A 72,089-nucleotide genomic window follows, 5' to 3' on the forward strand; every position below is an offset into this window, starting at 1 on the left:
CGAACGCACCCCCCAGGAGATCGCGGAAGACGCACCCCCCCCGGAGATCGCGGTAGACGCACCCCCCACCGGCACGACACCTTACCAATTCGGTGTGGCCGTGGGGTCTTGCGTCTTGCTGTGATGACAGGAGAGGGCGGGTTGTTGCTCCGGAAGCGGCGCATGCGCAGTCTGCGCTTTCCGGCGCCATTTTGGGAAAGACACACTGCAGTGTGTCTTCAAGACAATGGCGCCGGAAAGAGAGGAATGTGCAGTCGCTGATTCCGGAGCAACAACCCGCCCTCTCTTGTCATCACAGCAGGCACAAAAGATTACCGGGGTATTCGCCGTGAAGTCAGGAGACGGCGGGTTGTGGCGCCGAAATCAGGAGCCAATTACGGCAGCACAATCACAATCCCACACTCCTCAGACCTTTTGAAGAAAATGGCGCCGGACAGCGCGGTGTCTGCAGGCGCCACAGTGCCCAATTCAGATTAATTTAAATATGTAAATTACGCATACATTTCGGCGCCATGAGGGGTACCATGCATACCAGGATTGGGGGATGAGGGGTACCATGCATACCAGGATTGGGGGGTGAGGGGACCATGCATACCAGGATAGGGGGTGAGGGGACCATGCATACCAGGATAGGGATGAGGGAGTACTATGCATACCAGAATAGGGGGATGAGGGGTACCATGCATACTGGGATTGGGGGGGTGAGGGGACCATGCATACCAGGATAGGAGGTGAGGGGACCATGCATACCAGGATAGGGATAAGGGATTACCATGCATACCAGGATAGGAGGGTGGCAGCACATACCAGGATGGGAGACCATATACCAATAAAAATGCTCGCCACCCGGGCGTAGAACGGGTTCATAGCTAGTTAGTTATAATGAAAAAAGTTAAGGCAATGGATTCTCTCTCAAGCGTTTTGCTAAATTTGCACTGTTTTGCCAAGGAGACAAAATATATAAAGGTGAATATAATGAAAATGTAATGTGAATGCATTCAAGTTCACAAATAGGGGTCTATTCATCATTCCCTGTCTAACAGTTTTCTGGAGTGAAAAAATAGTAACATTTTGCCAAAAAAATTTCAAAACAGCAGGTGAGGCTTAGCAAAATGGGGCACAAAACAAACCTCTTGTGACAAAGTTACTACAATGTATGTCCAGAATTAATTTTCTAGTGTATGAGTAGCCCAAAAATGTGCCAAAATGTATCAACTCCTTTACCCCCCAAGGTGGTTTGCACATTAATGACCAGGACAATTTTTACATTCCTGACCAGTGTTTTGAGATTGTTTTTTCGTGACATATTGCACTTTACAGTATGATAAAGGCAACATTTCTTCGATATAACTTGCGCTTATATTTGAAAAAAATGGAAATTTAGTGAAAATTTGAAAAACTTTGCAATTTTCAAACTTTGAATTCTTATGTCCTTAAATCAGAGAGATGTGTCACACAAAATAGTTAATAACTAACATTTCCCACAAGTCTACTTTACATAAGCACAATTTTTGAAACACATTTTTTTGTTAGGAAGTTATAAGGGTTAAAAGTTGACCAGCGATTTATCCTTTTCTCAACAAAAATTTACAAAACCATTTTTTTAGGGACCACCTCACATTTGAAGTGACTTTGAGGGATGTGATGGAAAAAAAACAAAAGTTACACCATTCTAAAAACTACACCTCTCAAGGGGCTCAAAACCACATTCAAGAAGTTTATTAAACCTACAGGTGCTTCATAGGAATTTTCAGAATGTGGAAAAAAATGAACATTTAACTTTTTTTCCCCAAAAAATGTACTTTAGACCCTAATTTGTTAAGGGTAACAGGAAAAAAATGTACCCTAAAATTTGTTGTGCAATTTCACCTGAGCATGCCGATACCCCATATGTGGAGGAAAACTACTATTTGGGTATGCGGCAGAGCTTGGAAGGGAAGGAGCTCCATTTGACTTTTTGAATGCAAAATTTGCTGGAACAATTAGCGGATACCATTGATGTGCTTAAGCAGTGAAAATCCCCCTCACGTGACACCATTTTGGAAACTAGACCCCTCAGGGAACTGATCAAGATGTGTAGTGAGCACATTGAACCCTCAGGTGCTCCACAGAAGTTTATAATGTTGAGCCATGAAAATAAAAAAAAATCACATTTTCCCCACAAAAATTTTTTACCCTCAAATTTTGCATTTTCATAAGGGTAACAGGAGAAAGTGCACCATACAATTTGTAGTGCAATTTTTCCTGAGTACGTCGATACCTCATATGAGGGAAAAACTACTGTTTGGGTGCACATCAGGGCTAAGGAGGGAAGAAGCGTCATTTGACTTTTTGAATGTAAAATTTGCTGGAAACATTAGAGAACGCCATGTCGCATTTGGAGATCCCCTGATGTTCCTAAACAATGAAAACCCCTGACAAGTGACCCTATTTTGAAAACTACACTCCTCAATGAATGTATTTATGTATTTAGATGTATGGTGAGCACCTTGAACCCCCAGGTGCTTCACAGAAGTTTAGAACGTTGAGCCTTGAAAATAAAAAAATCACATTTTCCTCACAAAAATGTTACTTTGGCCCCAAATTTTGCATTTTCATAAGGGTAACAGGAGAAATTGCATCAATCAAATTGTTTTGCAATTTCTCTTGAGTACAGCGATACCCCATATGTGGAGGAATACTACTTTTGAGGCACAGTGCAAAGCTCAGAAGGGAAGAGGCACCATATTGGAGTTCAGATTTTGCTGCAATGGTTTGAGGGTGCCATGTCACATTGGTAGAGCCCCTGAGGTGTCATAACAACAGAAACCCCCCGTATATGAACTCATTTTACAAACTACACTCCCCATTGAATTCATCTAAGGGTGCAGTAATCAAATTGACACAACAAGTGCCTCACAGAATTTTATACAATTTGGACAGTGAAGAAGAAATAACTACATTTTTACCACCAAAATTTTGTTTTAGCTTGAGATTTTACATTTTTACACAAGAAGTGAGTAAAAATGGTGGCATAATTTGTCCCACAATTTCTACTGAACGTGGCAATACCCCATATGCTGCTGTACAGTACTGATTAGCCATACAGAGAGACTCAGGAGGGATCGAGCGATATTTGCCTCCTGGAGCCCAGATTGTCCTACAATAGTTTGTGGAATCCATATACAGGGCCCCTAATTGCTAGAAGAGCAGAATCTCCCCTCCATTGACCCCATTTTGGAAATTATCACCCCTTGGGACTTTGTCTACAAGTCTAGTGACGATTTTGACTCCATAAGTGTTTTCCAGAAGGAATCAGCAAAGAGATTCCCAGACTAACGCACGTTAATTGCACATGTGCCGGTTCAGGCATGTAGTAGTCACATTATTGAAATTTTCTGCCTCTACTGAGTCTTTGACAGATAACATGAGTTGAGTCAACCTTTTTGGTCTCAAAAAAGGCCCGGACTAAGCAACCCTTGCACCCATGCGAACTACAGACCCGCAAATGCTGCTGACCACAGCCAAAGTTGTGACTGAGGATGCAGTGCTTGTTATGGTTGCATGACTCCATTTCTGTGTGGGAAGCCATAATGTAACCTCTTTGTCTTCCTTCTCCTCCACCTCCTCTGCTGAGCTACTCAGCTGCATGCCTCTGGGTTCACACCAAGTGGGATCTACAACCTCACCATCATCCTCTCTGTTCTACCACTCCTTGCCCTGAGAGTCACCCTCCTCCTCTTCCTGCCCTGACAGCACATTACAGTCCACGTGCAGCTCAGGTATCTGAGTCTCATCACGATTTCCTCCACCCCCAGTGGTTAATGTTGGGTGATGAAAATCTGGATTCTGGTCAGACTTTTCTGATGCTTTCTTTTTCTTGAATCTTTGGAGCAGATCTCTTATGTCCATGGAGTAGAATATGTGAACAGCTCTGCAGACTCGCCCCTCTGTGGTTCCCCAGAGTCAGTTGATCGGTTGGAGAGTTGTGACTCAGGAGGAAACCAGGGTAATTTTGCGTTACATAGCTCTGTGATTTAAGGGCATGAAAATTCAAAATTGGAAAATTGCGAAATTGTAAAAAATTTTGCCAAATTTCCATTTTTTCACAAAGTCATATCAAAGAAATTTTACCCCTATCATGAAGTACAATATGTCATGAGAAAACGGTGTCAGAATCACTGGGATCCATGGAAGCATTCCAGAGTTATTACCTCATAAAGGGACAGTGGTCAGAATTGTAAAAATTGGCTCAGTCATTAACGTGCAAACCACCCTTGGGGGTAAAAGTTTGGGAAGCAAGTTTGATTTCATGTTGAGTGTATCACACTATACTTGAATTATGGTCTTAATTGTATTGATATAAATTGCGTATGGAAAGTATTCAGACCCCTTTACATTTTTCACTTTTTGTTTCATTGCAGCCATTTGGTAAATGCAAAAAAATTCATTTTTTTCTCATTAATGTACACTCTGCACCCCATCTTGACTGAAAAAAAACAGAAATGTAGAAATTTTCAAATTTATTAAAAAAGAAAAACTGAAATATCACATGATCATAACTATTCAGACCCTTTGCTCAGAAACTCATATTTAAGTCACATGCTGTCCATTTCCTTGTGATCCTCCTTGAGATGGTTCTACTCCATTGGAGTCCAGCTTTGTTTAATTAAACTGATAGGACTTGATTTATGAAGGCACATACCTGTCTATATAAGACCTCACAGCTCACAGTGCATGTCAGATCAAATGAGAATCATGAGGTCAAAGGAATTGACCAAGGAGTTCAGAGACAGAATTGTGGCAAGACACAGATCTGGCCAAAATTACAAAAGAATTTCTGCTGTACTCAAGGTTCCTAAGAGCCCAGTGGCCTCCATAATCCTTAAATGGAAGAAGTTTGGGACCACCAGAAGTCTTCCTAGACCTGGCCATCCAGCCAAACTGAGCAATCGTGGGAGAAGAGCCTTGGTGAAAGGGGTAAAGAAGAACCCCAGATCACTGTGGCTGAGCTCCACAGATGCAGTAGGGAGATGGGAGAAAGTTCCACAAAGTCAACTATCACTGTAGCCCTCCACCAGTCGGGCCTTTATGGCCGAGTAGCCGGATGGAAGCCTCTCTTCAGTGCCAGACATATGAAAGCCCGCATAGAGTTTGCTAAAAAACACATGAAGAACTCCCAGACTATGAGAAATGAGATTCTCTGGTCTGATGAGACGATGATAGAACTTTTTGATGATAATTCTAAGTGGTATGTGTGGAGAAAACCAGACACTGTTCATCACTTGCCCAATACAATCACAACAGTCAAACATGGTGGTGCCAGCATCATGCTATGGGGGTGTTTTTCAGCTGCAGGGACAGGATGACTGGTTGCAATGGAAGGGAACATGAATGCGGCCAACTACAGAGATATCCTGGATGAAAACCTCTTCCAGAATGCTCTGGACTTCAGATTTGGCCGAAGGTTCATCTTCCAACAAGACAATGACCCTAAGCACACAGCTAAAATAACAAATGAGTGGCTTCAAAACAATTCTGACCATTCTTGACTGGCTCAGCCAGAGCCCTGACCTAAACCCAATTGAGCATATCTGGAGAGACTTGAAAATGGCTGTCCACCAACATTCATCATTCAACTTGACAGAACTGGAGAGGATCTACAAGGAAGAATGGCAGAGGATCCCCAAATCCAGGTGTGAAAAACTTTTGCCTCATTCCCAATACTCATGGCTGTACTAGCTCAAAAGGGTGCTTCTACTCAATACTGAGCAAAGGGTCTGAATACTTATGACCATGTGATATTTCAGTTTTTCTTATTTAAAAAGTTTGCAAAAATTTCTACATTTCTGCTTTTTTTTCAGTCAAGATGAGGTGCAGAGCTTACATTAATGAGAAAAAAAATAACATTTTTGAATTTACGAAATAGCTGCAATGAAACGAAGAGTGAAAAATTTAAAGGGGTCTGAATACTTTCCGTACCCACTGTAAAACTCTACTTTCATGTTGATTCTGAATGTTTTATTGTCACTCCTTAAAGTGGAGTAAAATTGTGACACAATTGTTCTCAGCAGCGATCTGGGAGTCAGAGATGCTTTCAGTGGTCTTCCCCATCCTGTTCTCCTTTCATCCAGCACTTTTTCCATACATTTCAACATTTTCACTGCCCCCAGACCTCTTTGTAGGGTCTGCCATAAAAATGCTCTGATTTCCCATTGACTCCCATTATACTCATTATTCGAAACAAGCATTCGAGCATTAGGAATTGCTTGGTTTGAGTAACGAGCATCCGAGCATTTTAGTACTCCCTTATCTTTAATCTTTATCGGATAATTAAAACTGAGCCAGATACAGGATATATCACAGGCAGGGTAAACAAGCAGGTAGTAAAGAAAAGTGGTGAGGGTGGGTACTGCAGTAGTCAGTTTAAAAACCTACCTAGTAAATAGACGCAGGAAAGGTAAGAATTATCACAGATTGGGAAATGCACATGGATAAGGCTTGCATAGGACAAGGTGCCATATAGAAGCTTTATCCGTGGGCATTTATAATACTTGCCGGATGCCCCTCAATGAATAGTAGGTGTGTAAGTGGTTGCTCCATCAGTATTTTGCACCTGTGCTGCCCATACTTTTATCATGGGGGTCTGCTATATCCTGTAGTGCATTAGTATTGTGACCGGGTATTGGTAAATCTGTCTTTTTTTCCTGAAATGTTTTTGAATGTTATGTCATTCTAGGTTAGTTTCTTTCAGTATTTAGGTGACTTTATATATTTTCCTTATATACTGTACTTTTGACTCTCTGTAGGGGAATTTGTGGGTAGCCACAGAGAGATACGCATTACATGGTGCAAACTGAAAATGTTGATAGACTTTTTCTAGCGCCTCACATCTTGTCTTCTATAAAAGTTCAAAGTGGAGAATTTGCCTCTATAATAATAAGCTGGCAAAATCTGATTTTGCTTGGAATTTGCAATATCAAAAAACAAATGAAAATGTCAAATTTATTATGGGTGATTCTCACATGGTCAACATATTAATGTTCTTCACTGTAATGTAACATCAGCACTTTTTAGGTAACAAGTGGCAAAATTCTGAATGTTTGTGAAATTAAGATTTTTAGTCATTACTTTTTTTCCAGTACATTAAACATGCAAATGGCAGGAAGAATTTAGCTAGAAGTAGTATCTATATTACAATTTCTTTATTATCTCTCGGCTTGGAAATGAGGTATAACTCCAGCAATTTTACTTAAGGTCACTGAGTCTTTAATACAGCAACCCAGAATAAGGTAAACAATTGGCGCCAACATAAAGAGCATAGACCTGACCTTTGTAGTCATTATTTATTCATTCGTCCATTCATTACTAGCTGGGTGTGAAGTCATCACTCAAAAATAAACTTTCCATTAACTGCTGTCATTTATTTCTCAAATAGGTGTAATTTACCTGCAAATTCTTGTGCTCAGACCAGTTTTATCTTTAACATCTTGTTGAAATATTTATACTAATCTCCTTTGAAATTGAAGTGGCCCAGTCTGGTCTAGGCAACCTTTGTCAAACCACAACGTGAAAAGAAAGTGACACATGCAGTGATGCAATTTCAGAAGTATGTGAAACCTAGTTGATAACAGAGGTACATAGATACAACCATGAGATGCTGTTATTTGTACTGATCAGTGGCTTCATAGTTATTATTATGTATTATTATTATAGTGCCATTTATTCCATGGCGCTTTACATGTGAGAAGGGATATACATAATAAAAACAAGTACAGTGATCTTAAACAATACAAGTCACGACTGGTACAGGAGGAGAGAGGATCCTGCCTGCGATGGCTCTCAATCTACCTGGGATGGGTGAGGATACAGTAGGCAAGGGTAGAGCTGGTCATGCAGTGGCTTGGTCGATCGGTGGTTACTGCAGGTTGTAGGCTTGTCAGAAGAGGTAGGTCTTCATGTTCTTTTTGAAGGTTTCCATGGTAGATGAGAGTCTGATATGTTGTGGTAGAGAGTTCCAGAGTAGGGGGATGCCCGGGAGAAATCTTGTATCCAATTGTGAGAAGAGGGGATAACAGGGGAGACGAGAAGGAGATCTTGTGAGGTTCAGAGGTTGCTTGCACATAAGTATCGGGAGACTAGGTCACAGATGTATGGAGGACACAGGTTGTGGATGCCTTTTTATGCCATGGTTAGGGTTTTGAAAATGGAGTCTTTGGGTAATGGGGAGCCAGTGTAGGGATTGACAGAGGGGAGAGGCTGGGGAATAGCGGGGGGACAGGTGGATTAGTTGGGCAGCATAGTTTAGAATAGATTGAAGGGGTGCAAGAGTATTAGAAGGGAGGCCACAGAGCAGGAGGTTGCAGTAGTCAAGGTGAGAGATGATGAGGGCATGGACTAGGGTTTTTGCAGATTTTTGGTTGAAGAATGTATGGATCCAAGAAATATTTTTCAGTTGAAGTCAACAGGAAGTGGAAAGGGCTTGGATATGTGGTTTGAAGGAGAGATCAGGGTCAACGATTACCCTGAAGCAGCAAGCTTGTGGAACTGGAGAGAATAAGCAGTGATTTACTTTAATGGATAGGTCTGTTGGGGGTTCGAGTGATATGGGGAAAGATGATGAATTCTGTTTTGTCCATATTAAGTTTTAGAAATCAGTTTTTGTTTATATGCTGCTACATTAAAGATGAGCGGATCTTTTGAAATGCTTTTTCCTGGGGATCAACCAATTTCTCTCAAAAATTCAATTTGCAGCAAAGAAATTCACACAAACTTCAATACAGAAAAAAAACGGAGAGACAGACGAGCATTGTGGGGAAGCGAGCAGGAACATGCAAAACGACATTAGCTTTAACAACGATGGTGCTGGGCAAGAAAGAGCAACTTTCGGTGACATTCAATATAATGTCATGGCCAAAAGTGTTGGCAGTTGGCCCCTTGAAATATTTCCTGAAAATGAAGTATTTCTCTCAGAAAATTATTGCAATAACACTTTTTGTTATACACATCTTTATATCATTTGTGTGTATTTGAAGACAAAAAAAAACAAAGAAAAAAAGTCAAATTGGACATAATTGCACACAAAACTCGAAAAATAGGCTGGTAGACTGGTCAAAATTGTTGGTAGCCTCAGCTTAATATTTGGTCAGAACCCTCAACAAGTTTCCTACACTTCTCAACTGGAATTTTGGCCCACTCTTCTTTTGCAAACTGCTCCAGATCTCTCATATTTGAAGGTGCCTTCTCCCAACAACAATTTTAACCCTTTACTGCCGTTGGACGGAGCTCGCATCAAAGAGAGGACATGTCAGCTGTTTTGAACAGCTGACATGTGCCCGCAATAGGTGCGGGTTGAATCGTGATCCACCCCGCCTATTAACTAGTTAAATGCCGCTGTCAAACACTAACAACAGCATTTAAGGTGCACTTCTGGCCATCGGGTCGGAAATACGCGCACCGTTGACCCCCATCACGTGATCGGGGATAATCGGTGCATCAGCATAACAACCAGAGGTCTTCTTGAGACCTCTATGGTTGTTGATGCCAGATTGCTGTGGTCGGCGCTCATAGCAATGCAGTAATTCTACTACATACAGACAATCTGAGCATCGCCTCCAGAGGCGTATCTAGGCTTCCTGGCACCCGGGGCAAGAATTTGGTTCGGCGCCCCCCCCACACCAAGTACATATGCGACTTGCACACTTAGCCATGTACCTAGGAGCTGCTCTCCCTAATGCTCTCAATGTTCAGTAAAAAACTGAAAGCAGGAAGAGAAGCTCGTTGTCAAGTATGAAAATCGCATATGAGTGAAGTGTCCGTGCGATGACTTCTGGAACCTGCAGAGCTGAATCCTGACATTGCAGCTTCTGAATTCTCACAACTAATGCACTGCACACTTTTAGGATTCTCCCTTGCCGATGTACAGGCATGTCAAAGTACGTGATTTATATACTTCTGGCCACATTCCGACTAGACGTGCCCGGTCTCGCTCCGTTCATTTTCATTGAGTGAGGCCACACATGTCTAGTCAGCATGTGACCGCATGTATGTAAATTACCGGCACAAGAGAATCCTGACAGCGTTCAGTGAGCACTGTGAGGATTCAGAAGTCTGCAAGTCACATAGAATGACTGCAGACTCCGTACAAACCTGGAGAACCCCTTTAATGTTCCTAACAAATAAAAACATGAGAATTAGTCAGTGTCACAAATAACATTTACATCCAAGTACCTTATAGATGACGTCTCTGGAGTCGTTCTCCTTTTCTTCTTCTTGTCCAGACCCCATGATGAGTTTTTTCATCCACAGCGGCCTCTGCAGACTTCCATCTTCTCCGCTCTTCTGCAGCAAATCTCCACACGATCCCCTTAAAGATAGAAGTGTCATTATAATGCTCCTGAATAAAAATGTCTGCAATATACTGTCGCCTCACATTATTCCCCTCCCTCCTCTAACATCCCTCTGTTCACCATACTGTCTCATCATATATTTACCCCCTCACTCTCTATACTGTCTGCTCACACATACCCCTGATTCCCCATACTGTGTCCACATACATTAACCCTTTCACTCCCCATACTGTCTGCACCCAACCCCCATACTGTTTCCTCATACATACTCTGTCCTCAAATCCCCCCATCCCCACTCCAAATCTCCCCACACACATTAAATACCCCCCATCCACACTCCAAATCCCTCACACACATTAAGTAACCCCCCATCCACACTCCAAATCCCCCACACATTAAATAACCCCCATCCCCACTCCCAAATCCCCCCCACACATTATGTACCCCCCACTCCAAATCCCCCACACATTAACCCCATCCCCACTCATTAACCCCCCCAAACAATAACCCCCATCCCCACTCATTAACCCCCGTCCCTACTCCCAAATCCCCCAACACATTATGTACCCCCCACTCCAAATCCCCCCACACATTAACCCCCATATCCCCAATCATTAACCCCCCACTCAATAACCCCCATCCCCACTCATTAACCTGCCACACATTAACCCCCATCCCCACTCATTAACCCCCCACATATTAACCCCCATCCCCACTCATTAACCCCCCCACACATTAACCCCCATCCCCACTCATTAACCCCCCACACATTAACCCCATCCCCACTCATTAACCCTCCACTCATTAACCCACCACACATTAACACCATCCCCACTCTTTAACCCCCCACACATTAAAAACCATCCCCACTCATTAACCCACCACACATTAACACCATCCCCACTCTTTAACCCCCCACACATTAAAAACCACCCCCACACATTAACCCCCATATTCCCAATCATTAACCCCCCACTCAATAACCCCCATCCCCACTCATTAACCTGCCACACATTAACCCCCATCCCCACTCATTAACCCCCGTCCCTACTCCCAAATCCCCCAACACATTATGTACCCCCCACTCCAAATCCCCCCACACATTAACCCCCATATCCCCAATCATTAACCCCCCACTCAATAACCCCCATCCCCACTCATTAACCTGCCACACATTAACCCCCATCCCCACTCATTAACCCCCCACATATTAACCCCCATCCCCACTCATTAACCCCCCACACATTAACCCCCATCCCCACTCATTAACCCCCCACACATTAACCCCATCCCCACTCTTTAACCCCCCACACATTAAAAACCATCCCCACTCATTAACCCTCCACTCATTAACCCACCACACATTAACACCATCCCCACTCTTTAACCCCCCACACATTAAAAACCATCCCCACTCATTAACCCTCCACTCATTAACCCCATCCCCACTCATAAACCCCCCACACATTAACCCCCATCCCCACTCTTTAAACCCCCACACAGTACCCCCCATCCCCACAGTAACCCCCATCCCCACTCATTAACCCCACTACACATTAACCCCATCCCCACTCATTAACCCCCATCCCCACTCATTACCCCCCACTCATTAACCCCCATCCCCACACATTAACCCCCAACACATTAACCCCCATCCCCACTCATTAACCCCCCCAGACATTAACCCCATCCCCACTCTTTAACCCCTCCACACATTAACCCCCATCCCCACTCATTAACCCCTCACTCATTAACCCCACTACACATTAACCCCATTCCCACTCTTTAACCCCTCCCACACATTAACCCCACTACACATTAACCCCATCCCCACTCATTAACCCCCATCGCCACACATTAACACCACCCCATCTCTCATCTTCGGTGGTTTCTTCAGCTCCACATTGGAGCACACTTACCACCAACGCTGAGCGTTCGCTCTGGGCGCCGGGGAGTGACGTCAGCAGCGTGATCATATGACATGTCGTGCTGCTGACGTCGCTCTGGCCCGGCGGTCAGAGCTGCAATTGTACTGGCATCTATACAGACGCCAGTACAATTGTTCCCTGTGAGCCGGCACGCGCACCTTCTCTGCGCTGGCTGTCAGCTTGACAGCTGACACAGAGAACCGCCGACTCTCAGGCCGGGGGGTGGCAGAACGCAGCCGCCAGGGAGGACACTTCGGAGTGCTGCATTAGGCAGCCCGGACTGCGTCCCCTGCCGGCTGCGCCTGGGGCAACTGCCCCGGCTGCCCCCCCTAGATACGGCCCTGATCGCCTCTATGTGGCAGAGCCGATCAAGTTATGGCAGCATCTAGCCTTCCATGGAGGCTAGAAGTAAAAGTAAAAAAAAAATAGTTTTAAAAATATAAAAAAATAAAAGTTTAAATCACCCACTATAGCCCCATTCAAAATCAAACAATAAAAAACACACATAAATATTAAAAAGACCAGAATTGTTCCGGTTACCTGATGTAAAGTTCATGAAACTACTTACCTTTGCTAACATCAGAGAATATATAGATCAATAGATCATCGAAGCTAGCAGAGGTTCAAGACCATGCAAAATGAGTATATATGGCGAGACTTGGATTGGCCCACAGGAGAATTCTCCATTGGGCCCCTGTGCAGGAGTGGGTCAACCCCCTCTTATATGAGCAGTACTTGGCACCATACACTTGGATCACTATATACAGACACAGGCGGCATCTTACTCATGTAACAATCTCCCCAACTGACGATAATGTCACATTTACATGTGTACCATACCAAAATGGGGGACTGACCCTGGATATCTAACATCATCTGTCCCATCATCTGATTCTTTAAGTTAAGTACTCTGTGCTTTCATCTTATTCCTGATGAACTTTGGAAAAGGGGAAACGCGTTGAGTTTTAACATGGCTTGGAGTGGCATTTGCTTATGAGTTATGGGTTGGAGTGTTATGTACACTTTTTTGGAGTTGAAATCGGATTTGATGTTTTAATCATTGTACACTGGGATGTGGGCTTATATGTATATATAAAGTGTACTTTTACATACCTAAGGACTATTTTGTGAATATTGAAAAAAAATTTTCTTTGGTCCTTAATTAAGTACTGATTGAGAGTTATATCTCCTAGACCATATATTGACTTCTACTGATTTTTTGAATATATGGATCTATATAAAATTTCTTTATTAGGTTGGTCTCTCTGTCATGTGCATATATCCGATGCTTCGTGATGTATTTCACCTTATTCATCTTACGCTATCAGAACAAGCCTGCATTTAGTTAGTCACAGAGGGATAAGGGTGACTAAATTACTAATTATATATGTATAGGAATTATTGAAATGCCTATATCCACAATTGATGATAGCAGATTGAGATATCTTTTTGGGTGTTTTACTTTTCTATACTCTATCTTGCACATTTGTTGTTCTCGTTATATAAAATCATTGTATTGTGTTATTTAGTGGTTACCCCTAATGTGTGGTCCCAGGGTTTTTTTCCACATATAGACATCACAGAACACAATTCAAGAGAATCAAGAAAGAGGTAGACTAGAAATCAATTAGTTATATTTAGTAAGTAAAGAAGATGAAGAATTAGCACTGATCTAGTGAAAAACTCAATATCAGATATTGTTAGATCAAGTGAATTTTATAGATCTCCAAATCATCAATTGCAAATATTTCAGACACCTCTTACATTTCTTTCTCACCTACCTAACAACTATACACGCCCCCGCCATTACAGGGTTATCTAGGGTGAGCAGGGAGAGCTACCGAGGAGCGGGGGCGCCACTGTGCAGGTTCTAGGGTGCCAACCTCCTCTGTCAGGTAGGGAGATTCAGGCCAGTGTAGGGGTAGGCACCCCCCAAAGTGATCATTTCTAATGGTTTCTGGAGCATTTGTTGTATATATGGGGTATTATTTTTAAAATATAGAAATAAAGTTTGATGTTTTATTATGTAAATGTAAGAATATGCTGTGAGCCCACATTTATATGTAGCTGAAACATGAGACCCTGGAGTTGGTTACTGGTGGGCCTTTGGCACCCCAGTCCGACACTGTATATGGCAACTGAATACATGGAAAATGTTGTTTGGGTGCATATAGTCAATCATTTCAGGACAGTTTCATGCCTCTAGGTTCATGGGATGCTTGATAGAGTATGTATTTTGATGTTGTAGGTCAACTGTATATATGGCATAGAACTCAACACATAAAAAGTACTATAATCCACATATTAACTATATTAATAAATAGCATTGTTAAAAAATAATTTTCACCAAGAATGGTTACTTGATTGCAATAGTCATTTATAATCAGCTACACAGAATGTAAAAATCCAATGAAAACTTAATAATCTTGGGAGTAGTTTTTGCTTCCACATTTCATAATGTCTGTAGTCTTATTCAAACCTTTAGTGGCTTAAATCATCTTGCCATCTGTTCCATGACATCCATGTCACACTCAATTAAGATCCCCTACTTTCAAGCTGTCTTCATTGTTTAATGTGCAACTTCTATCTAGTTACTTTGCAAGCACCACACGGGAGAAGCTTGCTATCCCTGCTGGAGACCACACATATGAGACGGAGGAGAATAATGACAGTGAGCTTTCCTAAGAGTTTCAGCATGACAAACGCACGCAGTTACTGATTCCAATTATGAAAGTAGATGGAGAAAAAAGGTGCTGCCTTTGGGAGGCTCCTGTCACATTGACAAGCTAAAGAAGTCACTCATCTCTCTTTAGCATTGTTACCACTGCTTGAAAGTCTTTTTCTAAGGAAACAATATGTTCTAACAAGCTTTTCTCTGCTGAGAAATATGTAATGTGTATATTTTGACCATGCAAGAGATTGTAAGTTATGGCACAGAAAAACTTTTAAGGCATCAAGAAACTACTACGAAGACAGGCTTTGATGGCCATGCTAAGGTATATGTCACTGATATAGTACTTTTTTAAAACTGAATATCTATGATTTCATGTCTGACATTAATCCTTTGTGATCTCTAAATCCGTCTGTCTGAAAAAAAAATGTAATAGCATTTTTAGGAGACTATATAACATGTCAAAAACGGAACTGCTACTTTGAATTTTGATAGTAGTATTGCCTTTGGTTGCATTTTTTTACCTTCTGGTTGAGGGATATTAGACCACTCTTTGTTGCCAAACTATTTATTTTACTCTCTAATATACTGTAGCACAATTAATTTCAGCAGCACTTTACAGACATTATCATCCCTGTCCCCATTCGGGCTTACAATCTATTTTCCCTAACTTTGGAGTGTGGGAGGAAATCGGAAAACTAGGAGGAAACCCACGCAAAGGCGGAGAGAACATACAAACTCATTGCAGATGTTGTCCTTGGTGAGATTTGAACCCAAGGATGCCATTGCTGCATGCCCACAGTGCTAGCCACCATGCTGTCCTTTAGAGGGTTACTCTCTGTTAGCATTTTTGTCATAGTAACATAATATAGCATACCAAAATAATTGACAGATGCCATTCCAACTTCAGGCCCCTTGAAAAATCGGTACAATTTGACAAATCAAAGTGCCTGGTTTTCTTTATGAAAATAATTGGAGAGGTAGCCATGAAGCTTTCTACATGGAAATCTATGGGATAAATGGAACATAGAGCGGAAAGACATGGACCTATTACATATGTTTTGCATTTGCTGTGTATATGCTATAAATTACTAAGATGTGGCTAGCTTTATTCCTTAATTCAAACAAAGCGGCAGTTTTTGTGCATAAGTTGCATGTTTCTGGTCCAGTCACAGCATCTCTATTGAGTTGTCTGGTCTAAAGCTACAAGTCTGCTGTCACCCTATGTGACTGCAGACTTGTTAATCCTTACATCGCGCACACTGATCGCTGTCTGTCCGGAGTGGAGGTGACATCAAGATGTGACATCAAGTATGCGATGTACATACTTCTGGTCACATTCCAACTAGATGGGCGGGTGTATTGAGCGACGTTGGAATTAGTCTAGTCAAAATGTGCATATTACTGGAGAATCCTTACAGCGCGAAGTGCATGCGATGTGAGGATTCACAAGACTGCAGTCACATAGAGTGACTGCAGACTTGTAACTTTAGGTCATACAACCCCTTTAAGGTAGATAATGAGTCAATATAAAACTTTATCTTGGTTCCTGTAATGAAATTCAGATGTAGATTTGCTTTTATATTTTGGATCTTTATCTCTCTGTACAACACAATTAAATGAACACAAAAACTAGAAATGATGATAAAACTAAGCATAATATGTTGCCCACAATGCTTGTCAATCTGCATATTTTTTTTACATGTTATCGAGGCAAAGTGTGTAGTAGAATATTGGGTTGATTTCTTCTTGATTTCTTTTAATTTGGGCTGCTAAACAGCAGAGGGAATGGGACTTAGGTGACAGAGTTTGGTTTCTTGAATTTTGCATCCTATTGCAGAACGAGCAGAAGACGGAGACTGTTGTTAAAGCTAGTTATTTACAGCAAGACACAAAATTATGAGAAAGAAGGAAGAGCAGATAAATGGCTGATATCCTAAACCACACATAACATATTAATGTTTTTTACATATTTCTAATTTTTACATGAAGAGAAGACAAATGGAGCATTTAACATTAACCTGTTGGAAGGGTTAACCCTCCTAAGCCATCTATATGGGAATGCAGGTCATGGGAAGCTGAATAAAATGATACCTTGATATCTATGATCCAATGTTTTATTCCAGAGAAATTCATGTTTTTCTTATATCTAAATGAGCTGTTAAAGACTATGGGATGGACACTGATCTGCCTCCAGAGCTTATCTTTGATAAAAGGGGTTATTACCACTGTAATGTTTTGCTCTCTGCTCTCCTGATCTTACTGCTGAGCTTTGTATAATTATACTTGACACATCTGCAGGGTCCTCTCAGCTTCAGCTTCCATCTCACAGGCAGACAGGGTTGTAATATTCTTGCAATACAGCAATACTGTGAGAGCTGCAGCAAATGGGTTTGTAAGGAGAGTTAGTTACATGTCTCAAACTGGTAGCTCTCCCTTTATTTAGATAATCTCTGGAGGCAGATTTGCATGCAGATCAGTGTCCGGACCATAGATCTTAACAGCTCATTTACAGTGCTGTGCAAATTAATTGGGACAATGCATTTTTTTTAAGTAAAATCGTAAATTGGTTACCAGTCAGTGATTCAAACCAGTTTTTACTGCTTTGAACAGGTGTGAATGCCTGTTCAAAGCAGTTGAAACTGGTTTGAATCACTGACTGGTAACCAACTTACAATTTTACTTTAAAAAATGCTTTGTCCCAATTAATTTGCTCAGCACTGTATATACAGCTCTGGAAAAAATTAAGAGATCACCACATCAAAACCCTCTCATGGGCAGCCCAATCTCCAGACCTGAGCCCCATTGAAAACCTCTGGAGTGTAATCAAGAGGATGATGGATAATCACAAGCCATCAAAAGAAGAACTGCTTACATTATTGAGCCAGAAGCAGCGTGAAAGACTGGTGGCAGGCATGCCAAGACGCATGAAAGCTGTTTTTAAAAACCATGGTTATTCCACAAAATATTGATTTCGGAACTCTTCCTGAGTTAAAACATTAGTATTGTTGTTTCTAAATGATTATGAACTTGTTTTCTTTGCATTATTTGAGGTCTGAAAGCACTGTTTTTTGTTTTTAATTTTGACCACTTTTCTTTGCCAGAGATTTTTGTTTTTAATTTTGACCACTTTTCTTTGCCAGAGGAAAAAATACAAAACTTATTGCTTGGAAATTTGGAGACTTGTCAGAAGTTTATAGACTAAAAAGAACAATTTACATTTTACTCAAAAATATACCTATAAAGAGAAAAATCAGACAAACTGAACATTTGAAAGTGGTCTCTTAATTTTTGCCAGAGCTGTATAAGAAAAATGTGGATATAAGAAAAACTTTCAGCTATCCTTAGGATGGGTCATCAATTTACGATAAGTGTTTAGTGTCCACTCTTGGGTATTACAGACCAGCTCCTATACAAATATTGATGCAATTTTATTGCAGTGAAAACCCTTTTAAATATGCATTTTTTTAATTTCATTTTAGGAAATGAAATGGCGATTATTCTGCACTGCTGGTGTGCCACTAATAAAGTAGTCAGAATCAAACAAAGATATTGACAGTGCAGTTTCATTTCAACGCTTTTCAAAGTATTACAACTTCTTTTTCATGAGAACCACTAAGATAGCAGCAAATAACAATCTGAAATATGCTGAAATTTCAAAAAGAAGCGCAAAAAGAAAAAGTGCCTACATGAGGTGTGAGTGATTAATCCATTGTCACTACTGTACAAATAAAGTTCAGGGGAAAAAAAAGAAACAAAGAAAAAAAAGGAAAAAAAAAGGAAAAGAGAGGGATGCAAATGTGCTTAAAAAACAGGAAATGACTTAAAAGAACTTTTGTGTAGAAATATTGGAACTGCAAAGTAAAAGGATTAATGCTTGCAGAAAAAAGAGAAAATTAAAAAATAAAATCTAAAACTAAAAAATAAGGAATAAACAATGAAAAGAAAAATAGTAAAATTAAAATGAAATGACTAAACAAAAATGTTTAACAATAAATGGAGTGCGAGAAGGGAAAAACCCTTTCCGGGCAGGACTCGTGAGAAGGGAAAGTGATGAACTCTCTGCTCAGATTGTGAACGGAAATCCCCATAGGCAATAACCTGCTTGAGGCATGAGAATGGTATATTCTCTGGCTTTAAGTGGAAGATGAATCAATGCAGATTTATCAATTACCATTACCAATAACAGGGGCTATGCGCTTGCCCCTGGACATCAGCACAGGTAATGGCTGAAACCTCTTGCTAATCATGGACTTCCCTCTTCCCTCCTTCTTTGGGCCAAATATGGACACACTCTGTTAGGATATAATTCTTGCTATGATCGGCTATATACATTTGGGGGTTCAGAAGATGAGGAGGGATGGGACCCCATGATACACTTTTCCCAAGTATTGGTGTTATTGATGTTATTGTCACTGTATGATGCATTATAGAGTAATAATTTCTCTTGACATATATGGGGGTTCCTTAAGGTAACACGTCGGCTGTAACCATGGTGTTGTGGTGCTCATTGTGCAGCACGTTTTTTATTCCAAATTTTGGTGCATTCTGACCTGTGTTAAATGACTTTGTCTCTGTTTATAATACTTTGTGATGATCTTTTAATGGTTTTTGTATCAAAAAAAGCAAGTTTCATATTGACTTTTCATCAGATTTATGGATGTTTTGCTCCATTTTTCCATGTTTTCCAATAACAGGGGCTGCAGCAGTAGGAACCGTATTTATTACCATATCAGAGTGGGGTCTCACACAACCCTACCAGGTGAGCAAAACTGCCATTTGATCCCAACGTTAATTTGGTTAACACCCTATTGTGCTTCTCTTGTCCCCTAGTTATTTTTTCTTTTGCTATAACAGAATATATTTGTGTACAGGTTAAAATATTTTCCAGCTTATTCTGAAAATTATTATCCAATTTCCGTGTTTGGTCATAATAAATATTATGCATGGCATGCAAACACTCGAACACACAACATTGCTGGGCCATACTATTGTGTCATAGACATGGCCAAGAAAACTGGTAGTAGTTGTTAGATAAAAAAAGGCCTGTTCTCTTTTTCTTCTGAAAGCATGGATGGGACTGATGTCACAGCCCATGGTCAAGAGTGGCGCTACTACTACTTTCAGTACAACATAGGATGTATAAAAAGTTACCACAATGTGGCTCCTGAAAAGTAGGACGAGTGTCATACGAGTACAATGTGATTTTTCACACCTAGAATCTGTATGACAGGCATATCCAATCTGTACGCAATGCATTTTTAACAGCATCTTTTACATACTGTAACTTTCCTGGTAATTTAAAGCTAGTTTACAAGCTAACAACTCCTTGGGTTAAATAATGGTTAGAGGTCTATCAGGCACCCAATTGCTAACCCAGTATTTAAAAACAAAAAGACACACACACAGTTGGCGACTTGATGAGTGGTGTAGTTACTGACGTCATTGCTTTTCATAGCCGCAAGGCCTAGCGTAGCACAGCGGGAGCCGTCAACTGTCAGTACCCGTTCCTGTGAATAGCAGTATCATTCCTGCTATTCACAGTCACTGGCACCGGAATCAAGAAAAATTAAAAGGAGATTAACATTTCAGAGTAGACCGCACTGGTGCATAAAGGAAGCAGTTCCAGAATGGAATAGCAATTTCGCAGTTTTTATTTTTGTGTGATACTATTTTAAAAACGGCAACCCTCAAAGTGCTCAAAACCACATTTAAGAAGTTTATTAGCAGAAATTAAAGCAATGTGGAAGTAAAAAAAAAATAATTTATTTTTCCAACAAAAATGTTTATATAGCCCCAAATTTTGCATTTTTACAAGGGTAACAGGAGAAAATGAACTATATAATTTGCTGTTCCATTTCTCCTGAGTACACTGATACCCCATATGTAGAGGAAAACTACTGTTTTGGCACACCGCAGGGCTTGGAAGAGAAGGAGCACCAATAGGAGCGCAAAATTGGCTGGAATAGATAGGGGACACCATATCACGTGATCACCTGATGTGTCTAAAGAGTGGAAACCCCCCACAAATGACCATATTTTGGAAACTACACCCCTCAACGAACTTATCTAGAGGTGTACTGAGCACATTTAACCCACAGAACCTTCATAGCATTTTTTAACGTTGAGCTGTGAAAATGAAAAAAATAATTTTTTCAGTAAAAAATTTGCATCAGGCTCAAATTTTTCATTTTTACAAGGGTAATAGGACAAAATGGGCCATTTGTTGTACAATTTGTCCTGAGTACACCGATACACCATATATGGTGGAAACTACTGTTTGGGCACATGGCAGGGCTTAGAAGTGAAGGAGTGCCAATTGATTTTTGAGCACAATTTTGGCCTGAGTAGATCATGGATGCCATATCACATTTTAAGAGCCACTAAAATTTCAAAACAGCAGAAGCCCCCAGAAGTTGAGTAATTCATCTAGTTAAGGAGTGAGCATTTTTAACCCTCAGGCGATTCACAGAATTCTATAAGTCAACGGAAAATTACATTTTTTTCCACTAAAATGTTGCTTTGGCCCCAAGTTTTCAATTTTCAAAAGGAATAATAGGATAAAATGAACAATACAATTTGTTATGCAATTACTCTTGAGCTTGACAATGCCTCATATGTGGTCAAAAACTACTTTTGAGGCACAGTGCAAAGCTCAGAAGGGAAGGAGCATCATATTGTAGTGCAGATTTTTCTAGAATGGTTTGCAGGTGCCAGAACAGCTGAACTGCTCATAAGTGACCTCATTTGCAAACTACATCTCTCAATAAATTAATCTAGTGGTGCAGTGATCATATTGACACCACAGGTGTGTCACAGAATTTTATAGCATTGGGCAATGAAAAAAAAATTACATTTTTTCAATAAAAACATTTTAAGCCACAGATTTTACATTTTTATATGGTGAAATGGGTAAAAATGGCAACCAAAATTTCTCACAGAATTTCAGCTGAACATGTCAATATCCCATATGTGGCTGTACACTACTTCTTAGCCACTCGAAACGGAGGGGACTCTTTTTGACTCTTGTCGAACAAATTATCATAGAATAGTCTGCGGACTCCATATACAGAACTGCTAAATGCCAGAAGAGCAGAATCCTGCCCCAAGTGACCCCATTTTGGAAATGTCATCCTGCTGGCAATTTATCTCCTGGTGTGGTGAAAAATTGGACTTCATGGTTGTTTGCCAGAAACAAGCAGCAGTAAATGTTGCAAATCTGCCATTGTAATGCCCTTACATTGTAGTGCCCATAAAGTATAGTGCCCATACTTTGTGCTCAGTATGTGCTTCTGTAGACATCGACCAGATAAATTAAGTGGGCTCTCATCACTGCAGATATGCCAAACACGTGGATGCTAAATGTGATTTAGGCACACTGTTTGGCTCAGAAGAGAGAGGGGAATTTGGATTTGTGAGCGCAGAATTTGCTGGTTTTCTTCTGCGGCATGAGGAACCACATTGCTTTTCCAGAGCCTTTGTGATACAGGTAACGTGAAAGCCCCCTATACAGTTGCTTGCAAAAGTATTGACCTTATTGACATTTTTTGTGTTTTGCTACCTCACAACCTGGAATTTCACTGTATTTTTCAGAGTTTGCATTAGTTCATGTAAAGAACATGCTTACAACTGTGAACCTTTAGTTTTATTTTTATTTTGAAGCAAACAACAAATTAACAAAACACAAAATAACTGTAAGCTTCAATGAGCATAACTATTCCCTCCTCTAAAGGAGAAAGATAGTGAGGAAACACTTAGCTAACCTAAATGAATTAAAGTCTCCAGGTCCAGATGAATTACACCCCAGAGTACTGAAGGAGATAGCAGAAGAAATTTTTGAACCCCTCTCCATAATCTTTGAAAATTCTTGGAGAACAGGAGAAGTCCCAGAAGACTGGAGAAGAGCAAATGTTGTTCCTATCTTCAAAAAGGGGAAGAAGGTGGACCCAGGCAACTATAGGCCGGTGAGTCTGACTTCTATACCAGGAAAGATCTTTGAACAAATTATTAAACAACATGTATGTAAGTACCTGGACAAGAATGAAGTGATTAAACAGTCAGCATGGGTTTGTAACTAATAAGTCATGTCAGACTAACTTAATTTCCTTCTATGATGGAATCACTGATTGGGTGGATCAAGAAAATGCTGTAGATATAGTATATCTTGACTTCAGCAAAGCATTTGACAAAGTATCTCATACAATCCTTATTGAAAAAATGACTAAGTATGGAATGAACAAGGCAACTGTTAGGTGGATTCATAACTGGCTTAGTGATCGGACCCAAAGAGTGGTCGTAAATGGCTGCACATCCAGTTGGAAGAATGTCTCAAGTGGGGTACCACAGGGCTCTGTCCTGGGCCCTGTATTGTTCAACATCTTTATCAACGATTTAGATGAAGGAATTGAGGGTAAACTGATTAAATTTGCTGATTACACAAAGCTAGGAGGGATAGCTAATACTAGAGAATAGAGAGAGAGGATTCAAAAACATATAAATAAACTGGAGCAGTGGGCAGCAACTAACAGAATGGTTTTTAACAGGGAAAAATGCAAAGTGCTACATCTGGGCAATAAAAATGAAAAAAGCATATACAGAATGGGAGGAATAGGGCTAAGCAACAGCACATGTGAAAAAGACTTGGGTATACTAATAGATCACAGACTGAATATGAGTCAACAGTGTGATGCAGCAGCAAAAAAGGAATGCACTGTTCCACTTACTTTCCGCATGTGGCTATGCCCACCATGCGCAAAGTAAGCGGAAAATGTGTGGGTGGTACCCACGATCTGGAGGAGAGGAGGCCCTGGGTACCATATCCCTGTTAAAAAAAAGAATTAAAGTAAAAAAATCGTGATATTCTCACCTTCCGGCGTCCCCCACAGCATTCCCAGGCCTCAGCAATGCTCCAGCCAACTCCAGTTCCCAGTGATGCCTTGCGACAATGACCTGTGATGATGTAGCAGTCTTGCAAGATGCTACGTCATCTGGGGTTATTGTTGCAAGGCATCGCTGGGAATGGGACTTGCCGGGAGCATCGCGAGGCTCGGGAAGGCTGCGAGGGACGCTGGAAGGTGAGAATAACACAATTTTTTTATTATTATTATTTTTAACATTATAGCTTTTTACTACTTATGTTGCATAAGCAGCCTCCTAGTAAAAAGTTGGTCACACTTGTCAAACACTATGTTTGACGAGTGTGACCAATCTGTCAATCAGTTTTCCAAGCGATGCTACAGATCGCTTGGAAAACGCTAGCATTCTGCAAGCTAAATACACTTGCAAAATGCTAGTTTTTCACGGGAATTCCGCATGCGTATTTCCTGCAAATTTCCCGTGGCAGGGATCTGCGGAATTGCCACGGAAATTTTCACGACAATTCTGTACGTGTGCACATAGCCTTACACATTTCCCCTTAAACCACTTGAGTGTTGTTTTATCAATATGCTTTGTGTCATTCTTTTTTTTGACACGTGAACCTCCATCACAGTCTCAAATAATTGACTGAAACAGGTTTTGCTCAAGAATATTCCTGTATTTCGCACCATCCATCTTTCACTCGACTCGAACCATCTACCCTGTCCCTACTGACAAAAAACATCCCCACAACATAATGCTGCCACCACCATGTTTCATTGCGGGGATGATGCTATTGGGGTGATGAAATGTGCTGGTTTGGTGCCAGACATAGCGTTTACCTTGGTGGCAAAAAAGTTCTGTTTTGGACACATCTGACCACAGCACTCCATACATTTGGGGAGTCTCCCACATATCTATTGGTAAATTCAAAACCAGCAGTACAATTTTTGTGTAAGTAAAGGCTTTTTTCTGCTCACTCATTCAAAAATGCCACCTCTATGTATGGAGTGTATCTTATTGTGGTCATATGGACAGATACTCCAGTCTTTGCTTGGGAGCTCTGCAGCTCCTTCAGGGTAATCTTTAGTTTCTATGCGTTCACTCTGATTAATGACCTCCCTGCTCAGAGAGTTTTGGTGGGTGGCTCTTTCTTGGCAGGTTTGTTGAGGTACCATGTTCTTTCCATTTGGTGATGATAGATTTGATGGTGTTCCAGGGGATAATCAAAGATTGGAATGTTTTTTGTATAACCCAACCCTGACTTGTACTTCACAAAACGTCCCTGACTTGTTTGGAGATTTCATTGGTCATTAAAACCAGGGGAAGAGTCTGGGTTTTGGCCGTTGCAGCTGAAAAGAGGAAATCGGAAAACCAGGGGAAGAGTCTTGAGGAGATCATTTGCATATTCCCAGTGCCTTCTGGGATAAGTGAAGAGTCTCCGCGAGCTCGACGATCACTGGGTTTTGGCCGTTGCAGCTGAAAAGAGGAAATCGGAAAACCAGGGGAAGAGTCTTGAGGAGATCATTTGCATATTCCCAGTGCCTTCTGGGATAAGTGAAGAGTCTCCGCGAGCTCAACGATCACTGGGTTTTGGCCGTTGCAGCTGAAAAGAGGAAATCGGAAAACCAGGGGAAGAGTCTTGAGGAGATCATTTGCATATTCCCAGTGCCTTCTGGGATAAGTGAAGAGTCTCCGCGAGCTCAACGATCACTGGGTTTTGGCCGTTGCAGCTGAAAAGAGGAAATCGGAAAACCAGGGGAAGAGTCTTGAGGAGATCATTTGCATATTCCCAGTGCCTTCTGGGATAAGTGAAGAGTCTCCGCGAGCTCAACGATCACTGGGTTTTGGCCGTTGCAGCTGAAAAGAGGAAATCGGAAAACCAGGGGAAGAGTCTTGAGGAGATCATTTGCATATTCCCAGTGCCTTCTGGGATAAGTGAAGAGTCTCCGCGAGCTCAACGATCACTGGGTTTTGGCCGTTGCAGCTGAAAAGAGGAAATCGGAAAACCAGGGGAAGAGTCTTGAGGAGATCATTTGCATATTCCCAGTGCCTTCTGGGATAAGTGAAGAGTCTCCGCGAGCTCAACGATCACTGGGTTTTTGGCCGTTGCAGCTGAAAAGAGGAAATCGGAAAACCAGGGGAAGAGTCTTGAGGAGATCATTTGCATATTCCCAGTGCCTTCTGGGATAAGTGAAGAGTCTCCGCGAGCTCAACGATCACTGGGTTTTGGCCGTTGCAGCTGAAAAGAGGAAATCGGAAAACCAGGGGAAGAGTCTTGAGGAGATCATTTGCATATTCCCAGTGCCTTCTGGGATAAGTGAAGAGTCTCCGCGAGCTCAACGATCACTGGGTTTTGGCCGTTGCAGCTGAAAAGAGGAAATCGGAAAACCAGGGGAAGAGTCTTGAGGAGATCATTTGCATATTCCCAGTGCCTTCTGGGATAAGTGAAGAGTCTCCGCGAGCTCAACGATCACTGGGTTTTGGCCGTTGCAGCTGAAAAGAGGAAATCGGAAAACCAGGGGAAGAGTCTTGAGGAGATCATTTGCATATTCCCAGTGCCTTCTGGGATAAGTGAAGAGTCTCCGCGAGCTCAACGATCACTGGGTTTTGGCCGTTGCAGCTGAAAAGAGGAAATCGGAAAACCAGGGGAAGAGTCTTGAGGAGATCATTTGCATATTCCCAGTGCCTTCTGGGATAAGTGAAGAGTCTCCGCGAGCTCAACGATCACTGGGTTTTGGCCGTTGCAGCTGAAAAGAGGAAATCGGAAAACCAGGGGAAGAGTCTTGAGGAGATCATTTGCATATTCCCAGTGCCTTCTGGGATAAGTGAAGAGTCTCCGCGAGCTCAACGATCACTGGGTTTTGGCCGTTGCAGCTGAAAAGATGAAATCGGAAAACCAGGGGAAGAGTCTTGAGGAGATCATTTGCATATTCCCAGTGCCTTCTGGGATAAGTGAAGAGTCTCCGCGAGCTCAACGATCACTGGGTTTTGGCCATTGCAGCTGAAAAGAGGAAATCGGAAAACCAGGGGAAGAGTCTTGAGGAGATCATTTGCATATTCCCAGTGCCTTCTGGGATAAGTGAAGAGTCTCCGCGAGCTCAACGATCACTGGGTTTTGGCCGTTGCAGCTGAAAAGAGGAAATCGGAAAACCAGGGGAAGAGTCTTGAGGAGATCATTTGCATATTCCCAGTGCCTTCTGGGATAAGTGAAGAGTCTCCGCGAGCTCAACGATCACTGGGTTTTGGCCGTTGCAGCTGAAAAGAGGAAATCGGAAAACCAGGGGAAGAGTCTTGAGGAGATCATTTGCATATTCCCAGTGCCTTCTGGGATAAGTGAAGAGTCTCCGCGAGCTCAACGATCACTGGGTTTTGGCCGTTGCAGCTGAAAAGAGGAAATCGGAAAACCAGGGGAAGAGTCTTGAGGAGATCATTTGCATATTCCCAGTGCCTTCTGGGATAAGTGAAGAGTCTCCGCGAGCTCAACGATCACTGGGTTTTGGCCGTTGCAGCTGAAAAGAGGAAATCGGAAAACCAGGGGAAGAGTCTTGAGGAGATCATTTGCATATTCCCAGTGCCTTCTGGGATAAGTGAAGAGTCTCCGCGAGCTCAACGATCACTGGGTTTTGGCCGTTGCAGCTGAAAAGAGGAAATGAATTTTGGCTCATCTTTCATCGTTTTTAAGAAATCTCAAGATGGAAGAGGCCAGGAGCCATTTGGTGAGCTGCATTTCTTGCTACATGTTCACAGACTTACCAGTGGAAAAGCCAAACTTCACATGCCACAAATGCAAGCTTGTGTCCCTGTTGGAGGAAAAGTTGCAAAATCTCGAAGAGAGGTTGGCTACGTTGAAGATCATTAAGGAAGGTGAAGAGTTCTTGGACAGAGCAGAATTATCTCTTCATGTTACAGAAAGAGAAGAAATTCGAAGTGCACCTGAAGAAACAGAGGAATGGAGACATGTGACCCAGAGAAGCAGGAGGATCAGGAGGCAGTCAGCACCCATACTGCTCAGAAACCAGTACCAGGCTCTCACGCAGGAAAATGATGAAGAAATACATCAGGATAAGACTTTGCCACCAAACAGCAACCTTGTACGCCTTCAGAGTCCTCCTGGATGGAGAAAGAAAAATGATGTGAAGAAGAAACGGAGAGTGGTGGTCATGGGGGATTCCCTGTTGAGAGGAACAGAGGCCGCTATCTGCAGACCGGATATAACTTCAAGAGAAATGTGCTGTCTTCCAGGTGCAAAAATTAAAGATGTGTCTGACAGGATATCAGGACTCTTCAGACCTACAGATGACTACCCATTCCTGCTACTACATGTGGGGACAAATGACACCGCAAGAAACGACCTGGAAACCATCTGCAGAGACTTTGAAGACTTAGGCAAGAAAGTGAAAGAACTGGGAGCGCAGGTGGTCTTCTCTTCCATCCTCCCAGTGGATGGCCATGGAACAAGGAGGTGGAATAAGATTCTGCAGGTGAACAACTGGCTACGTTGATGGTGCCGTCAGCAACGATTTGGATTTCTGGATCACGGAGTGAACTACTTATACGATGGACTACTTGCTAGAGATGGGGTGCACCTTACGAAGACTGGAAAGCATGTATTTGGAAGTCGCCTTGCTACACTTGTAAGGAGAGCTTTAAACTAGAACAACATGGGAAGGGAAGCAAAAGACCAGAAAAAGCCATACACCTGACAAATGCTATTGAGAACTCTGCTAATAGAAGTGGAAAGGAAGAACAAAGACAAAAGAATCTAATTAATAAAAACATTGGAGAAAGAGAAACCAATCACAAACTAAAATGTTTCTATACTAATGCACAAAGCATGGGCAACAAACAAGGAGAATTGGAACTACTAACACAGGAAAAGAAATATGATGTCATTGGAATCACTGAAACTTGGTGGGACGATACACATGATTGGAATACAAGACTAGAAGGATACAACTTATTTGCAAGAAACAGACTTGATAAACGAGGAGGGGGTGTTGCATTGTATGTTAGAAACGCATATATCTGCACAGAGATTGAAGCTTCAGAGACTGGGAGTTCTGTGGAAACTGTTTGGGTAAGAATACAAGGACAGAACAATGGAAAGGACACCATTGTAGGCATTTACTACAGGCCGCCTGTGCAAGCTGAAGATATGGATGAACTCTTTATGCATCAAATGGCCAAGTTCTCCAAAAAATATGACATAGTTGTCATGGGAGATTTCAACTATCCAGACATTTGTTGGGAATCTCTCTCAGGCAAAACTAACAGGTCAAGGAAATTCTTATCCTCTCTTGCTGACAACTTTATCTTCCAAAAGGTAGGGGAGAAAACAAGGGGAACTGCTACCTTGGATCTAATCCTTATAAACAGGGAGGAAATGGTTGAGGAGGTAAAAGTGGCTGGAACCCTAGGAGGTAGCGACCATGCTATTTTAGAATTTTGGATAACTAGAGGCGGAAGACCTGTGAAGACTCAGACGTCAAGGTTAGATTTCAGAAAGGCAGATTTTAAGGGATTCAGAAAGATAATTGGAGGGATCCAATGGCTGGATATCCTTAAAGACAAAAATGTCCAGGAAGGATGGGAAATCTTGAAAAATGAAATTCTCAAAGCACAGTTGTTAACAATTCCGAAAAGAGGGAAGAATAGGAAGCATTTAAGGAAATCAGGATGGGTGAACACAGAACTTAAGCACATGCTAAAAAGGAAGAAAAAAATGTTTATAAAATGGAAAGAGGGAGGCATATCTAAAGAAGAATATAATGCTGTCTGCAGAATCTGCAGGGCACAAATCAGATTAGCTAAAGCTGAAAATGAATTGAGGCTTGCAAGAGATGTCAAAAGCAATAATAAAGGATTTTGGGGATATGTCAAAAGTAAAAGAAAAGTCAAAGATGCTATAGGATTTTTACAGGATGAAAATGATGAAATGGTAAGACAGGATGTTGAGAAGGCTGAACTTTTAAATTCCTATTTTGCATCTGTTTTCTCTCAGAAAGGAAATGTAACACCAACTGTTATTCACTGTCCTATTAAGGGAATAGAAGAATCAAGGATATCTATAAACAGAAAGATAGTGAGGAAACACTTAGCTAACCTAAATGAATTCAAGTCTCCAGGTCCAGATGAATTACACCCCAGAGTACTGAAGGAGATAGCAGAAGAAATTTCTGAACCACTCTCCATAATCTTTGAAAATTCTTGGAGAACAGGAGAAGTGCCAGAAGACTGGAGAAGAGCAAATGTTGTTCCTATCTTCAAAAAGGGGAAGAAGGTGGACCCAGGCAACTATAGGCCGGTGAGTCTGACTTCTATACCAGGAAAGATCTTTGAACAAATTATTAAACAACATGTAAGTCAATACCTGGATAAGAATGAAGTGATCAAACAGAGTCAGCATGGGTTTGTAACTAATAAGTCATGTCAGACTAACTTAATTTCCTTCTATGACGGTATCACTGATTGGGTGGATCAAGGAAATGCTGTAGATATAGTATATCTTGACTTCAGCAAAGCATTTGACAAAGTCTCTCATACAATCCTTATTGAAAAAATGACTAAGTATGGAATGGACAAGGCAACTGTTAGGTGGATTCATAGCTGGCTTAGTGATCGGACCCAAAGAGTGGTCGTAAATGGCTGCACATCCAGTTGGAAGAATGTCTCAAGTGGGGTACCACAGGGCTCTGTCCTGGGCCCTGTATTGTTCAACATCTTTATCAACGATTTAGATGAAGGAATTGAGGGTAAACTGATTAAATTTGCTGATGACACAAAGCTAGGAGGGATAGCTAATACTAGAGAAGAGAGAGAGGATTCAAAAAGATTTAAATAAACTGGAGAAGTGGGCAGTAACTAACAGAATGGTTTTTAACAGGGAGAAATGCAAAGTACTACATCTGGGCAATAAAAATGAAAAAAGCATATATAGAATGGGAGGAATAGGGCTAAGTGACAGCACATGTGAAAAAGACTTGGGTATACTAATAGATCACAGACTGAATATGAGTCAACAGTGTGATGCAGCAGCAAAAAAGGCAAATGCAGTTCTAGGATGTATTAACAGAAGCATACAGTCTAGATCACGTGAAGTCATTATTTCCCTCTACTCCTCTTTGGTCAGACCTCATCTGGAATATTGTGTCCAGTTTTGGGCACCACATTTTAAAAAAGACATCAACAAACTGGAGCAAGTTCAGAAAAGAGCGACCAGAATGGTGACCGGTCTGCAAACCCTGTCTTATGAGGAAAGGTTGCAGGATTTGGGAATGTTTAGTTTGCAAAAGAGAAGACTGAGAGGAGACTTAATTGCTGTCTACAAATATCTAAAGGGCTGTCACATTGTAGAAGGATCAACTTTATTCTCATTTGCACAAGGAAAGACTAGAAGCAATGGGATGAAACTGAATGGGAGGAGACACAGATTAGATATTAGAAAAAACTTTTTGACAGTTAGAGTGATCAATGAGTGGAACAGGCTGCCACGAGAAGTGGTGAGTTCTCCTTCAATGGAAGTCTTCAAACAGAGGCTGGACAGACATCTGACTGGGATGATTTAGCGAATCCTGCTTTGAGCAGGGGGTTGGACCAGATGGCCCAGGAGGTCCCTTCCAACTCTATGATTCTATGATTCTATGGTTTTCATGGTGTTGCTTGGTTAGTGATGCCTCTTGAATAATGGTGTAGCAGACTCAAGCCTTTCAGAAAAGATGTGTATATACTGACAGACAATGTAACGCTTACATTGCACAGAAGTAGACTTCCTTTTACTAAGCGTGTGACTTACGAAGGTAGTTGCTTGCACAAAAAATTTTTTAGGGGCTAAATACATAGAGATGAATATATATGAATTTAGAGTATTTAGTGCTGATGCATCACACAGAAGTCGGATCACAAAAAAAATTAAACACAGGTTGTAATGTAGCAAAATAGGTAAAAATCTAAGGAGGTGAATACTTTCGCAAGCCACTGTATTTCCATTTACAGATGTCAGAGCTTAGTGTGGAGCTTTTATTGGGAACATTGTACATAACATTTGGGATCACATTTATCTGGTGCTCTATGCTGAGCACTTACATCGGGATTTCCATGCAAATATTCAAATGACGTGATTCAGATGAAACCCCTGAGGGATCCATTCACTATAATGAGGCAACAGAGTTACTCTGTACTCCGTCTGGCCTCTGTACAGCCATACCTTTCTTTTCAAAGGTGTACAAAACAGTGGTCGCCCACGCTTTTATGCATGCTTAAAAAGACGGACACCGCCGAATCATAAGCAAGACTGCATCCACAGTGTGTCCATCTGCCTTATTATAGGGAATCTTCCATCGGGGCTTCCATCTGAATCAATTTCAGAGATTTACACAGAAACCCCGGTGTAAGCGCTCAGCATAGAACGAAGGATAAATAAATATTAGCCGAGCCTTATTAAGATCTTTGTGAGGCAGCATGAACAAATAAACAGCAGGTCAAGAATTGGTTTTATTTATTTTTTTAGCCGCTCCTTATGCAGTATAAGTAATTGGACGACTTTATTCTTCAGGTTGGTTCGATTACAGCGATACTAGATTCATATCTTTTTTATATTTAGCTGCTGTCACACACTAGAAAACGCTTTTTTTTGCAAAACAAAGATTTTGCATAGCCATATTTTGAGAGCTATAATTTTTCTATATTTCTGGTGCAGAGCCATGTGTGGGCTTGTTTTTTACGGGATAAGTTGACGTTTTACTTTGTACCATTTTAAGACACATAACATATTTTGATTACTTTCTATTTTAATTTTGGGAGGCAGAATGAACAAAAACCAGCAATTCAAGATTTTTTTTTAATTCTGTTCCCCGTGGGATAAAATTTATAATGCAGCAATATTCTTCGGGTCTCTACAATTACAGCGATACCACATTTATACTTGTATGTTTTGCCACTTTTACACAATAAAAATAATTTGATAAAAAAAGAATTGTTTTTGCATCGCTATATTCTGAGAGCTATAGCTTTTTTCCTTCCTTCACAGAGCAGTATTGCAAGATTACATTTTCAGCAATACCATTTTTATTTACATTTGACTCTTTGATTGCGCTTTATTCCACTCTTTTTCCAGCAGTATGATGAAAAAACATATTTTTTGCCACTTTTTTACTTATTTTAGTGTGTGTATTGAAGGAGTTAATTAGGGTGAGTTTTATTGGTTGGGTAATTAGAGACGCGGCAATGCCAATAAATGGTCAAAATAACAAAAAAAAGCAGTGCTTGCAGACCTCAAATAATGCTAACAAAACAAGTTCATAATCATTTAGAAACAACAATACTAATGTTTTAACTCAGGAAGAGTTCAGAAATCAATATTTTGTGTTATAAGCGTGATTTTTAATCACAGCTTTCATGCATCTTGGCGCATTGTCCTGCTGGAAAAACTAGTCCTCAGAGCTGGGGAACATTGCCTGAGCAGAAGAAATCAACTGTTTTTCCATCCTTCGCAAAGATTATCCTGCCCAATTCCAGCCTTGCTGAAGAATCCCCATATCATCACCGATCCTCCACCAAATTTCACAGTAGGTGCAAGACACTGTGGCTTGTATGCCTCTACAGGTCTCCCTCTAACCATTAGACGACCAGGTGTTGGGCAAAGCTGAAAATTATACTCATCAGAGAAGATTACCTTACTCCAGTCCTCTTTGGTCCAATCCTTATGGTCTTTGGCAAACTTCAGCCTGGTTCTCCTTTGCTTCTAATTCATGAAAGGCTTTTTTCTACCTTTACATGAATTGAGCCCGGCCTCTAGGAGTCTGTTACGAACTGTTCTTGCCATGCACTACACCCCAGCTGCTATTTGTCATTCCATTTGGAGGTTACTTGATGACATCCTGCGGTTGCTGAGTGACAATCGAAAAAGATAACGGTCATCCCAGTCAGTGGAGAATCATTATCTCCCTCTGCCAGTCTGTAGCTTTGTTGTCTCCAATGTCTGCTGCTTGACCTTGTTGTAATGGACTGCCATCTTAAAACTTTTAAGGATGGAGGCAACATAACGCTCACTGTATCCCTCTACGAGTAAAGTCAGAATTGAGCTCTTCTTTTCCTCACTCAAGACTTTTCTTTTCAACTCCTTTGGCATGGTTAAAAGTTATTTTCTCATTCCTATTACTTTTGGGATATTACTAGTACATGATTTGCTATCCAGCTTGTCCTATTGCAAGAGGATTGTGAACACCACAGCAGGGTTTTTTTTATACTTTCCTGCGTTAAATAAGATTTGGTTCAGGTGATCACCTAATTAGAAGCACATTAAGTAGAATGAGGTGAACTCTGGTTGGAATTCAACTGACACTGGAATGGAATGGCTGTCAGACATGTAGAGAAGCTGATTTTTATAAAACTGTGCAAAGGTCTCTTAATTTTTGCCAGAGCTGTATATGGTGGTTTGCGGGAACGTACCTCCTGCAGCGCTGTAAATGTACGGTGGATGTCGTGAAGGGGTTAACAATGGTAAGGAGATACTTGGAGCTGTTGTCCAACATTCATCATCAGACTGTGGACCACACATGAACCACAGCATTGATGAGATGTAATCAGTATCAAAAATAAACATTTACACCCAGGTACCTTATATTTGACATGTTCTCTGATTTAAGTCGTACCCATCCCTTTTGCTTCCATTTAGCACAGACGCCATGAGGAAATCTCTTGCCCAGAGCTTACCTCTGTAAATTTCCCTTTCCTCCAATCTTTTGCAGCACTGCCCGACATGGTGCCCTTAAAAATAGAAGTATCATTATACTGCTCCCATGTTGTGCCCCTGAATAAATAATTACCCCTCACTGTGCTTCCTGCACAAAATATCCCCTGTACACTGCCCCATCTGCAAAATATCCCCCCACTGCCCCTTTCCAAAATATCCCCCCTACACTGTTCTTATGCAAAATGTCCCCCACACCTGCATCTTTGCAAAATATTCCCAGCACACTGCCCCTCTGCAAAATATCTCCTGCACACTGCCCCTCTGAAAATATCCCTCCATACTGTCACTCTCCAAAATATCCCTCAGCATTGACCCTCTCAGAAATATCCTCCCACACTGCTCCGCTCCAAAATATACCCTGCACACTGACCCGCTGCAAAATATCGCCCCACACTGCTCCTCTTCAAAATACCCTCTAACACTGTACCTTTTCAAAATATCCCCACACTGACCCTCGCTAAAATACCCTCCCACACTGCCCCTTTGCAAAATACACCTCCACTGACCCTCTCCAAAATATCCCCTCAATGCCACATTAGATTTAGATACTCTCTGCTCACCCTGACTAACAAACAAGCTGCAACTTGAACTGAGTAGTTGAATACTGAATAACAGCAGAGGACAGAGATATACTAATTGAAGCTTGTTCATTAGATTTTGATGGGCATAGATTGTGTTTAGCTAATGAATATTCATTTTATTATTATGTAGGCCAATATCTACTTCAGAGCGGAACATGACAAGAACTCTAGTGTCAACTGATGGGGAGTTGGAAATCTTAAAAGTCAATGTCAATCCTATAAAAGGCCCTTACCCCATGATTTAGGATAAACAGTCCAGAAACTTAATTTGCAGACAAGTGTTTCGGGTTGTTTGCTCCTCATCAGTGCCCAGCAGGATAACTGGTTTGGCTGCTTGAGAGCCTCTGACAGGAAGTCTAAGAGGTAGCATTTCTAATTGTAGAGAATCGCAAGTAGCATAAGGAGATGTATAGGTCATGCAATGGTCCTTTGGAATTTAAATATGCAAGTAGCCTTTTCAGAAAGGAAGAGGACAGGAACTATATTGCCATCTATTGGAGGAAGCAGTCCTAAATTTCAATATTGACCCTTTTTTAGCTATCCTTTCTTTCAAAAATGGCCAAGAATAGGACTAACAATTAAGAGTAAGAAAAAAAATTTAAAATATAAACATTTAAAAAAATTTAAAAAAAATGATATGGCTACATGCATAAAAGTCTCATCTATTAAAATATAAAATGAATTTGCCTGACCCGTAAATGCCATAAAGCAAAAAATGGAATTGCCAGCATTCCAGTTTTTCGAGCTCCACAATTCCTTAAATAATCAGTAAGCGATCAAAACCCTAAACTTGTATCAATAAAACCCTCATATCACCATGCCGAAAAAAGCCCTCAAACAGCTCTATAGCTGGAAAGATAAAAACATCACAGATCTCAGAATGTGTTTTGAAATCAAATGTTTTATTTACTACTTAAATAAAAATAAATCTGTGCAAGTTTGATATTTTCATTGTTGTACTGACCTGAGAATCAAGTTTCCTAAGGTCATTTTTATCGTGCAATGAACACCCTCAAAGACAATAGAAAGGAGACAGCCATGGAATATGCCCCATGGTTTATAATGGCAGACGGTGTGACAGTGATAACTGATAATGGCTGACAGTATGGTGGTTATAGTTCATAAGGGCAGACAGTCTGGTAAGTGTAGCTCATTAAGGCGGACATTGAGGAGGCCATATACCATAGGACACTTATTTTGTATGGACAGATATTTTAATGCCCAAGTCATTTTAATAATACTTTTGTTTTTAAACTGTGTTGTTATGTGCTACAGAAGAGCGGAGAAGAGGGATGTCTGCAGAGAAAAGTTGTGATTGTCAAAATTCATCATGGCATCCAGACAAGATGGAGATGAAAAGAAAGAAACTACTCAGAGAAGATGTCACCTGTAAGGTACTGGCGTTGCATTTATTTATAGATGGTGGTTTTTATTATTATTATTATTTATTGCTATAGCGCCATTTATTCCATGGCGCTTTACATGTAAGGAGGGGTATACAAAATAAAAACAAGAACAATAATGTTAAACAATACAAGTCATAACTGGTACAGGAGGAGAGAGGACCCTGCCCGCGAAGGCTCACAATCTACAAGGGATGGGTGAGAATACAGTAGGCGAGGGTAGAGCTGCTCATGCAGCGGTTTGGTCGATCGGTGGTTACTGCAGGTTATAGGCTTGTTGGAAGAGGTGGGTCTTCAGGCTCTTTTTGAAGGTTTCGATGGTAGGATGATGTATTCCTCTACTGACTATGGTTTTGGTGATACCTTCATGTACTGATGGAGGTTCTGGTGACATATTAATGTACTGAGAGTGGTTCTGGTGATGCATTCATGTACTCATGGTGGTAATGGTGATGCATTTATCTACTGATGGTGGATCCAGTGTTGTATTCATGTACTGATGGTGGTTCTAGTCACCTTTTTATTTACTGATGATGGTTCTTGTACCATATTTATGTACTATTGAAGGCTCTGGTGATGATTTTGGTTTTGTATTCACGTACTAATGATGGTACTGGTGATGAATGCATCATCAGAACAACCATGACTACATGAATATGTCAAAAGAACCACCACCAACCATGAATACATCACCGGAACTACTATCCATACAGGAATATACCACCAGAAACACAATCGGTTTTGTTGCCAACTGTATTTGTCACATCACGGATTAAAAACCATCAGGTGTATCTCTTTATCTATAGCAGGATCTGTTTGGCTTCCATCAGGATATCCGTAAAATGCTGGACACCTTAATTTAAATTAAACATTATAGTTATGCTATATTAGTTTCCATGACTGTTTTTGGATCAGACATATAGGACGTCAGGGATGATTATGGCTATGTGTCCCTTGTATTGTGTAAATCATCTGCAAACAATGATTCTACAGTGCCTTGTGAAAGTATTCGGCTCCCTGGAACTTTTCAACCTTTTCCCACATATCATGCTTCAAACATAAAGATACCAAATGTAAATTTTTGGTGAAGAATCAACAAGTGGGACACAATTGTGAAGTTGAACGAAATTTATTGGCTATTTTAAATTTTTGTGGAAATTCAAAAACTGAAAAGTGGGGCGTGCAATATTATTCTGCCCCTTTACTTTCAGTGCAGCAAACTCACTCCAGAAGTTCATTGTGGATCTCTGAATAATCCAATGTTGTCCTAAATGACTAATGATGATAAATATAATCCACTTGTGTGTAATCAAGTCTCCGTATAAATGCACCTGCCCTGTGATAGTCTCAGGGTTCTGTTTGAAGCACAGAGAGCATCATGAAGACCAAGGAACACAACAGGCAGGTCCGTGATACTGTTGTGGAGAAGTTTAAAGCTGGATTTGGATACAAAATGATTTCCAAAACTTTAAACATCCCAACGAGCACTGTGCAAGCGATCATATTGAAATGGAAGGAGTATCATACCACTGCAAATCTAACAAGACCTGGCCGTACCTCTAAAATTTCATCTCAAACAAGGAAAAGACTGATCAGAGATACAGCTAAGAGGCCCATGATCACTCTGGATGAACTGCAGAGATCTACAGTTGAGGTGGGACAGTCTGTCCATAGGACAACAATCAGTCATACACTGCACAAATCTGGCCTTTATGGAAGAGTGGCAAAAAGAAAGCCATTTCTGTTATGAATGGGTCACCAAGGAGGAGAGCGCAATAGGCTATGCCACCAGAACACCAGAGAGGTTGGTCGCTCAGCGGATTGCAGACCCCTGATCTTAACAACACAACTAGCAGTAGCCGTGGAGCGTTCCTACATTGCCCTAGACGCTTCGTCACAGCCGGAGGACTAACTAAGCCTAAAGACAGGAAGGTGAAATCTAAACTGCCCCGGAGCAGATCCCCAAAGGAATAGACAGCCCCCAAACATATATTGTCGGTGAGACAAGATGAAGCACAAACACAGACAGAAAACAGACTGAGCAAATGATGCTGCCCACACTGACTAGATAGGACAGGACAGAAAAGGCACAGTCTGCAATCGTGCAAAAACCCTATCAATTCCAACACAACTGATATACAAAAATACTGAGGTTTGCACAAACCTCGCCCCCACTATATCAGCACTCAGGTGTGAACTGGCGGCTAGCAACAGGCTAATACAGCAGGGGACTGAGCAAATAAACACAAGATACAAAAATACAGGGCAGGAGCCAGCAGCCCCTGGGGGAGCAAGCTGACCCCTGACAGCAAGGCAAAATCAGATGCAAAGGGTTTAGCAAATGACACTTAGCTGAAAAAGCAGGATCAGACAGGAGACAGAAATCCTCAATAAGCAAAGAAAGGAGTATCACCGGCAGCCACTGAGAGAAGTCTGCTCGCTTATGTAGTCCCAGTCACTACCCCCACTCCTCCAATTATCTTCTGCAGCTGTTGGGTTAACATCATGTTGACCAGCTCCACTACCAGCAGTATCCACCAGAGGGAGCCTTGCCTCAAAAATCGGATTAAGAGAGTTCATAACAGAACCCCCCCTTCAGGAGGGGTCACCGAACCCTCATCCACACCACCAGGCCGATCAGAATGGGCCCGGTGAAAAGCACGAACCAATCTCTTGGCATGAATATCGGAAGCAGAGACCCAAGAATTATCCTCCTGGCCATAACCTTTCCACTTGACCAAGTACTGGAGTCTCCGTCTAGCCAGACGAGAGTCCAATATTTTCTCTACCTCATACTCCAAATTATCCTCAACAAATACAGGGTCAGGGGGCGCCGCCACAGGAACTACTGGCTCCACAAACCTTTTCAACAATGATTTGTGAAAAACATTATGAATCTTGAACATACCTGGAAGAGCCTAACGGAAAGAAACGGGGTTAAGGATTTCCAAAATCTTAAAAGGTCCAATAAACCTTAGCTTGAATTTTGGAGACGCAACCTTCATCGGAATATTTTTTGAGGTCAACCAAACCATATCACCCACTTTGAACCGGGGACCAAAGGTCTTATGCTGGTTGGAAAAACATTGGGCCTTTTTCCAGAGAGTGGGACAACTTGTCCACTAGTTGGTCCCAAATCTGCTGCATTCTGTCCACCACAGAATCCACACTTGGGCAAGCAGAAGCCTCCACCTGCCCCGAACAAAATCGAGGATGAAAACCAAAATTACAGAAAAACGGAGACATCAAAGTGGCAGAACTAGCTCTATTGTTTAGAGCGAATTCGGCCAATGGCAGAAATGAGACCCAGTCATCCTGATCAGCAGATATGAAACATCTCAAATAGGATTTCAAAGTCTGGTTTGTTTTCTCAGTTTGTCCATTCGTCTGCGGATGAAATGCAGAGGAGAAAGATAACTGAATTCTCAGTTTAGAACAAAAGGCCCTCCAAAATCTGGAAACAAACTGGACTCCTCTGTCTGACACAATGTTCTCAGGAATCCCGTGCAAACGAACCACCTGTTGTAAAAACAGGGGCATCAACTCAGAAGAAGATGGCAACTTTGGGAGTGGTACAAGATGGACCATCTTGGAAAATCTATCACAAATCACCCAGATAACAGTCATTTTCTGAGAGACAGGGAGATCAGAAATAAAATCCATTGAAATATGGGTCCATGGCCTGCTGGGCACCGGCAGGGGCATCAACAAACCACTAGAACGAAAACAGGACTTGGACCTGGAACAAATCCCACAGGACTGCACAAAATTACTGACATCACAAGATAAGGCAGGCCACCAAAAAGACCAACTCACCAAATCTCTGGTACCAAAAATACACGGATGACCAGCCGGCGCGGAGCAATGAATTTCAGCCATCACTCTTTTCCTCCACTGGTCAGGGACATACAATTTCCCCACAAGGACATTGTTCAGGTTTGTCCTCCTGAAATTCCTCCAGGGCAAGTCTCAAATCAGGTGAAATGGCGGAAAGAACCACACTGTCACCTAGAATGGTAGTAGGCTCAATTACATCAAGCGAATCCGCAAAGAAACTCCCAGAAAGGGAATCCGCCTTAACATTCTTAGTGCCAGGAAGAAAGGTGACCACAAAATTAAAATGCGTGAAAAACAAGGCCCACCTAGCTTGTCTAGGATTCAAGCGCTTGACTGATTCAAGATAAATCAAATTCTTGTGGTCGGTAAGGACCACAACTTGATGTCTAGCTCCCTCCAACCAATGTCTCCACTCTTCAAATGCCCACTTCATGGCCATCAACTCCCGATTCCCCACATCATAGTTACGTTCAGATGGGGAAAATTTTCGAGAAAAGAAGGCACAGGGATTCATCTTAGAGGTTACCGGATCGCTTTGAGACAAGACGGCTCCTGCACCAATCTCAGAAGCATCTACAGTGGGGCAAAAAAGTATTTAGTCAGTCAGCAATAGTGCAAGTTCCACCACTTAAAAAGATGAGAGGCGTCTGTAATTTACATCATAGGTAGACCTCAACTATGGGAGACAAACTGAGAAAAAAAAATCCAGAAAATCACATTGTCTGTTTTTTTTTCCTTTTATTTGCATATTATGGTGGAAAATAAGTATTTGGTCAGAAACAAGCAATCAAGATTTCTGGCTCTCACAGACCTGTAACTTCTTCTTTAAGAGTCTCCTCTTTCCTCCACTCATTACCTGTAGTAATGGCACCTGTTTAAACTTGTTATCAGTATAAAAAGACACCTGTGCACACCCTCAAACAGTCTGACTCCAAACTCCACTATGGTGAAGACCGAAGAGCTGTCAAAGGACACCAGAAACAAAATTGTAGCCCTGCACCAGGCTGGGAAGACTGAATCTGCAATAGCCAACCAGCTTGGAGTGAAGAAATCAACTGTGGGAGCAATAATTAGAAAATGGAAGACATACAAGACCACTGATAATCTCCCTCGATCTGGTGCTCCACGCAAAATCCCACCCCGTGGGGTCAGAATGATCACAAGAACGGTGAGCAAAAATCCCAGAACCATGCGGGGGGACCTAGTGAATGAACTGCAGAGAGCTGGGACCAATGTAACAAGGCCTACCATAAGTAACACACTACGCCACCATGGACTCAGATCCTGCAGTGCCAGACGTGTCCCACTGCTTAAGCCTGTACATGTCCGGGCCCATCTGAAGTTTGCTAGAGAGCATTTGGATGATCCAGAGGAGTTTTGGGAGCATGTCCTATGGTCTGATGAAACCAAACTGGAACTGTTTGGTAGAAACACAACTTGTCGTGTTTGGAGGAAAAAGAATACTGAGTTGCATCCATCAAACACCATACCTACTGTAAAGCATGGTGGTGGAAACATCATGCTTTGGGGCTGTTTCTCTGCAAAGGGGCCAGGATGACTGATCCGGGTATATGAAAGAATGAATGGGGCCATGTATCGTGAGATTTTGAGTGCAAACCTCCTTCCATCAGCAAGGGCATTGATGATGAAACGTGGCTGGGTCTTTCAACATGACAATGATCCAAAGCACACCGCCAGGGCAACGAAGGAGTGGCTTCGTAAGAAGCATTTCAAGGTCCTGGAGTGGCCTAGCCAGTCTCCAGATCGCAACCCTATAGAAAACCTTTGGAGGGAGTTGAAAGTCCGTGTTGCCAAGCGAAAAGCCAAAAACATCACTGCTCTAGAGGAGATCTGCATGGAGGAATGGGCCAACATACCAACAACAGTGTGTGGCAACCTTGTGAAGACTTACAGAAAACGTTTGACCTCTGTCATTGCCAACAAAGGATATTTCACAAAGTATTGAGATGAAATTTTGTTTCTGACCAAATACTTATTTTCCACCATAATATGCAAATAAAAGGAAAAAAAAACAGACAATGTGATTTTCTGGATTTTTTTTTCTCAGTTTGTCTCCCATAGTTGAGGTCTACCTATGATGTAAATTACAGACGCCTCTCATCTTTTTAAGTGGTGGAACTTGCACTATTGCTGACTGACTAAATACTTTTTTGCCCCACTGTACCTCCACCTGAAATGGGAGTGAAACATGAGGTTGCCGCAGAACTGGAGCAGAAGTGAATCTCCGCTTCAGCTCCTGAGACGCTGAGACTGCCTCTGGACTCCAATTCACCACATCAGCGCCTTTTTTGGTCAAATCCGTGAGAGGTTTAACAATACCAGAAAAATTACTTATAAATTTACGATAAAAAATTAGAAAAAACCCAAAACTTCTGAAGAGCCTTCAGAGAAGTGGGCTGAACCTAATCATAGATGGCCTGTACCTTGGCCGGGTCCATTTCAGTAGCAGATGGGGACAAAATGAATCCCAAAAACGAAATCCTCTGTACACCAAAGAGACATTTCGATCCCTTAACATACAGAGTATTTTCTCTCAAGATCCGGAACACAGTCTGAACATGTTCCACATGAGAATCCCAATCACTGGAAAAAATCAAAATATCATCCAGATAAATGATCAAAACCTTATCCATAAAGTCCTGGAAAATATCGTTCATAAAAGACTGGAAGACAGAAGGGGCATTAGTGAGCCCAAAAGGCATCACCAGGCACTCAAAATGTCCCTCAGGAGTATTAAAAGCAGTCTTCCATTCATCCCTGTGCTTGATGCGAATAAGACTATACGTCCCCTTAAGGTCAAGTTTGGTAAACCAACAAGCACTTTTGACCCTGGAAGATAAATCAGAAATCAGGGGCAACGGGTACTGATATTTAACAGTGATCTTATTAAGGGAGCGATAGTCAATACATGGCCTTAATGAGCCATCATTCTTGGCCACGAAAAAAACCCCAGCACCTAAAGGTGAAGAGGATGGTCTTATATGACCCTTCTCTAATGACTCCTTGATATAAGATCGCATAGCATCATGTTCAGGTACCGATAAGTTGAAAAGCCGACCTTTGGGAAATTTACACTCGGGCATCAACTCAATTGCGCAATCATAACTCCTATGAGGAGGCAAAGAGGCAGACTTACTCTCACTAAATACATCAGAAAAATCAGCCAAATAGTCAGGAACATCTTGAGACTGGGGAGAGGTGGAGAAAACAGGAGTGTCACCAAGAGCACGTTGACAACCCCAACTCACCACAGACACAGATTTCCAATCCAACACAGGATTATGGGTCTGCAACCACGGAAAACCTAGTACAATAATATCATGTAAATTGTGCAACACCAAAAATTTACAATTCTCTTGCTGGTCTGGGGCGACCCGCATTATCACCTGGGTCCAAAACTGGGGTTTATTCTCCGCCAAAGGGGTAGCATAAATACCCCTCAAAGGAATAGGGGTCCGCAGGGGTACCATAGGAAAACCACAACGCTTAGCGAAGTCAAATCCATCAGATTCAAAGCTGCTCCTGAATCCACAAATGCCTTAGCGGAAAATGTGGACAAGGAGCAGATCAAGGTAACAGCCAAAAGGAACTTAGGCTGCACACTGCTCATCGTAAATGAGTGAGCAAAACATTTCTCTCGTTTAGGGCAGGCTGAAATAGCATGAGAAGCATCTCCACAAAAGAAGCATAACTTATTACGCCTTCTAAACTCTTGACGTTACGCCCTAGACAAAACCCTATCACATTGCATGGGTTCAGAAGTTTGTTCGAAAGGCGGCACTGCCTCTCGCGTAGTTTTACGTTTTCATAAACGTCAATCAACTTGAATGGCCAACGACATAGAGTCGTCAAGACCAGAAGGGACAGGGAATCCCACCATAACATCCTTTATGGATTCTTCCAGACCTTTCCGAAAGAGAGCTGCTAGGGCATCATCATTCCATTTAGTAAGGGCCGCCCACTTTTGGAATTTTTGACAATATAACTCAGCAGCATCTTGACACTGTTTTAATGCCAATAAGGTTTTCTCAGTTTGATCAATAGCATTAGGCTCATCATACAATACCCCAGGACTTGAAAAAACGCATCTACATTAGCCAGTATAGGATCTTCAGGTGTCAGAGAAAAGACTCAGTCCTGGGGATCGCCACGCAGCAGGGAAATGACAATTTTAACCTGCTGCACAGAGCTCCCCAAGGAGTTAGGCTTCAAAGTAAGAAATAGTTTACAATTATTCTTAAAGTTCAGAAATTTAGACTGATCCCCAGAAAACACATCAAAAGTAGCGATCTTTGGTTCTACAACAGATGATTGGGCGAGATAAGCATAAATTCTCCGCACTTCAACAGCGAGCTGCTCAACATGATCAGACAATTGCTTAGTCTCCATTAAGGAAAAAATCCTCCCATGGCCCCATAGAAAAAAAGGAAAAGATATATAAAACATTCTGACACTTTTTTTTCTTTTTTTGCAATTCTTTCCTTCTTTTGAGTACCCTAGAATCTACAGTTTGGCCGGTGATTCTGTTATGAAAGGGTCACCGAGGAGGAGAGCGCAATAGGCTATGCCACCAGAACACCAGAGAGGTTGGTCGCTCAGCGGATTGCAGACCCCTGATTTTAACAACACAACTAGCAGTAGCCGTGGAGTGTTCCTACGTTGCCCTAGACGCTTCGTCACAGCCGGAGGACTAACTAATCCTAAAGACAGAAAGGTGAAATCTAAACAGGCCCGGAGCAGATCCCCAAAGGAAAAGACAGCCCCCAAACATATATTGTCGGTGAGACAAGACGAAGCACAAACACAGACAGAAAATAGACTGAGCAAATGATGGGGCCCACACTGACTAGATAGGACAGGACAGAAAAGCCACTGTCTACAATGATGCAAAAACCCTAACAATTCCAACACAACTGATGTATAAAAGTACTGAGGTTTGCACAAACCTCGCCCCCACTATAACAGCACTCAGGTGTCAACTGGCGGCTAGCAACAGGCTAATACAGCAGGGGACTGAGCAAATAAACACAAGATACAAAAATACAGGGCAGGAGCCAGCAGCCCCTGGGCGAGCAAGCTGACCCCTGACAGTAAGGCAAAATCAGATGCAAAGGGTTTAGCAACTGACACTTAGCTGAAAAATGCAGGATCATGCAGGAGACAGAAATCCTCAATAAGCAAAGAAAGGAGTATCACCGGCAGCCACTGAGAGAAGTCTGCTCGCTTATGTAGTCCCAGTCACTACCCCCACTCCTCCAATTATCTTCTGCAGCTGTTGGGTTAATATCATGTTGACCAGCTCCACTACCAGCAGTATCCACCAGAGGGAGCCTTGCCTCAAAAGTCCGATTAAGAGAGTTCACAACACATTTCTCAAAGATATCCATAAAAAGTGTTGTTTAAAGTTTGCAACAAGCCACCTGGGAGACACACCAAACATGTGGAAGCAGGTGCTCTGGTCAGATGAAACCAAAATCGAACTTTTTGGCAACAATGCCAAACGATATGTTTGGCGTAAAGCTCATCACCCTGAACACACCATCCCCAGTGTCAAACATGGTGGTGGCAGGATCATGGTTTGAGCATGCTTTTCTTCAGCAGGGACAAGGAAGATGGTTAAAATTGATGGGAAGATGGATGGAGCCAAATACAGGACCATTCTTGAAGGAAACCTGATGGAGTCTGCAAAAGACCTGAGATTGGGACAGAGATTTGTATTACAACAAGACAATGATCCCAAACATAAAGCAAAATCTACAATGGAATGGTTCACAAATAAACGTATCCAAGTGTTAGAATGGCCAAGTCAAAGTCCAGACCTGAATCCAATCGAGAATCTGTGGAAAGAGCTGAAAACTGCTGTTCACAAATGATCTCCATCAAACCTCACTGAGCTCGAGCTGTTTGCCAAGAAAGAATGGGCAAGAATTTCAGTCTCTCGATGTACAAAACTGATAGAGACATACCCTAAGCGACTTGCAGCTGTAATCGCAGCAAAAAGTGGCGCAACAAAGTATTACGTTAAAGGAGCCGAAAAACTTTTCAGTTTTTGAATTTCCACAAAGATTTAAAATAACCAATAAATTTCATTCAACTTCACAATTGTGTCCCACTTGTTGTTGATTCTTCACCAAAAATTTACATTTGGTATATTTATGTTTGAAGCATGTTATGTGGGAAAAGGTTGAAAAGTTCCAGGGAGCCGAATACATTCGCAAGACACTGTATATCTCAGTTTCAAAATACACCCTATGTTGCAGAGGTGTACCTAGGCTGGCACACGGGGCAAGAATTCGATTCGGCGCCCCCCCCAAGCACACATGCGATTTGCACATTTAGTCATGTACCAACAATCTGCTCTTCCTACTGCTCTCAATGTTCAGTGAAAAACTGAGAAGCAGGAAGCGAAGCTCGTTGTCATAGGACCATAAGTATAAAAATCGCATATGAGTGAAGTGTCCATCTGATGACTACTGGAACCTGCAGAGCTGAATCCTGACATTGCAGGCTTCTGAATTCTCACAAATGCACTACACACTTCTAGGATTCTCCCTTACCGGTGGCAAGAGTACATGGTCATGTCAGCCAGCACAAGCATGTGATTTTTATACTTCTGGTCACATTCTGACTAGACGTGCCGGGCCTCGCTCTGTTCATTTTCATTGCGTGAGACCACGCATGTCTAGTCAGCATGTGACCGCATGTATGTAAATTACCGGCACGAGAGAATCCTAATAGCGTTCAGTGAGCACTGTGAGAATTCAGAAGTCTGCAGTCACATAGAATGACTGCAGACTCAGCACAAACCTGGACAACCCCTTTTATGCTGCTATCAAATAAAATCATGAGAATTAGTCAGTTTCACAAATAATATTTACATCCAGGTACCATATAGATGACCTAATAGATGATGTCGTCCCTGGAGTCGTTCTCCTTCTTTTCTTCTTCTTGTCCAGACCCCATGATGAGTTTTCTCATCCACATCTCGTCTTTGAAGACTTCCATCTTCTCTGGTCTTCTGCAGCAAATCTCCACACGATTGACAGCCGACACAGAGAACGGCCAACTCCCAGGCCGGGGGCGGCAGAGTGCAGCCGCCAGGGGAGACACTGCGGACAGCCGCATTAGGCGGCCCGACTGCGCCCCCCTGCCGGCTGCGCCCGGGACACATGCCCCGCCTGCCCCCCTTGGATATGCCTCTGCTATGTTGAGCTTCACCCCTAAAATGCTGCACTTTTTACTTTTGCCGGTATTTTTGGGAGGAAAAGGTAACAATTCTAGTGAAAGTAGTCTTCAGGAGCACTGAGGAGGGGGCATTAGGTTACCTGTTACCATAGTCGGTCATATTCTTTGACCTTTTGCCTTACTTGGGGGCTGAAGGTTCATCGGGAGGGGGGTTATGCACCATTGCCTTCATATGCCTAGGGCACCAAAATAACTTGTCCCAGTCCTGATACACTGAATGGCATTGTCAGCCATGGAGATGCTTTTACTAATAAGAATGGCCCATTCAGGAAACAGGAATTTATATACACAAATACAATCATGTAGCAGGAATGTATACAAACAAATGCAATCTTTGAATAAATGCAAGTAGCTCCATTTTACCCTCACTTAATCCAAAGTCATTGATTCACTAGTCTCACATTTAGGACAAACCACACTTTGGATCAAAACGCACCTATAAACTAGCTCACTCACTTTTTCAGATGCTTTCTTGTCCTTTCCTGAAATACAGCCTGAAACTTAACAATTGCAAAGGATTGTAATGTACAGCATTTCCATGGTGCAGGTTCAAGACTGAGGTAGTGCTATGAGCAGCAAGTGTTAGTAGTAACTTACAGTACCTGTCAAAAGCTTGGCTACAGCTACTCATGCAGTGGTTTTCCTTGTTCTTATAGGAATTTGCATATTGTAGATTCATACTGGAGACAGCAAAACCAGGAAGGAACACATAAGGAAACAAAGAGTAAAGTAACATATGTGAAACAAACCAGTCACCTGGAATGTCTTTCCAACAGTCTTAGAGAAGTTCCCAGAGGTGCTGACTACTTGTTGGCTTCTTTGCCATCACTCTTTGATCCAACTAATCCCAAACCATCTCAGTTGGGTTGAGGTCAGATTATTGTGGAGGTCATGTCATCTGACAAGGCATTCCATCCCTCTCCTTTTTTATCACATAGACCTTACATATCCTGGAGATGTGTTTTGGGTCATTCTTCTGTTGCAACACAAATTGTGGTTTACTAAGCGCAAAACAAGTGGGGTGGCATGTCAGTGCTCAATGATGTGGTATCTATACTGGGTAAGTGTGCCTTGAATTTGGAATAAATCACTAACAGTGTCACCAGCAAACCACCCTTGCATCATTACACCTCCCCTCTATAACAAGGCGGTTGTTAATAAAAAAATTTCAAATTCTGACTCTTTAGACTACAGTACACTCCAATGATCTGTCTATTTCTTGTGTAGATTTGCCAAAACAAGTCTCTCTATTTTTTTTTGTGGTCCACAATAGCAGGTACTTTGCAGCAATTTGATCATAAAGGACTGCTGCTTCTTGCAGTCTCCACTAGACAGTTGAGATTTGCCTGTTTGATAGGCAATCCCTGTGTTTTGTGGCTGTCGAACAACCGCGAGACATGCAGGCGCAGGAACTCGAACATATTATTCAAGCACGCCAGAGACACTCGGTTAGCACCTGAGTGTGCGCCGATAACACCTTATCTGAGAACGTTCGCTCATGACTACCTGATAACTGTAAAAAGAACAAAGTTATGGCTCTTAGAATGCAATGATATAAACATGAAAAAACCCACACTGCGTCCTCAAAGGCAAAACTAGCTTTTAGAGATTAAATAATATTTTGAAATACTGTATGCAGATACCACAAATAAAATAAAAAAAGGTAATTTAGGTAATAAGCGATGAATAATTGAGTCACAATGACTTGTAATTGTATCAAGGCCTTTTGTTTCATATCAATAATGTCCGAGATGAAACCTTAAGTGCTTTATGTTGTAAGCAGAAGCACAGCGTACAATTATAGAAATCTATTTACTGACAATCAGTCCATTACCAGGCTAAAACACTAAAAGCATTTACAGTCAGCTTAGTGACTGCACTGTGCTGACATGCGAGGGCCTGAGGGGCCGCAGCATTGTACTCTAGAGGGGATGATGGTTTCAAGGAAGAGGATATAGCCGTACTTCAGAAATATGCTTTGACTTATGAAGTCAAGAAACAGAGGTACTTTTGTACATGAATCTTAATCTGTAGAAAATTGCTCTGATCTTAGAGACTTCTGATTATGACTAAAATCACATGTTAAGCCTTTTAAAGCATTTTGCTTTATGAGACCTTCCACTTCATTCATTCATTTCACTGTGCATAAAAAGAACATTTCATGTGGAAGTAAATATAGCTAGTAAAACACACTAACTTATTGAAATTGATGGATTTGTATGATATAAATATTGCATGAGTGACGTTTTTACATTTGGATAATTTGGGAGAGCAGTTCTGCATGTAAATTCACTCCAGGAGGTAGTCTCACAGTGAATAGGTCTAAACAAAAAAGCATGTTAAAAGGTCAATAAAACATTTTATGCCAAAAAAATATAATAACAACATTTGCAATCTACAAACCAAATGCAGAAAAAGATCAGCACCATACAATACCGAAACAAGGATACATTTTGTTTTGTCCATGTTGAATTTTAATACTAAAACTATTGCTAAAAACTGATTTAGTGGAAGGCACCACAATAAAGCGCAAACCTAAAACTAGGCCTGAATATAACCTGGCACTGCAGCCGGACCTGTCCGTCATTTTCTTTATCGTTCTTTTTGACTGAAATGTACTCTCTCGGGATCTGTTCAGGCTGGTTATGGGGGATGTAGTTTCTTACATTATAAATGAGATACTGACACTAGAGCTACAGGGGCAGAAGGAGGGGAAGGAGCAATCTGTGAATAGGCAAGGACATATCATTGGTGCAGCCTGTGCAGCTATACAGGGGCCCCATTTCCACCTCCTAAACAGGTGCATTATAAGAAGCTATTGACCACCAAGGACATCTGCAAGGAGTTTATGTTCTCCCCGTGTTTGCGTGGGTTTCCTCCGGGTTCTCCAGTTTCCTTCCACATTCCAAAGACATACTGATAGGGAATTTAGATTGTGAGCCCTAATGAGGACAGTTCCGATGTCTGTAAAGTGCTGTGGAATTAATGGCGCTATATAAATGAGTAAAATAAATAAATAAAAAAATAAAAAACTGCAAAGTGCCCATATACTGTTCTTGCACAGGGGCCATCTTTAGATTGTGTACGACAGTACGAAGACCATACAGTAGACATGTATATGATAGTTTGTTAAACTGGGGGGTGGGAGGAATGCTTGGAGAACCTTAATAAGTTTCTATGATCTTAGCTACACAAAGATGCGGATAATTCAGTGGGTGACCTGTGCTATGGTATCTTAACACCTCTATAAACGGGTGACTTTTTTTTTTCTTTTTTTGGGCTTTTCTTTTTCCTTACTTATTTACCAAGAGTCATAATTTTTATATTTCTTCACCAACACAGGCAGATGTGGGTTTGCTTTTTGTACAAGTTGTAGTTGTGCATATAATGTACTGAAAAACGCAATCCTGCCATTGTTTTTTGGGTTTCATTTTACTGGCAGTAAAAATTACCTAGCAACATAATTCTTCATGTCAGTATGATTACAGAGATAACAATTGTATGTGTACATTATATATATATATATATATATATATATACACATGGTGGGCCATTTATATGGATACACCTAAATAAAATGGGAATGGTTGGTGAAATTAACTTCCTGTTTGTGGCACATTAGTATGTGGGAGGGGGGGAAACTTTTCAAGATGGGTGGTGATCATGGCGGCCATTTTGAAGTTGGCCATTTTGGATCCAACTTTACTGTTTCCAATTGGAAGAGTCATTTGACACATCAAACTCATTGAAAATTTCACAAGAAAAACAATGGTGTGCTTGGTTTTAACATAACTTTATTCTTTCATGAGTAATTTTTACAAGTTTATGACCACTTATAAAATGTGTTCAAAGTGCTGCCCATTGTGTTGGATTGTCAATGCAACCCTCTTCTCCCACTCTTGGCACACCGGAGAAGAAATGCTAGCACAGGCTTCCAGTATCCGTTGTTTCAGACGCTGTTCTATTACATGTATACTACATAGCCAACGTCTGTGTCTTAGGCTGCCTTCACATGTACATGTGGCATCTGTTTTTCTCATGGATACCACACATACCCATTATAACCTATGGTGATCTTCACATGTCCGTGTTTTCACATGAACCATTTGGAAAAAGGTGCTCTGGTCAGATGAGGCCAAAATAGAACTTGTTGGGGTAAATTTAACATTATGTGTGGTGGAAAACAGAGACTGCATATTACCCTGAAAACACCATCCCCACTGTCAAGCATAGTGGTGGCAGCATCATGCTGTGGGGATGCTTTTCTTCAGCAGGGCTAGGGAAGCTGGTCAGAGTTGATGGGAAGATGGGTGGAGCTACAGTATATGCAGGGCAACCCTGGAGGAAAACCTTTTAGAGTATGCAGAATACTTGCGACTGCACCACAGTTGAGACTGGCAGGCTTACCTTCCAGCAGGACAACCCTAAACATGCTGCCACAGTGATCAAGGAATAGTTTACATCAAAGCATACTCATATGTGTTAAAAGCCTTGTCCCAGTCCAAAGCTAAATCCTATTGTGAATCTGTGGCAGCATTTGAAAATTGTGGTTCCCAGGCTCTCTCTATCCAATCTCACTGAGGTAGAGATAGTTTGCAAAGTAAAATGGACATAAATGTCACTCTCTAGATGTGCAAAGCTGGTAGGGACATACTCCAAAAGACTTACAGAAGTAATTGCAGTGAAAGTTGGTCCTACAAAGTATTGATTGAGGGGGAGCTAATATTCTGGGAAGGAGCCAATATCCATAAATGTTCCCAGGCTATTAACCCCTTGATGACCGGAGGTTTTTTTGGTTTTGCTTTTTCATTTTTTGCTCCCCTTCTTTCCAGAGCCATAACTTTTTTATTTTTCCATCAATATGGCCATGTGAGGGCTTATTTTTTGCGAGACAAGTTGTACTTTTGAATGCCATCATTGTACTTGAAAACGGGGAAAAAAAATCCAAGTGTGGTGAAATTGCAAAAATAGTGCAATCCCACACTTGTTTTTTGCCTGGCTTTTTTGCTAGGTTCACTAAATGTTAAAACTGACCTGAAATTATGATTCTGCAGGTCAATATGAGTTCATAGACACCAAACTCGCCTAGGTTCTTTTTTATCTAAGTGGTGAAAGAAAATTTCCGAAGTTTGCTAAAAAAAAAAAATTGCACCATTTTCCAAGACCCGTAGCGTCTACATTTTTCGTGATCTCCGGTTGTGTCAGGGCTCATTTTTTTGTGCGACGAGCTGACATTTTTAATGATACCACTTTTGTGTAGATACATTCTTTTTATCGCCCGTTATTGCATTTTAATTCAATGTTGCAGCGACCAAAAAGCGTAATTCTGGAGTTTCAATTTTTTTTCTCGATATACCGTTTTTTCTTCATTGATAGATCGGGCGATTCTGAACACAGCGATACCAAATATATATGTTTGATCTTTTTTATTGTTTTATTTTGAATGGGGCAAAAAGGGGGGTGATTTGAACTTTTAATTTTTTTATATTCTTAAGGCTAAGTGCACACGTACCGGAACTCTCGCGGAAATTACCGCGAGAATTCCGGAATTCCATTCCGCGGGAAAATCGCATTTTAAATTCCCGCGATTTTCCCGCGGAAAAACTAGCATTTTGCAAGCGTATTTAGCTTGCAAAATGCTAGCGTTTTCCAAGCGATCTGTAGCATCGCTTGGAGAACTGATTGACAGGTTGGTCACACTCGTCAAACATAGTGTTTGACGAGTGTGACCAACTTTTTACTATTCAGGCCGCCTATGCAGCATCAGTAGTAAAAGATAAAATGCAAAAAAAATAAAAAATGGTGTTATTCATACCCTCCGACGTCCCGCGCATCCGTTCCCAGTAATCCTTTGCGAAAATGCCCGCGATGACGTCCGTTCTCGCGGGATCGCGATGTCTCGCGGTCATTCGCGATGACGTCGTGCGAATGACCGCGAGACTTCGCGATCCCGCGAGAACGGACGCCATCGCGGGCATTTTCGCAAAGGATTACTGGGAACGGGAGCGTGGAGAGAAGCGGGAAGGCTGCGCGGGACGTCGGAGGGTGAGAATAACAATATTTTTTATTTTTAAATCCTTTTTTTTACAGGGATATGGTACCCAGAGCCCGGAGGACAGTCTCCTCTCCTCAGGACCGTGGGTACCATCCGCAATTGTTCTGCTTACTTTCCGCATGGTGTGCACAGCCACATGCGGGAAGTAAGCGGAACAGTGCATTCCTATGGGTGCGGGATCGCCGCGATTCCGCAAATTAATGAGCATGCTGCGGTTTTTACCGCGAAGCGATTCCGCCGCGGTAAAAACCGCAGCATTAGCACAGCATTGTGGAATCCCATAGGAATGCATGGGATGCTTATTTTTCGCGTTTTCGCGGCAAAATCGCGCGATTAAAACCGCAGCGGAAACGCGAAAAAAACGCCACGTGTGAACTCAGCCTAAAACTATTTTTATTTCACTTTTGGCATCCTTAAATAGCCTCCATGGGGGGTTAGAAGTTGCCATAGCCTGATCAGCTCTGCTACATGGAGGCGATACTCAGATCACCTCTATAGAGCAGAATTACTGCATTGCTATGAACGCCAACCACATTGTGGCTCTCATAGCATCCGGCATCAACAACCATAGATGTCTCATTGTTATGTCGATGAACCGATGACCCCCAATGGCCGGAAGCGCGCGTTAAATGCCGCTGTCAGAGTTTGACAGCGGCATTTAACTAGTTAATAGGCACAGTTGGATCGCGATTCCACCTTTCAAAACAGCTGATACATCGCGGCTTTGATGTGGACTCACCGCCGGAGCCCACATCAAAGCAGGGGTACTGCCATCAGACATAATATCCTGTCCGATGGAAGTACGAGGTGAATATCAGCTCACATCTGTTTGCTTAGCCTTTACTGGCTAGTTTTTTTGGGACCCCAGGAAAAATTGACATTTGGTCCCCCTATAAAATCTAGCCAGCAAAGGCTAGGCAGACAGCTGTGGGCTGATATTAATAGCCTAGGAAGGGGCCATGGATATTGTCCCCCTCCCAGACTAGAAACATCAGAATAAGATGAACTTAGCCTTGCTCATCCCACTTGCCTTGATGCAGTGGCAAGTGGGGTGATAGTTGAGGGGTTGATGTCACCTTTGTATTGTCAGGTGACATCAAGCCCAGGGGTTAGTGATGGAGAGGTGTCTATAACATGCCCTCATTACTGACCCCATAGTGGTATTGTAAAAAAAACCCACTCCCAGAATAAAGTCCTTTATTTGAAACAATTACAGACTCATTCACTGCATCTAAATTAAACCATACTCACGTCATCACCCAAACCATTGAGGCCAAGGTCTCCTGTAACAAAATTAATTAAACAATATTCTTCACCTATCCGCCAAGAAGATAATCCATAATGTCCCACAACGATCCTGGAGAGGAGTCACTGATTTGACTGCTCTCAAGGACATCCGGCTACATACTGACACAATAGACAGTCACTCCTGCAGTGTATAGTACTGAGCTGTGGTGAGAAAGATCATCAGAGTTCATCAGCTGATGAGCCATGGTGATCTCACTTATGCACCACCGCTGGGTGAGAACTTTCTCAAGCAGCAGTGTTGCCTTAAGTGAGATCACCATAGCTCATCAGCTGATGAACTCATATGACCTCTCTCAAGGCAGATCAGCACTATACACTGCGGGAGCGATGACGCTCGTGTTTTGACAGCGGACAGTTAGAGCAGTCACATCTCCCGATGTGACTGTTCTATAAGTGAAAACGCAGTGGGACACTCTGAATTATGTGGACAGGAAAGTATATGCTTGTTTATTGTTTTTGATTGTTTACAGAAGACATGGGCATTGGGGATTGGGCGTTAAGATAAGTATATGTAGTTTTTTTTATTTTAATTTTTTATAGGAGACAAGGGCATCGGGGATTTGGTATTAGGTGAGTATGTGTTTTTTTAATTTTTACTTGAATATGTATTTAATTATTTGAAATGTTTTATTTTTTGAAAAAAAAAATTTAAGTTTAAGCACAGGCTCCGGCTGATGAGAGACTACATCTCCCATCAATGACGCATGTTATCACTGTTATCAGTGACAGCAGATGTAGCATGTGACCTGCTGTAAGCTTTTCACAGTGGGTCACAGTATCTCTGTGGGGTCAAATTGACATCTGACAGCGTGACCCCGCATCGTTACTGCTGATCATAACCACCGGTGTTTCTCGCACTGTCACACAAATGACAGCATGGGAGACATCAAGTCTGTAAAAATGCAAGCAACAACTCAGCAAATCCGCAAACATTTTTACACCTGTGTTTTTGCTGCGGATTTGACTGACTCACTTGAAGTCAATTTGGAGAAAACTGCTAAAAATCCCCAAAAAGAATTGAAATGCTGCAGAAAAACGCACTGTAAATATTCAAGGAAAATTACTGATCATGTGCACAGCATTTCAGGATTCTCATTTAATTAGCTGGCATAAGGATTGCTTAGCGTTTTTCGCCCATTTCCATGCAGAAAAAATGCCGCAAAAGGCACTCAAAAATGCACCGTGTGCACACAGTCTTCAGGTTGAGCTTGATATTTGGGTGGAACGTGTTGAAGTTTTTGTTGACATTTGTGTATAATTTTTTTGAGCCAGTCCAGATTATTAGCAAATCATCAATGTAACAGAAAAATGCTAGAGTTTTAATTGCATTGATGATTTGTTAATAATCGAGAGAGGCTCCAAAGATGATCTGCTCTCTTTCCATAAATCTTTAAAAAGTTCCACCAAACTATCAAGCTAACTCTCAATTTTCAAAATCTCAATTGAATTTTCTGAGACCATATGCATAAAAAAACAAAAAGTGTTTATGAAGTGTATAGAAAAAATGATAATCTCCTATCACAGCAGCAGGGCAAGATTTTGTGGAATATTACACTTAAAGGAAAAGACCACTAAGGTTAGCTACTATGAAAAGTCTGAGAAGCATGAAAAAAAACAGAGCCTAAGAAATGTGACCTATGCAGCGACCAATGCAGTAAGTTGCCAGTGTGTGTGCATTTGAAGGATGTCATTTTGCTTCCTTTACTTCCTCCTAGGTTAAATGCCCCTGTAATTAACCCATTTTCAATATCATGATATTATTCAGTGCCATGTAAGCATTTATAATTAAATATTTTACCATGGTCTAAAAGTAGAACCAATATACAGTCATATGTTAAAGTTTGGGCACCCCTATTAATGTTAACCTTTTTTCTTTGTAACAATTTTGGCTTTTGCAATAGCTATTTCAGTTTCATATATCTAATAACTGATGGACTCAGTTATATTTCTGGATTCAAATGAGGTTTATTGTACTAACAGAAAATGTGCAATCTGCATTTAAACAAAATTTGACCGGTGCAAAAGTATGGGCACCCTTATCATTTTCTTGATTTGAACACTCCTAACTACTTTTTTCTGACTTCCTGAAGCCCTAAATTGGTTTTGTAACCTCATTGAGCTTTGAACTTCATAGCCAGGTGTATCAAATCATGAGAAAAGGTATTTAAGTCGGCCTCTTGCAAGTAGTTCTCCTATTTGATTCTCCTATGAAGAGTGGCATCATGGGCTCCTCAAAACAACTCTCAATTGATCTGAAAACAAAGATTATTCAACATAGCTTTTCAGGGGAAGGATACAAAAAGATGTCTCAGAGATTTAACCTGTCAGTTTCCACTGTGAGGAACATAGTAAGGAAATGGAAGAACACAGGTACAGTTTTTGTTAAGCCCAGAAGTGGCAGGCCAAGAAAAATATCAGAAAGGCAGAGAAGAAGAATGGTGAGAACAGTCAAGGACAATCCACAGACCACCTCCAAAGACCTGCAGAATCATCTTGCTGCAGATGGTGTCACTGTGCATCAGTCAACAATACAGCGCACTTTGCACAAGGAGAAGCTGTATGGGAGAGTGATGCGAAAGAAGCCGTTTCTGCAAGCACACCACAAACAGAGTCGCCTGAGGTATGCAAAAGCACATTTGGACAAGCCAGTTACATTTTGGAAGAAGGTCCTGTGGACTGATGAAACAAAGATTGAGTTGTTTGGTCATACAAAAAGGCGTTATGCATGGAGGCTAAAAAACACAGCATTCCAAGAAAAACACTTGCTACCCACAGTAAAATTTGGTGGAGGTTCCATCATGCTTTGGGGCTGTGTGGCCAATGCCGGCACCGGGAATCTTGTTGAAGTTGAGGGTCGCATGGATTCAACTCAGTATCAGCAGATTCTTGACAATAATGTGCAAGAATCAGTGACGAAGTTGAAGTTACGCAGGGGATGGATATTTCAGCAAGACAATGATCCAAAACACCGCTCCAAATCTACTCAGGCATTCATGCAGAGGAGCAATTACAATGTTCTGGAATGGCCATCCCAGCCCCCAGACCTGAATATCATTGAACATCTGTGGGATGATTTGAAGCGGGCTGTCCATGCTCGGTGACCATCAAACTTAACTGAACTGGAATTGTTTTGTAAACAGGAATGGTCACAAATACCTTCATCCAGGATCCAGGAACTCATTAATAGCTACAGGAAGCGACTAGAGGCTGTTATTTTTGCAAAAGGAGGATCTACGAAATATTAGTCACTTTTATGTTGAGGTGCCCATACTTTTGCACCGGTCAAATTTTGTTTAAATGCAGATTGCACATTTTCTGTTAGTACAATAAACCTCATTTGAATCCAGAAATATAACTGAGTCCATCAGTTATTAGATATATGAAACTGAAATAGCTGTTGCAAAAACCAAAATTGTTATAAAGAAAAAAGGTTAATTAATATAGGGGTGCCCAAACTTTAACATATGACTGTACCAAAGTATATTACTTTAACAATTTCCATTGAAAAGCCATTGTCATGCCACTGTGCTCCATCTTATCATTAGGGAAGACAATGGTTAGCCTGAGAGTATTGCATTCCGCAAAGGCAAGGACCCCGGTGAAGACCTGGTGCACAGTAGATACTGTGTGTTAAACTTCACAGATGCTTGCCTGTTGGCTGTTTCCTCATGATGGGAACATAGACTCAGCATAAGATCGATTTTGACCCTTTGGAGTGCAGCTTCACCCGTTTTTTTATGATTTCGGTTATATTTTTTATGCTACATCTTCCCGTTACAGAAACTCTGCAAGCTTCAATATTACCGTGCTTACTGAAAATCATAAAAAAGCCAACAAAAGCCTAGGGGCAAGGGAATGCAGCTAGATTAAATAAGAGGAGATTATCCAGAGATCGATGAGTTTGTTTAAATTCCTTTCCATTCTTCTACTTTGTTTAGGAATCAGTTTTCTGCTCATTCTTTCAGTTATTTTCTCTGAAATCTTCTGAGAGCTGAGCCTGGAAAAGAACACAATGAAACTGTAGTATTAAACTGTATTATAGCACACCCAAGTAAGCTCTTTTATTGTCTGTATGTTAGATCTCCTAGGATATCATTATTTATTAACACTACCAAATTGAAAAAAACTAGCGGTACATATTTTAGAAACAAATTCAGTTATTTTAAGGCAACAATGTAGCATAGTCATTTAAAATGTATCTCATATTCCAGATAGCTTAAATAAGGATTATAATTTATAGTTTTAATATGCTTAATTATCCTTTGGTTGTTAGTTTCTTGAGTAAAGGGGGTTTTACACTAAGCGATATCGCTAGCAATATCGCTAAAACGTCACTGGTTTTGTGACGTTATAGCGATATTGCTAGCGACATCGCTATGTGTGATATTTACCAACGACCGGCTCCCCCGCTGTCCATCGCTGATCGCGCGAGAATGCCCGGCTCCATTTCTCGTCGGGCGCTTCCTGCTGGGGCTTCCTGCTGTGACGACGAGCGACACGTGGAGGCGGGCGGGAGGACGTCTTCATCGCTGTGTGTGAATGGTAAGTATCGTGCGCTGCGTCGCTGCTGCATCGCTGTGAGATCTTTCTGTATGAAAGCTCACTAGCGATCATTTAGCGATGCACCAGCGATCCTGACCGGGTCGGATCGCTGGTCGGATCGCTGGTGCATCGCTAAATGTAAAAGGGCCTTAAGCCTCACATTAAGGCTGGGGTCACACGATTGCTGATTCTCTCATAGGATCAATTATGCTAATGGCACTCTGATCAAACTGCGATCAGAGTTGGATCAGAGTGTCAGCATAGTGTGATTTGATTCTCTCGATTGAGAGAATCGTAGTACAGCTGATGAAAAGTTGGATAACTCAATTTCTCCATCTTCTCCATTGTCCGAGGATACAGGACTTCACTGAGATGACATCTCAGTTCAGTCCAATGTTTTACACGCAGCCATAAACTTGATTGGGAGTGTGTCATTCAATTTATAACATTGGTCCGAGTGCTATCCAATACATCAGCTAGAAGTCGTATGAGATATACACTCTTATAAGAGAGCCCTTAAGGCACATTATGACACGGTTGTATTATGACCCCATATTTACGGAAACATAATAGGATTTCCATAAACGTGCATGAGCTTTTTACTGTACTTCTTTATACCTCTGATTTCAGGTGGCACATTCCATTCAATTCCAGCAGAAATGTATCATGTTGTATGAATGTTTTCTTCTAGGGAAGAATATTGCCATAAACAAAAAGTCCAATACAACCTACACAGAAGTCCTCTATCATATCTTTAGGTCCTAAAATTAGAAATTATCTTATTCTTCATAAATAAAATAATTAAAAGCAAAAAAAGACACGTTCATCATTTTATGAAAGTAAACGCAAGCATGATCACAATGTTACATTTCTTGAGTTAAAGTAAACGTAGTCCCACCCTGGAACCAAATGTACCGCTGTAAGTTTGTTTTTTCTTTTCACCAGTATCATAGAGTTTGGTTTCATCAATACTTTTATGTATAGAATGTAAATAACTGGCTCTTCAAGCATGAAATCCTAGTCCAGTATTTAGCGCCTACAAGCTGACTTCTGCAATGTTAAAGTAATCCAGTAAATACCTAAAAAAATGTAGATTCTCGTTCACACTGATTCATGAAGTCATTTGGTCTTGTTCACAGTATGTTATACATACTAGAGGTAGGCAAATTTCTTTGATTGGAATGTAATTTTACACGAATTTTACAGAAATTAGGATTCTTGAGAATTAGAATTTTTTGGAATTCGCTCTGTGCAAATTCAGCAAAATGACAGACAGCTGCAGCCGCTATCTTGCTGAACAGTTATGGATCAGCAACAGGTTAAAAAGAAATAAAAAAAACCCCACCTTACTAGCTGTCCCCTACTGCTCCTTGCCCATTGTCCGATCCTCTGCAACATCTCTGACAGAGTGTTCACTGTAGGCCTTGGCTTCTGGCCACAAGCAGGCTTTGGAGTTTACTGAGTATGTTCCTGGGCCTACTTGTGATCAAGAGTCCCTAGCCTAGACTGAACACTGGATTGCACAACTTACTGTATGTCTGCATGGCTAGGAGGTCACCGACACCTGCTTATGGCAGGAAGCCCCAGATTACAGTGGACACCAGGCCAAAAATGCGATGCCACGGAAGTCCAGACAGTTGGTAGGGGAGCAGTGGGAGTTGCCGGAGAAGTAAGCGATAAGGTGAATATAAGGATTTTATCATTTTTACACCTTATGTTTTTTATACTCTGAGGTCTGCAGAATCTCACAGCATAAGAGACATTAACCCCCTTCCCGACATTTGCAGTATATATACGTCATGGTCGGGAAGGAACAACCTGACCTATAATACTGTCCCACAAGTTAGCCCCTTTAGTGAACACAGTAAGAAAATAAAAGCAGTTCCTGCATTGTTGGTTTTTGCTTACTCTGTCTCCCAAAAATCGGAATAGAAAGTGATCAAAAAACGTAATGAGCTCTAAAATGGTAACAATAAAACCATCAACTTGTCCCGCAAAAAACAAGATATCAAAATATGGCAATGCAAATATTAGTTTTTGCAAAAAAAATGTCTTTTAGTTAATGACAGCCGCCAAACATAAACACCCAATATAAATCTGGTATCACTGTAATCACACTGACCCAAAGAATAAAGTCATGTAATCACTTATACCGCATGAGGAACGGCGTAAAAAATAAAAAAGAACAATTATGAACCTGCTGATTTTTTCATTCTGCCATCCAAAGATCACAGTAAGGTTTGGCGCACATTTATTCTGCGCTCTGTACTGAGCCCTTACATCAGGGTTTCCGTGTAAATCTCGAATATATGTGATTCAAACGGAAACCCTGGTGGAGGATTCCCTATATTGAGGCAGTTGGGGACACTGTGGATGCCATCTGACTTGTGATCCAGCGGTGTCAGTCTTTTTATTAAGTGTGCATAAAAGTGCCATAGACCACAGTTTTGTGCACCTCTGAAAAAAAGGACACAGCTGAACAGAGGCCAGACAGAGTCCCAAATAGCTCTGCTGCCTCATTATAGTGAATGTTTCCATTGGGGGTTTCATCTGAATTATGTCAGTCGAAGATTTAGAGGGAAACCCCAATGTGAGTGCTCAGTGTAGAGCGCAGGATAAATGTTATCCCAAACATTATGTAAAATGTTCCCAATAAAAGCTTCAACTCAATCCACAAAAAAAGCAAGTCCCAACTCAGATCCATCTTCTGTTAACGGAAATATAGGGGGCTTCCAAGTTACTGGTTGCACAAAGGCTCTGGAAAAGCAAAATGGCCCCCACAAAGAAATTCAGCAAATTCTGTGCTCCCAAATCCAAATGCCACCCTCCTTTCTGAGCTTCACAGTTTCCCTAAACCGCAGTTAGTGTCCACATGTTTGGCATTTCTTTAGCAATAAGACCTGACCTAATGAGCTGGGAACAGTGTACTGGTCACTAGGTCACTACAACGGCAGTTTGCAATTTTCACTCAGCAACATCCACTGCTGCTTGTTTCTGAGAAACACCCATGAAGGCAAAATCATCATGAAACCTGTAGATAAATTCCCAAAGGGGTATAATTTACAAAATGGGGTCACTTGAAGGGGGGATTCTGCTCTTCTAGCACTTTGGGACTGTATATATTGAGTCCGCAAGCTATTATAGAAAATTTTGCACTCCACGATGCCTCCTGTATAGCAGTACTGTTATTTTCCAATAGCGCTCCATCCCTACCAAGTCTCGCCATATGGCTAAGCAGTACTGTACAGCCATTGTGACATATTTGGGTGCCATTTTGACCCATTTTCCACTGTGAAAATGTAAAATCTTGGGCTAAAACAAAATTTTGGTGGTAAAAATGTAATTATTTTTTTCTTCATTGCCCAATGGTATAAAATTCTAAGACCCACCTGTGGTGTCAATATGATCACTGTATCCCTAAATGAATGCATTGAGAGGTGTAGTTTGTAAAATGAGGTTTCTTGTGAGGGGTTCTGCTGTTCTGGCACCTCAGGGACTCTGCCAGTGTGACATGGCACCTTCAACCACATATGGGGCATCTGCATACTCAGGAAAAATTGCACAACAAATCTTGGGCTCCATTTTTTCCGCTATCCTTGTAAAAATAAAAAAATTGGGGCTAAAAAATATTTTTGAGGGGAAAATTAGATTTTTTTATTTCCACGGCTCAATGTTATAAACTTCTGTGAAGTATTAGGGGGTTAAAGGTGCTCATGACACATCTAGATAAGTTCCCTGAGGGGTCTAATTTCCAAAATGGTGTCACTTGTGGGGGGTTTCCACTGTTTAGGCAAATCAGGGGCTCTCCAAATGCGACATGGCGTCCGCTAATTATTCCAGCAAATTTTTAATTTAAAACGTAAAATGGCGCTCCTAACCTTCCAAGCCTTGCTGTGCGCCCATACAGTAGTTTTCCCCCCAATATGGGGTATGGGCGTACTGAAGAGAAATTTCACAACAAATTGTATGATGCAATTTCTCTTGTTACCCTTGTGAAAATGCAAAATTTGGGGATAAATTGTGGGGAAAATGGATTTTTTTTCATTTTCACAGCTCAATGTTATAAACTTCTGTAAAGCACCTGGGGATTCAAGGCTCTCACCACACATCTAGATACAGTGGGTACGGAAAGTATTCAGACCCCTTTAAATTTTTCACCCTGTTTCATTTCAGCCATTTGGTAAATTCAAAAAAGTTCATTTTTTTCTCATTAATGTACACTCTGCACCCCATCTTGACTAATAAAAACTAGAAATGTAAACATTTTTGCAAATTTATTAAAAAAGAAAAACTGAAATATCACATGGTCATAAGTATTCAGACCCTTTGCTAAGTATTGAGTAGAAGCACCCTTTTGAGCTAGTACAGCCATGAGTCTTTTTGGGAATGATGCAACAAGTTTTTCCACACCTGGATTTGGGGATTCTCTGCCATTCTTCCTTGCAGATCCTCTACAGTTCCATCAGGTTGGATGGTGAACATTGGTGGACAGCCATTTTCAGGTCTCTCCAGAGATGCTCAATTGGATTTAGGTCAGTGCTCTGGCTGGGCCAGTCAAGAATGGTCACAGATTTGTTCTGAAGCCACTCCTTTGTTATTTTATCTGTGCACTTAGGGTCATTGTCTTGTTGGAAGGTGAACCTTCGGCCAAGTCTGAGATCCAGAGCAATCTGGAAGAGGTTTTCATCCAGGATGTCTCTGCACTTGGCCACATTCATGTTTCCATCAATTGCAACCAGTCATCCTGTCCTTGCGGTTGAAAAACACCCCCCATAGCATGATGCTGCCACCACCATGTTTCATTGTTGGTATTGTATTGGGCAGGTGATGAGCAGTGCCTGGTTTTCTCAACACATACTGCTTAGAATTATCACCAAAAAGTTCTGTCTTCATCTCATCAGACCAGAGAATCTTATTTTCATAGCCTGGGAGTCCCTCATGTGTTTTTTTACCAAACTGTATGTGGGCTTTCATTTGACCGGCACTGAGGAGAGGCTTCCGTTGGGCCATTCTCCCATAAAGGCCTGACTGGTGGAGGGCTGCAGTGATAGTTGACTTTGTGGAACTTTCTCCCATCTCCCTCCTGCATCTGTTGAGCTCAGCCACAGTGATTTGGGGTTCTTCTTTACCTCTCTCACCATGATTACTCAGTTTGGCTAGACGGCCAGGTCTAGAAGACTTCTGGTGGTCCTAAACTTCCTCCATTTAAGGATAATGGAGGCCACTGTGCTCTTAGGACCCTTGACTACTGCAGAAATTCTTTGGTAATCATGTCCAGATGTGTCCAGTTCCAGTTCCTTTGACCTCATTATTCCCATTTGGTCTGACATGCATTGTGAGCTCTGAGGTCTTATATAGACAGGAGTGTGCCTTTACACTTCAAGGCCTATCAGTTTAATTAAACACAGCTGGACTCCAATGAAGGAGTAGAACCATCTCAAGGAAGATCACAAGGAAATGGTCAGCATGTGAATTAAATATCAGTGTCTGAGCAAAGGGTCTGAATACTTATGACCATGGGATATTTCAGTTTTTCTTTTTTAATAAATTTGCAAAAATTTCTACATTTCTGTTTTTTTCAGTCAAGATGGGGTGCAGAGTGTATATTAATGAGAAAAAATGAACTTTTTTGAATTTATCAAATGCCTGCAATGAAACAAAGAGTGGAAAATTTAAAGGGGCCTGAACACTTTCCGTACCCACTGTAAATTCTTTAAGGGGTCTAATTTCCAAAATGGTGTCACTTGTGGGTGGTTTCCACTGTTTAGGCACATCATGGGCTCTCCAAAAGCAACATGGCATCTCCTAATTATTCCAGTAAATTTTACATTCAAAAAGTCAAATGGCGCTCAGTCCATCCCGAGCCCTTCCGTGTGCCCAAACAATGTTTTTCCCCCACATATGGAGTATCAGCATGCTCGGGAGAAATTGCACAACGAATTTTGGTGTCCATTTTTTCCTGTTACCTTTGTGAAAATAAAAAAATTTGGGTCTAAAATAAAATTTTTGTGACAAAAAGTTAAATGTTTACTTTTTCCTTCCACATTTCAAAAATTTCTGTGAAGCACCTGAAGGGTTAATAAACTTCTTGAATGTGGTTCTTGAGTGCCCGGAGGGATGCAGTTTTAAGAATGGTGTCATTTTTGGGTATTGATCATATAGGCCCTTCAAAGTCACATCAAATGACTATGAAGGGCCATTTTTTTTGGTCCCTAAAAAAATGGTTTTGTAAATGTTGCTGGAAAAATGAGAAATCACTGGATAACTGCCTAACAACAAAAGTTTCTGAAATTGTGCTGATATAAACTTGACATGTGGGAAATATTATTTACTATCTATTTTGTTTGGTATAACTCTATGATTGAAAGGTATAAAAATTAAAAGTTTGAAAATTGCAAAATTTTCAAAATTTTCACCAAATTTTCATTTTTTTCTCAAATATAAATGCAAGTCATACTGCAGAAATGTTATCACAATCATGAAGTACAATATGTCATGAAAAAATAATCTTAGAATCAGTGGGTTCCATTGAAGTGTTTCAGAGTTATTACCACATAAATTTACACGGGTCAGAATTGTAAATTTGTCATGAAGGTAAAAACAGGTTCGGGGTGAAGGGGTTAAATTAAAGCAAATTTAATTTCCTGGGAAAATGTGTGCGAACAGGCAAGTTTGAAGTTTGCCTGATTCACTCATCTCGAATACCTACCTAGATTGTTTTGTCATGTAGCACTGACTATGTGTTAACATCCAGTATTCAGGAGAATATTTGAGTACATATAAGAAATGAGATAACAAATGATACATTTTGATTGCAGTTCTTGCATTCTTAGGTCATAAATATTATTAGTGAACATTTGTTTCAAAGTCTTGATTCACTTACTGTGGGTTGATTACATGTAGTTGTGATGCTATGTATGCTCCTATTTTGCAGCCCAAAATTCTGGATTTCTCCTAAAGTGAGTAAACGCTATCATACTCTTCAACAGAATTTACATACCTTATATTAATTCCTCAAGAGAATTCTGAACTAAATTTTTTAATGATTATTCAGGTTCCTTATTGGAGAGTAATGAAAATAATAGTTATTGTATAATTAATTGCATGATAAAAATCAGATTGTTATTAATGGGAGACATGCTGCAGCTCATGCAATAAAGTTTGCTGTACCTGTTCAATCTCTGTTGTGACATTTTCCCCTAGGAATTATCAGGGGAAGTGTGATTTAGGCAGAGTACAGCAGCATGATTGATGCTGCAGTCGAAGTTATACCATTTACAGTGGGGAAAAAAGTAATTACTCAGCCAATTGTGAAAGTTCTCCCACTTAAAAAGATGAGAGAGGTCTGTAATTAACATCATAGGTAGACCACAACTATGAGAGTCAAAATGAGAAAACAAATCCAGAAAATCACCTTGTCTGATTTGGCAAGATCTATTTTGCAAATTATGATGGAAAATAAGTATTTGGTCACCTAAAAATATGTAAGATTTCTGGCTCTCACAGACCTGTAACTTCTTCTTTAAGAGGCTCCTCTGTCCTCCAATCATTATCTGTAGTAATGGCACCTATTTGAACTTGTTATCAGTATAAAAAGACACCTGTCCACAACCTCAAACAGTCACACTCCAAACTCCACTATGGTGAAGACCAAAGAGCTGTCGAAGGACACCAAAAACAAAATTTTAGCCCTGCACGAGGCTGGGAAGACTGAATCTGCAATAGGAAAGCAGCTTTGTGTGATGAAATCAACTGTGAGAGCAATAATAAGAAAATGGCCACTGATTCGCGGCGGATACCGCGTCCACCTGCTACACTCAACGCTCACCCAGCTACGAGAGATGGCCCAGGTGCCTCCTCATCAATTGGTTTGATTCTTGGCCCATTCACAAAGAGCTCACAGCACAACACTTTGTACATTGATGAAGGTTTTAGACCGAAACGTCTATATGTATGTACTGTACTCCATTAAATTATTTTTCTGCATCGGAATCCACTTGTGTGTGCCAAGTCTTTATGCACAGAATCACAGGGATTGGGATCCTACTTGTGCACCACTACCTGGGTTGTGCCAACGGTTTTGTTCTTATCAAATGTAAGGGTTGGGGGTCACTTGGGTAACAGTGATCACAAATTAATAAGTTTTCATGTATCCTTTAAAAAGAAGTGTAGTAGAGGGGTTACAAGGACACTAAACTTCAGGAAAGCAAATTTCCAACGGATGAGAGATGATCTTGGTGGAATTAACTGGGACGATATCCTGAGACATAAAAATGCACAAAGAAAATGGGAGACGTTTATTAGCATCCTGAATAGGACCTGTGCACAATATATACCGTATGGGAATAAACATGCGAGAAATAGGAAGAAACCACTATGGCTAAATAGAGCTGTAAGGGGCGCAATAAGGGACAAAAATAAAGCATTTAGAGAATTAAAACAAGTAGGTAGTGATGAGGCATTAACTAAATACAGAAGATTAAATAAATTCTGTAAAAAGCAAATCAAGACAGCAAAGATTGAGACAAAGAGACTCATTGCCAGAGAAAGTAAAAATAATCCCAAAATATTCTTTAACTACATAAATAGTAAGAAACTAAAAAATGATAGTGTTGGCCCCCTTAAAAATAGTCTGGGTGAAATGGTGGATGAGGATGAGGAAAAAGCCAATATGCTAAATGACTTTTATTCAACAGTGTTTACACAAGAAAATCCCATGACGGATAACATGATCAGGGATAAAAATTCTCTGTTAAATGTCACCTGCTTAACCCAGCAGGAAGTACGGCGGCGTCTAAAAATCACTAAAATTGACAAATCCCCGGGCCCGGATGGGATACACCCCCGAGTACTGCAGGAATTAAGCACAGTCATAGATAGAACATTATTTTTAATTTTTAAAGATTCCATAATAACAGGGTCTGTACCACAGGACTGGCGTATAGCAAATGTGGTGCCAATATTCAAAAAGGGGACAAAAACTGAACTTGGAAATTATAGGCCAGTAAGTTTAACCTCAACTGTGGGTAAAATCCTGGAGGGTTTTCTAAAAGATACTATACTGGAGTATCTGGAGAAGAATAACCTCATGACCCAATATCAACATGGGTTTACAAGGGACCGTTCCTGTCAGACTAATCTGATAAGCTTTTATGAAGAGGTAAGTTCCGGACTGGACCAAGGGAATGCAGTGGATGTGGTGTACATGGACTTTTCAAAAGCTTTTGATACGGTGCCACACAAAAGGTTGATACATAAAATGAGAACAATGGGGATAGGGGAAAATATGTGTAGGTGGGTTAAGAGCTGGCTCAGGGATAGGAAACAAAGGGTGGTTATTAATGGAGCACACTCAGACTGGGTCACGGTTAGCAGTGGGGTACCACAGGGGTCAGTTTTGGGCCCACTTCTTTTTAACATATTTATTAATGACCTTGTAGGGGGCATAGAGAGTAGAATTTCAATATTTGCAGATGACACTAAACTCTGCAGGGTAATCAATACAGAGGAGGACAATTTTATATTACAGGAGGATTTATGTAAACTAGAAGCTTGGGCTGATAAATGGCAAATGAGCTTTAATGGGGATAAATGTAAGGTCATGCACTTGGGTAGAATGAACAAGATGTATAATTATGTGCTTAATTGTAAAACACTGGGCAAAACAGTCACTGAAAAAGACCTGGGTGTATGGGTGGACGACAAACTCACATTTAGCGGCCAGTGTCAGGCAGCTGCTGCAAAGGCAAATAAAATAATGGGATGCATTAAAAGAGGCATAGACGCTCATGAGGAGAACATAATTTTACCTCTATATAAGTCACTAGTGCGACCACACTTAGAATACTGTGTACAGTTCTGGTCTCCGGTGTATAAGAAAGACATAGCTGAACTGGAGCGGGTGCAGAGAAGAGCGACCAAGGTTATTAGGGAACTAGGGGGTCTGTAATACCAAGACAGGTTATTACATTTGGGGATATTTAGTTTGGAGAATCGAAGGCTTAGGGGTGATCTTATTACAATGTATAAATATATGCGGGGACAATACCAAGAGCTTTCTAATGATCTTTTTACTCTTAGACCTGTGACGGGGACAAGGGGGCATCCTCTACGTCTGGAGGAAAGAAGGTTTAAGCATACTCACAGACGCGGATTCTTTACTATAAGAGCAGTGAGACTATGGAACTCTCTGCCATATGATGTTGTAATGAGTGATTCCCTACTAAAATTTAAGAATGGACTGGATGCCTTTCTTGAAAAGTATAATATTACAGGGTATATACACTAGTTTCCTTAATATTGCGTTGATCCAGGGAGCAAGTCTGATTGCTGTATGTGGAGTCAGGAAGGAATTTTTTTCCCCAATGTGAAGCTTACTTGTTGCCACATGGGTTTTTTTTGCCTTCCTCTGGATCAACATGTTAGGGCAAGTTAGGATAGGATATGGGTTGAACTAGATGGACTTAAAGTCTCCCTTCAACCTCAATAACTATGTTACTATGTTACTATGTTACAGAAAACGTTTGACCTCTGTCATTGCCAACAAATGATATATAATAAAATATTGAGATGAACTTTTGTTTATGACCAAATACTTATTTTCCACCATAATTTGCAAAATAAATCTTGCCAAATCAGACAAGGTGATTTTCTGGATTTTTTTTCTCATAGTTGTGGTCTACCTATGATGTCAATTGCAGGCCTCTCTCATCTTTTCAAGTGGGAGAACTTGCACAATTGGTGGCTGACTAAATACTTTTTTTCCCCACTGTATCTATTTATTGGCTTCCCCTTCTGAGAGATGAGATCTGTCTTCCTAAAGCCCCCAATACACATAGCGATATCGCTAACAATATCGCTGTAAAGTCACCGATTTTGTGACGTAGCAGCGATATTGCTAGCGATATCGCTATGTGTGATACTTACCTCCGACCGGCTCCCCCGCTGATTATCGCTGGTCGCGCGAGAAGGTCCTGGATCATTTCTCGTCGGCCACTTCCTGCTGGGCTTCCTGTGGCGCCGACGAGCGACGCGTGGACGCGGGTGGGAGGATGTCAGGATCGCCGCGTCTGACAGGTAAGTAGCGACCCCCGACCCCTGCTATGTCGCTGGTGAGATCTGCCTGTGTGGCAGCTCACTAGCGACCACTTATCGATGCACCAGCGATCCATATCGTTGTCGGGATCGCTGGTGCATCGCTAAGTGTAACGGTACCCTAAGATGTTGGTTTACAAACACTGATTGTGCTTGCCTTGTGTGAAGAACATTAAAGTGGTTTCCCTTTGTTTTCTCTTGCTGTATGCCTTGGTGTTGCATCTGGGTGTGGGTGGTTCTGCTCACTTGCAGCGTTTGAGCTTGATCTGACTTCAGCTATTTGTTCAGAAATAATTAGCTCTGTCATTTTTTTTTCTTTTATTCTTATTTCCAGTGTCATCACATTATCTTTCAGATGTTCAGAGAAAGAAACACTGTTGCTAATATTAATTTGGTCTGATTTGAGGCTCATGATTCTGTTTTTACACTGTGCAATTGTGACTGTATTCGGCAAATAATCCTTCTACTGATTTTGTAGTTTGGTGTGGTTCTATTATGGAGTCTAGACAAATACTCTGCAACCAAAAATATTTTACACTTCGCTTCTCACCATGCCAAAAAGGGGTTTCTACACTGTCCTGCAAAGAGTCTGTTTTGTAAATAAGTTATTCTCATAGCGGCTTCACCTCAATAATAATTATTGAAGTCTATTTATCTGTTACCATACATCTGATCATTTCAATCAGGGTTATGTTCTTCCTATCAGCTACTCCATTTTGCTCTGGTAGGTATGGGACTTTCTTTTGATACTTTATCTCATGTTTAGAGAGTCTTCTATTTGGTGTCCTGTGAATCCATATCCATTAAGTTCAAAGTATGACTGGCTTGCACTGAAACAGATTTATCCTTGTTGCATAGTCTTTCATTTTGTTCAAAACTCCACTCTTGGTTTTCAAGTGACTGTCTGGAACAGTCTTGAATATAGACACATATATTTAAGGCACTATATACCTATTGCTTCTGGGTGTCGATAGGTTCATGGGCACAAACATCACTGTGTATTAGGTCAAGCCGTCAAGAAGCTCTGGTATAACTCTCTCTAGGAAGTGAATCCCTTGTAGCCTTCAATTTAAAACATCACTGATATCTTACAGTAATTGAACAAATGGACATTATAAGATCCTTTGTCAAGTTGCCTTTTTTCAGTTTCTTACTATTTTCTGGATGCCTTTAAAACAGACATTGATGCCATGTGTAGACACAGTCATTGTGTTCATAGTTTCATAATACAGTAATTTGAAGATAGACATAAGTCCAAATGTTGATCAAGAGGAAAGTAAAAACCTCATAAGGTAGTTGCTAACTGCCCCATATTGAGATAAAAATTCCTTCCCGAATTCACATACAGCAATCAGACTAGTTCCCTGCATCAATGCCCTATTCATCAATCTAGTAACCATAACCTGTACAATTATAATTTTTAAGATATACATCCAGGCTTTCCTTGAACTTTTTTAGTGACTCAAC

This window comes from Dendrobates tinctorius, unplaced genomic scaffold, assembly GCF_039654945.1.
Source record: "Dendrobates tinctorius isolate UK_male_01 unplaced genomic scaffold, ASM3965494v1 ptg000004l, whole genome shotgun sequence".
Taxonomy (NCBI): Eukaryota; Metazoa; Chordata; class Amphibia; order Anura; family Dendrobatidae; genus Dendrobates; species Dendrobates tinctorius.